Source organism: Heterodontus francisci, unplaced genomic scaffold (assembly GCF_036365525.1).
Source record: "Heterodontus francisci isolate sHetFra1 unplaced genomic scaffold, sHetFra1.hap1 HAP1_SCAFFOLD_1631, whole genome shotgun sequence".
Lineage (NCBI taxonomy): Eukaryota > Metazoa > Chordata > Chondrichthyes > Heterodontiformes > Heterodontidae > Heterodontus > Heterodontus francisci.
In genome coordinates, this window is record NW_027141754.1 from 1 (window position 1) to 60,683 (window position 60,683).

At 56.0% G+C, this 60,683-nt stretch overlaps 4 protein-coding genes across 5 annotated transcripts; 2 read left to right on the forward strand and 2 right to left on the reverse strand.

Annotated features, from left to right (window-relative positions):
• Nucleotides 1-1,557: 1,557 nt before the first annotated feature.
• LOC137364665 (methionine--tRNA ligase, cytoplasmic-like) lies at nt 1,558-6,285 on the forward strand (the record flags this gene model as incomplete). Its single annotated transcript, XM_068027725.1, has 6 exons — nt 1,558-1,703; nt 2,125-2,229; nt 2,508-2,691; nt 4,360-4,431; nt 4,941-5,021; nt 5,838-6,285. Coding segments are annotated over 6 exons (717 nt in total), but the record flags the coding sequence as incomplete, so codon positions are not given.
• Nucleotides 6,286-7,093: 808 nt separating this feature from the next.
• ddit3 (DNA-damage-inducible transcript 3) lies at nt 7,094-14,274 on the reverse strand. Its single transcript, XM_068027729.1, has 5 exons — nt 13,668-14,274; nt 13,112-13,405; nt 12,661-12,705; nt 9,899-10,251; nt 7,094-9,374 (listed from the first exon to the last, which is right to left on the reverse strand). The coding sequence occupies exons 1-5, from the start codon at nt 14,272-14,274 to the stop codon at nt 8,952-8,954; spliced, it is 1,722 nt and encodes a 573-aa protein (XP_067883830.1). The 3' UTR covers nt 7,094-8,951.
• A 3,270-nt stretch (nt 14,275-17,544) lies between these two features.
• On the forward strand, nt 17,545-38,496 carry mbd6 (methyl-CpG binding domain protein 6). Of its 2 annotated transcripts, none has more exons than XM_068027727.1 (12): nt 17,545-17,846; nt 22,252-22,608; nt 24,084-24,186; nt 25,051-25,225; nt 25,637-27,376; nt 30,626-31,398; nt 31,880-32,060; nt 32,202-32,419; nt 33,916-34,560; nt 35,024-35,097; nt 35,754-35,829; nt 37,604-38,496. In XM_068027727.1, exons 2-12 carry the CDS (start codon nt 22,505-22,507, stop codon nt 37,673-37,675), a joined length of 4,161 nt encoding a protein of 1,386 aa, XP_067883828.1. In that variant the 5' UTR covers nt 17,545-17,846; nt 22,252-22,504; the 3' UTR covers nt 37,676-38,496. The 2 variants fall into 2 exon arrangements, with proteins under 2 accessions (XP_067883828.1, XP_067883829.1); XM_068027728.1 differs by having other exon boundaries at nt 22,490-22,608.
• Nucleotides 38,497-49,064: 10,568 nt separating this feature from the next.
• On the reverse strand, nt 49,065-58,174 carry dctn2 (dynactin 2 (p50)). The gene is made up of 12 exons (XM_068027730.1): nt 58,072-58,174; nt 57,315-57,376; nt 56,663-56,761; nt 56,222-56,382; nt 55,323-55,470; nt 54,909-54,974; nt 53,706-53,744; nt 52,867-52,944; nt 50,896-50,967; nt 50,116-50,218; nt 49,815-49,906; nt 49,065-49,646 (listed from the first exon to the last, which is right to left on the reverse strand). The coding sequence occupies exons 1-12, from the start codon at nt 58,172-58,174 to the stop codon at nt 49,560-49,562; spliced, it is 1,110 nt and encodes a 369-aa protein (XP_067883831.1). The 3' UTR covers nt 49,065-49,559.
• Between the last annotated feature and the right edge of the window lie 2,509 nt (nt 58,175-60,683).

Below are 60,683 nucleotides of genomic sequence, written 5' to 3' on the forward strand. Positions count from 1 at the left end.
TGAACCTTCTCTGAACTGCTTCCGATGCAGGTATATCCCTCCTTAAGTAAGGAGACCGAAAGTGCACGCGGGGGTACTCGAGGTGCGGTCTCGCCAAAGCCCTGTACAGTTGTAACGGCACTTCCCTACTTTTATACTCCATCCCCCTTGCAATAAAGGCCAACATTCCCTTTGCCTTCCTAATTACTTGCTGTACCTGCATGGTAACCTTTTGTGATTCATGTACGAGGACACCCAAGTACTGTGATCCAAATCTGGGCACTGCACCTCAGAGAGGATGACGAGGCCTTGGAGAGGGTGCGGAGAAGATGTATCAGGGAGGGACGAGGGACTTCAGCCAATGCGGAGAGACTGGGAGAAGCTGGGATTGTTCTGCCTCGGAGCGGAGAAGGTTAAGGGGGAAATGTTTTGGAGGCGTTCGGAATCAGGAGGGGGGTTTGGATAGAGTAGAGAGAGAGAGGGGGGGAGATCTTTCGATGAGCTGGCACAGACACGGTGGGCCGAATGGGACTCCTGCCGCGTTGTCAGATTCTGTGAAATGGACAAAAACGTGGAGATCTTGTTTTGGCAGAAGATGGTAAAAAGCGCTATATAAATGCAGGATGTTAACGGAATAAAACATCCCAAGGCACTGCGTGGGAGAGTCAAGCTGACCCCGTGCCAGTTGAGGAGACATTAGGGACAGTTGACCAAAAACTCCGTCAGAGAGGGAGGTTTTACGGAAGTGTCTTAAAGAAGGAGAGAGAGGGAGAGGGGAGGCGGAGAGGTTTAGGGAGGGGAATTCCAGAGTTCGGGGCCCCAGGCAGCTGAAGGCACGGGCCGCCGATGGTGGGGAGGGCCGGGAATCGGGGGCCATAATTGGTGTAGCGACCGGAGGAGGTTACAGAGATAGGGGGGGGGGTTGTAGGGGGCTGGAGGAGGTTACAGAGATAGGGAGGGTTGTAGGGGCTGGAGGAGGTTACAGAGATAGGGAGGGTTGCGGGGGGCTGGAGGAGGTTACAGAGATAGGGAGGGTTGCAGGGGCTGGAGGAGGTTACAGAGATAGGGAGCGTTGTGGGGCTGGAGGAGGTTACAGAGATAGGGGAGGGTTGCTGGGGCTGGAGGAGGTTACAGAGATAGGGAGGGTTGTAGGGGCTGGAGGAGGTTACAGAGATAGGGAGGGTTGCTGGGGCTGGAGGGAGGTTACAGAGATAGGGAGGGGTTGTAGGGGCTGGAGGAGGTTACAGAGACAGGGAGGGTTGTAGGGGGCTGGAGGAGGTTACAGAGATAGGGAGGGTTGCTGGGGCTGGAGGAGGTTACAGAGATGGGGGGTGTTTGTAGGGGCTGGAGGAGGTTACAGAGATAGGGGGGGTTGTAGGGGCTGGAGGAGGTTACAGAGACGAGGGGTTTGCTGGGGGCTGGAGGAGGTTACAGAGATAAGGGGGTGGGGGTGGGGAGGTGAGCGAGGAAGCCAGGGAGGGATTCGAGCATGCTCCCCGGCTACGAGCCACTGCCTGCGACACCATAGATCCTCCGCCGGCACCGTACTGATCGACCTGCCCATGTGTATTTTTTTTTTTAACCCATCAGGGCCGGGATGTTTGTGGGGTAAATTCTTCGAGGGCGCGGTGCCCGAGATGGACCTGTCCCAGGACGACAAGAGACTGCTGGCCGTGGTGGGGCTGGGAGCTGCAGCAGTACAACCGGAACCTGGAGAGAGTACGGTGAGCGACGGGGACCGCCTCGCCCTCACCCACCCGACACCCCCAGCCCCCGCGATCCAAGCCGAGACTCACGGGCGCTGTCGAGTCGAGTCCCGCCGTTTTCCCGGAGGATCAGGTGTCCCGGCGAACGACGCTGACGGTAAACTAACGCTCTTGATGCGGGGGGGGGGGGGGGGGGGGGGGGGGGTGGAGACGGTGCGTGCTCTGTTCCCGCTCTTTGTGGGCGGTCAAGCACCGGTCGGGGTCACTCAGCAGAGGGGGGGGGCGGTGGGGGGGTGGGGAAGGACGATCTCCGTGTAATATTCGGCCTCGGAAACCGGTCCGTGTTGTGCAGCTGGAGGGCGGTGTCCGGGGGGTTTTTTTTTTGGCGGGGTGGTTTAACGTCTTTGTTTTTTCTTCCTCCTCCCCCCCCCCCCCCCAGGATCAGGGATGCTCTGAGATGCATCCTGAACGTGTCTCGCTATGGCAACCAGTACATCCAAATTAACGAGCCGTGGAAACTAATCAAAGGAGCTGAGGCTGACCGGTGAGTCTCTCCGCACGCGATTTATCCTCCCGCCCGCCCGCTCTCACCTCTCCCGCTTTGTGATTCGCGCGGAACGCACGGGCGCAGACACCAGGCCATTCGGCCCATCCGCACCGTGTCGGTGTTCCTTCTCCACACAAGCCTCCTCCCCCACCCAATCATCTGCTGTGCTGTAAGGTTCTGACCGCGGTTCACCAGACGCGGGATCTGCCTCTGCTCGGTTTTAACCGCTCTGTCTGTCTGTCTCCCTACCCCTCCCCGCCCGCCGGCTGGAGCAGGAAGCGAGCCGGCACGGTGACCGGAGTGGCGGTGAACGTGGCTTGCCTCCTCTCCGTGATGCTGCTGCCCTACATGCCGGCCGTCGGCGCCACCATCCAGCGCCAGCTACGGGCCCCCGAGGACTGCAACTCGCTGACTGACAGCTTCGTCTGCGCCCTGCCTGCCGGACACAAGATCGGAACGGTGAGCTGCCGGGGGGGAAGGGGGCGTGGGGGAATGAAAGCGTCCGGGCGGGCTTTTTTTTTTTAATACTTATTTTTGAGGAGGAAAACGCACGGCAGTCTTCCAAGAATTGTTTCAGCACAGAAGGAGGCCGTTCAGCCTGTCGTGTCCCTGCTAGCTCCCCGCAAGAGCAGTTCGCCTAGCCCCCACTTCCTCCATAACCCAATAATTGTCCCCTCTCCAAATCATTATCCAGTGCCCCTTTCAAAGCCTTGATTTGAACCTGTCTTCCCCACTCTCTCGCCAGTCGCCCTTAAATCCGTGCCCCCTCTGGTTCTCGACCCTCCCGCCAATGGGAACTGTTTCTCCCTATCTGCTCTGTCCAGACCCCTCCACCTCTTTATCAAACCCGCCCTCTCCTCTCCAAGGGAAACAGTCCCAACTCCTCCAGTCTACCTTCGCAACTGAAGTTCCTCACCCCTGGAACCGTTCTCCTGAATCTTTCCTGCATTCTCTCCAGTGCCCTCAGATCCTTCCTGAAGTGCTGTGCCCAGAACAGGACGCAACACTCCAACTGAGGCCTTTGTGTAAAGGGTTCACCGTCGCTTGCTGGCTTTTCCACCCTGTGCCGCTCTGCATAAAGCTCAACCCGCCCTGCCGCCTTCAACGATTTGTGCACGGATGCGCCCAGGTTCCCCCTGCTCCTGCGCCCGCTTTCGGATTGTGCCCTTTATTCCATATTGCCTCTCCTCCTCCTCCCTCCCTCCCTAAATGTATCACTGCACGCTTCTCCCCGTTGAACCTCATCTGTCAGCCCCGTTCCACCAACTTGTCTATGTCCTTTTTAATTCATTCGTCGGATGCGAGTGTAGGCCGGCAAGGCTACGATTTGACGCCCATTGGGTTAGATTAGAGTCATACAGCACTGAAACAGGCCCTTCGGCCCACCGAGTCCGTGCCGACCATCGACCACCCGTTTATACTATCCCACATTCCCTACCGCATCCCCAATTCTCCTACCACCTACCTACACTAGGGGCAATTTACAAAGGCCAATTTACCTACCAAACCTGCAAGTCTTTGGCATGTGGGAGGAAACCGGAGCACCCGGTGGAAACCCACGCGGTCACAGGGAGAACTTCGCAAACTCCGCGCAGGCGGCACCCAGAACCGAACCCGGGTCGCTGGAGCTGCGAGGCTGCGGTGCTAACCACTGCACCGCCCATTCCCAAATGCCTTCGTTCTGCCCTGTCGAAGTTGGGGTGGGGGGTGGGGGGGGGGTGGCAAGATAAAAGCTCAAAGGACACACTGAGAAATTTTAAGCAATCGCTATCCTGGGGAAAATATCCCTGTGCGACATACCATTGCTGGAGTAGCATTAGCACGTGAGACTTCAGCAATTCCAGAAGAAGACCGCACTCCCTCCTCTCCCCCCAACCCCCGCCACAAACACCTTCCTTCCTTCTCGAGGGGTGATAAGTGCCAACCTCCTCAGCGCCACCACATCCCGAGAACAAACGTGTCTTGGTTTAAAAAAAATATATAATTTGCGGCGGAAGATCGCTGTTGACCGTTTGCTCCTCCCAATGTGCAGAGACCCAAGTGTGTCAGCCCCCCTCCCCGTGTCTTTGTGCGTGAAGTGCGCGCCGGGTGATTGCGAAAGCACGGTGAATATTCTTTCTGTTCCAGATTAGCCCATTGTTCCAGAAGTTGGAAAGTGATCGAATTGACGAGTTACGGAAGAAATATGGAGGCCAAAAGGTGAATAATCCCCCCCCCCCTCTCCTCCCCGCAACCTTTCTTGTTTCTTTGCCACGTTTCCCCCTCCCTGGACACTTGAGTTTCTGCCAAGCGCTCTCCAACTCTGCCATGTGCTCCATCTGGTGATCGGGTAAAACCATCTGGAAAGACCGAACAGGCTGGGGAGCTCTTTTCCAGAAAAGAGAAGGCTGAGGAGGTCTTAACATTACGAAGGGGGTTTTGATCGGGTCGACGTAGAGAAGATGTTTCCGCTTGTGTGGTGGGGGTAAGAGACCAGAACTAGGGGGCCATTAATATAAGATAGTCACTACAACACCTGTTGAGGCCATTGGGTGTTCTTCCCCCCCCCAACCCCCCCCCCCGGGGAGTGTGTCGATATTAGTGGGGCGGGGGCTACCCCAGAGCGAGTGAGCGAGCAGAGGCGTTGGGGAGGAGGGCAGGGGGGTGGTGCTGAGCAACGGGGAGCCAGTGCCCCGATGGGCTCATTAATCAACATGCTTTGTGCGCAGGCACCCGCGGAGAGCAAGCCTGCACCCGGGCCCAAACCCGACGCCGACCCTCGGGAGATCCAAGAGCTGGTGGCCAAGCAGGTGAGCGCCGATGGGCACGGCGGGGTACCGTTGGGGTGGGGGCCGGGGCGCCTCCCGTTGACTGCGACGTGCCACTGCGCCGTGACCGGGACCTGTTTACATGGCGGTTTTGCTATAGATTTTTTTTTTTGCAGAGATGGCTTCCTAAGGGGTTGGGTTTTGCCGTCAATGGTGCCTCGGCAATTGAGGTCTTCCCCCACCCACACCCTCCCCCCCCTCCCTCCCTCCCTCCCCTGCATCCTTCAGTTTGGACAATGGTTTTCCCCCTCGCCACCTAGGATTTGAATGAACAGGCCATCTCTTTTTTTTTCCCACCAGTGAGATTGGGGGGGGAATTTACCAGCCGAAGGACCGAGGAGGAGCGGTATATTCAGTGCGAAAATGCAGCAGCAACCTACCTTCGTACGGCTCCTTCGAGCTCGGCGAAACATCCCGGGCGGGGGGGGCGCGCCTCACAGGAACGTAGATAGTCCTCCGTAGCCCCAGATCCCTCGGGGGGGGGGGGGGGAATTCCTGCGCGTCCGTTTCAGACTCCCTCTCATTTTCCAATGAGTGTGACCTTTTTTGTGCCAGTTTCCACGCCCGTTCTGCAAGCTGGTTGACGACTTCCCCTTCCTGCGCGGCACCTTTCCAGCCCCGCTTCCCGTTCCAAACACAGACCCAGATTCATACAGGTGGTGGGGGAAGGGGGTGGCCCGGAGGGACGTTGACGAGGAAGAGGCGAGGTTTTGCGGACCGGAAGAAAAAAAAAAAGGTGCACGCGGTGGATTAAATTTCCTTTTTTTTTTTTCTTCCTTAAACTCCCTCCCCCTGCAGGGTAATCGTGTCCGTGAGCTGAAGGCCCAGCGCGCGGACAAGTCGTTGGTCGAGGCGGAAGTCTCCGTCCTGCTTGATCTGAAGAGGCGCCTGGCACTAGCAGAAGGGAGGCCCGCGGGGAAAAAATGAGCAGCCGCCCCGGGAAGCCGACGCTGGGCTCTGCCCGTTTCTCCGCCCCCCCCCCATCATGTCAGCCGATGCCATGGAGTCCAACTCTCTCTCCTGTCACCCCCTCCACCTCACCTTCCCTTAACGCGCCACCTCTGCTGGATGGTTTGCTCGCCCAGGTTTTGGACGCACCCCCCGCCCCCCCCCCCCAACAACAGTCTGCGGAGGGACAGTGCTGGGTGTCAGACGGGTGAGAGGGTAGAACACTGCTGTTTTGAACTGTACGGCGACGAGACTCGTGTGAGAGTCTCTGAAGTAGGAAATAAAACCTTTTTAAAAAAAAAAAAATTTAAAATTCATTCTCTTTCTCTGCGGCCAGCGGAAACCGCTGGAGGAATGAGGACAGCGGAGGCCGTTCAGCCCATCGTGCTGGGTCCTCGAAAGACGCCCAAAGGCACTTCATGGGTGGGAATTATCAACTGAAGTTTGACCCCTGCCCACGTAAGATTCGGCGGATGTGGGCGTTGCTGGCCAGGCCAGCATTTATTGCCCTTGAGAAGGTGGTGGTGGGGAGCTGCCTTCTTGAACCGCTGCAGTCCGTGTGGGGTAGGTGACACCCACGGTGCTGTTCGGAAGGGGGTTCCAGGATTTCGACCCAGCGACAGTGAAGGAACGGGCGATATAGTTCCAAGTCAGGATGGTGTGTGACTTGGAGGGGGGCACTTGCAGGTGGTGGCGTTCCCATTGCGTTCGCTGCCCTTGTCCTTCTCGGTGGTAGAGGTCGCGGGTTTGGAAGGTGCTGTCTAAGGAGCCTTGGTGCGTCGCTGCAGTGCGTCTTGTAGACGGTGCACACTGCTGCCACTGTGCGTCGGCGGTCGAGGGAGTGAATGTTTGTAGATGGGGTGCCAATCGAGCGGGCTGCTTTGTCCTGGATGGTGTCGAGCTTCCTGAGTGTTGTTGGAGCTGCACCCATCCAGGCAAGTGGAGAGCGTTCCATCACACTCCTGACTTGTGCCCTTGTAGATGGTGGGACAGGCATTGGGGAGACGGGAGGTGAGTTACTCGCCGCAGGATTAACGCGCGATATAAATGCAACCTGGAGTCCAAGTGTCACCAAAGCAAGAAAATCCCGCACGAGAGACCGAGGGTGGAGGGACAACGGTCCTTTTTAATATACAAAGTGCAAAAAGAAGAAGAAAATTCAGTCAGTTCATGCATGTCACGTTCGAGAAGCAGTAAGCGTTGACAACCTCGCTGCAACAGCCAGTTAAGGGCAGGTGCAAACGTCGCAGCTAAGGTGACCGATGCACGAAAGCTTTTAGGTGGATCAAAGTTACAACAGATCCCGTACAGTACAGGATGATGTGAAAACCCATTTGGAACACAGTTTATATCCTGCTGTGCATCTCTCCTTTCGCACACATGCGTCAATGTGTCTCAATGATTTTTTTATATATATAGATCCGCAGAAACGTGGACAAGAGGGTGACTGATTGAGATGGGGGGGGGGGGGGGGGGGGGGTTTGGTGGAGAGAAGGAATAGAACCTACAGAAACTCCCTCCACGCCGCCATCTACTGGCCAGCGTTTGCAATGACACCGTGACGCGTTGACATGGCAAAACCCACTTGGGAATGGACGCGAAAGAGTGATCGGAATTCACCGCGACTGGAATTCGACGGTTAAAAACTGGCATTTGTCCAGGGCCCGCTCACGGCCTCAGGCGCGTTACAAGCCAGCGTTCCACCGTCACCGTGCTACTGTAGGAAACACGGGAGCCAATTTGCACCCAGCGAACTGACAATGATCACAAGGTCTGCCTCTCATTTTTTTTTGACTCGGGGTGGGGGGGGGGGGGGCCCCCTCGTTCCTGGACTCCCCAACCAGCAGAAATAGAGAGAGAAACTATCCAATGCTATCTGTTTCCCTTAATAGCGTGGAAAAATCGCCCCTTAAAACTGCCCCTTTCCTGGAGACTATCCAGCCAGGGAACAATTCCCGGTTTAAAAATCTGGGGAAAACCTGAGCCCTAATTTATCATGCAGAGTTTCTGTAAGATTCGGAAGAGACAATACACTGAGGCGTTGCCTGCAACCATCTCCCCGCCCCGTGTCCCGGGGCCAATATTAATCCCACGACCGACGTCACTTGAGGAGGAAAAAAAAATGCCAGATGATCTGGGTCATTCATCGCACTGCTGTTTGTGGGATCTTGCTGTGCGCAGATTGGCTGCCGCGTTTCCCGCATTACAGCGGCCACCGCACGTCGGACGAGGTTGTTCATCGGCCGCGAGGCGCTGTGGGACGCCCTCAGGTGGCGGAAGGCGCCGGACGATTGGAGGTCTTGCCCCGTGGGTGCCTCAGTCGTTGGCGAGTGGGGGTGGGGGGGGGGGGCTGAGGTGCGGCACGTTGGCGGCGTCGCCCCACGCCGCAGGAGACCGCCAGGGGTTAACAGGCAGGGGGGTCACGGAGAAACACGAGAGAACGGCGTGACTGGACCTCAGTCGAGCCGTCGCTGTGGGTCGGGATTCACATGTAGGCCAGACCGGGTAAGGCTGGCGGATTTCCATCCCCCCCCCCCCCACCCCGAGTGGCATTAGTGAAGCAGATGGGGTCTTTTGTTTTTTTTTACAAAACAATAATCTCGTGATTATTACAGAGACTAGCATTTTATTACACTTTTAAATTATTAATTGGATTTAAATAGCTGTAGCTACCACAGTGGGGATTTGAACTCATGTCTTTGCAAACATTGGTCCAGCCCTCTGGATTATTAATCTAGGAACATTACCACTACACTACGGCGGGGAGGTAACAAGAGGAAGCCACTTGTACAAATCCCCTGACAATCTGGAGCAAGAGTTTAGACACAAGTAAACCAGGGCTTTATGTTCTGTCCACAATGGGGCATCTTCCGAGAACCAGTGTGGTATTCTTAACCGGGCCTGCCTCCTAAACCTCCCAAAAGAGTCAATCCTCGTTCGATCGGGGACGTCAGGCGGGCCCACTCAGCTGACGTTGACCATCCTCTCGACCAGCCTCCTCCGGACCTCCTGCACCTCGGCGGTCAACTGCTCGATCCTCCCCCGCAGGCGCTCGTTCTCCTCCGTCAGCTCCGCCACCCGCCTCTCCCGCCCCTGCTCCCTGGCCTCGCGGCCCGCCCTGGCGGGGCCGCCCGACCTCCGCCTCCTGGCTCCGCGCCTTGGCCGTCCGCCGGGCGGGGACGGCGTCCGGGAGGGCGGGCCTACCGCGCCGGGCCCGCGCCCCGTCGAGCCGTCGGCCGGGTCACTTTCGGCTGCCGGGAAGAAGCCGAAGAGTTCCTCCTGTTGGACGGGGTCAGTGGTACTCGGAATATCGCTGGGGTGGAGCTGGGCTTCCAGAGAGCAGGAGACCAGGGATTGTTCACAATGTTCAGACAACCCCGGCGCCGGCTGCAAGAGAACAGAGCTGAGTTTAGGATTGGCGTATGTAATGGCCCTCCGAGATCTCCGCACTCCTCCAGTTCCCGCCTCTCGCGCATCCCTGCCCCGAGCTCTGGAAAAATCAGGGACGGGGCAAGGGGCCAGAATTTGAGTAGCTGCAGAAATCGGAGGATCGTCGGGACGGGAGACGGTTATGCAGAGACGGGGGAGGGGGGGGGGGGGGGGGTGGGGAGTGAACGGGACGCGAGGATTTCGAAGATAGAGAGGTTGCCGCTTCCCAGCACTCCAGCGTAGGTCAGGGAGCAAGAGGTGGGGAGGGCGAAGGGGACTCGGTGCGAGTTAGCGCACGGTGGGGGGGCAGCGGAGTTTTGGATGAGCTGAAGTTTACGCGGAGGAGGGCGGGAGAACGTTGGAATGGTCAGGACTGGAGGCGATTGGGACACGGATGCCGGTTTTCACAGCAGATGGGACCGAGGCAGGGGCGAAGACGGGCGGTGCCACAGAAATGGAAATAGGCAGTCTTGATTCCTCACCTGTGTGAAGTCTGGGGGTCGGCCGAGCTTTCCACCATCTTCCGATGGGTTTCCTACGGATGTAGGGTACAGAACGCTGTCTACATCTTCCAGCCAGAGTTGGTTCAGCTTGCGGATCTCCCCCGGCGGATTCCCCGTGGATGTAGGGTACAGAACGCTGTCTACATCTTCCAGCCAGAGTTGGTTCAGCTTCCGCCTTTCTTCCGAGGGGTTCCCTGCTGGAGAGGGATACAGAATGCTCTCCAGATCTTGCAGCCAAGTCTCCAGCTCTTGCCCCGATAGCAGGGCAGGAGCGGAAGAGAAGGCGGCAGACGGCATCGAATCCGCCATCGTACTGGGTACGTCCCGATCAACTGCACAAGACAGAGGGGGAAAAAAAAACAAGCAAACGCGCAGGCAGTCAGACACAGGATCACGGCACGGTGTCAAACCCGCGTGTAATAAACAAACCGGCAAGCACGGGAACACAGAACACGCTGCTAATTGCACCAAGTGAGTAAAGCTCTTCAACACCAGTAACTCTCCGATACAAGTCACTTTATCCAGAATGATTAAACAGGGGCTTTCAAATCAGGAAACCATCACCGTAAACCCCGGGCGTGAGGTTCGAGGCACACGAGCCAGTGTCTGAGAGTTAAGACTAGACTCCAGACTTGAGATAATTCTCTGATGCAACATGTTTATAACACAGTTGGAGTGGGTCGAGGCACCAGCTGTTGTTTGCCATCTCTGTACATTGTATTTAATCCTAATCTGTAACGGCAATGATTACTGCAGATTTAATGAGGAATAATCTTATTGGGGTTTAAATGGTGCTTGGTTCCCAGATTCCAGACACTTAGGATGGGACAATCGAGACCAGTATCACTTACAATGGCATCTCCTCCTGCACTGTTACCTCTGGTGTCCCCCAAGGATCTCTCCTTCGCCCCCACCCCCCCCCCCCCCATTTCTCATCTACATGCTGCCCGTCAACAGATAACACGTAGGCTGATGACACCCAGCTCTACCTCACCGCCACCTCTCTCCACTCCTCCACTGTTGCCAAACTATCAGACTGCATGTCCGAAATCCAGTACCATCCAGACGAGCAGAAATTTCCTCCGGTTAGATATTGGGAAGACCGAAGCCATTGTTTTCGGACCCCGCTCCCAACTCCGTTCCCTCGCGCCCCCCGACTCCATCCCTCGACCTGGCAACGGTCTGAGATTAAGCCAGTCCGTTTGCAGCCTTGGTGTCACCTCTGACCCCGAGGTGAGCACCCGACCACATGTTTGAGTCATCGCTAAGGCCGCCTGTTTCCACCTCCGTAACGCCGCTCGACTTCGCCCCCCACCCCACCCCACCCCAGCTCATCCGCTGCTGAAACCCTCATTCTTGTCTGGAGGCGACGTAGGCTTGACCATTCCAACGCACTCCTGGCCGGTCTCGCACATTCCACCCTCCGTAAACTCGAGGTCACCCAAAGCTATGCCGCACCCCCCTCCCCATGTCTCAACTCGCACCGCGTCCCGTTCCCCTATCACACCCCCCCCCCCCCCCCCACCGCGCTGGCTGACCGACACCCGCCTCCCGGTCAAGCAACGCCTCGATTTTAAAATTCTCACCCTCCAGTTCCAATCCCTCCATGATCTCCTCGCCCCCCTCCGTATCTCCGTAGCCTCCTCCAGCCCCCTACGTCCCTCCGAGATCCTCCAATTCTGACCTCTTGCACACACCACCCCCCCCCTCCACCCCCCGATTCTCCTCGCTCCCCCGTTGGGCGGCCGTGCCTTCAGCCGCCCGGGGGGGGGGGGGGGGGGGGCCCCCGCGCTCCGGAATTCCCTCCCTGAACCTCTCCGCCTCCACCTCGCTTTCCTCAAAACACACCTCGCCCACCCAGCCTTTGATCATCTGTCCAGCTATATCTCCCTTTGTGTCTCAGCGTCATATTTTGTTTTATAATGTTCTTGTAGAAGTGCCCTTGGGGCCTTTTGTTACGTTAAAGGTGCTATATAGATATAAGTTGTTGTTATACAACAGAACAGGAGGAAGTGGAGGCCATTCGGCCCCTCAAGCCTGCTCCCCCCTTCCCCATCCCAAGAATCAGTCTAGTGAACTTTCATTGCACCCCCCCCCCCCCCCCCCAAGGAAAAAACATCCTTCCTTGGGTAAGGGGAGTGAAACTGTACACCATATTCCAGGTGTGGTGTCACCAAAGCCCTGAATCTTCCGTACTGTCTATAAACGTTGGGTTGGGAGTCTCGGGCTTGAGAGAATAGATCCAAAAGTTAGAACCAGACCTTTCAGGAGTGAAATGAGGAAACACTCCTACACACAGAGAGGGTGGCGGAAGTTTGGAACTCTCTCCCGCAAACGGCAAATCGATACTGGATCGATTGTTAATTCTAAATCTGAGATTGATCAAATTTGAGGTATCAAGGGATATGGGCACAAAGCCAGGAATATGGAGTTAGGTCACTGATCAGCCAAGATCTCATTGAATGGCAGAACAGGCTCGGGGAGGGGGCTGAATGGCTTCCTCCTGGCCCTGCGGAACAAGCTCGAAGGGGGCTGAATGGCCTCCTCCTGGCCCTGCGGAACAGGCGCGAGGAAGGGGGCTGAATGGCCTCCCCCCTGTCCCTGTGCTTCCCCATTCTTTTGCTGAGGATCAGAGAACCCAAACGAGTTGAGCAACAACGTAGGAAATGGAGAGCGGAGGACGGCAACGGTGAAGAGCGCGGAGGTAACACTGAAGGGAGGAGAGGGAAAGGCGGTCCTACCTTTTATCACGTGGTCCACGTACAGGCGCGTCGTCTCCTCGGGACCTACGAAACAACCGATACTTAATTAGAGGGGTGGGGGGAAAATAAATGCCTCCGTTGCGTAACGCCCGCGGGGGGTCGCGGGCTACGACCTCCGGAAGCGGAGAGGCAGGAGATCACCTCGTTCTTCCCAGTTGGACGACCCTCTGCGACGTGGGATGTCACAACCGCATTTTCCCTGGGAATTAACACATTCCTCATCCCAGGAATTCTCAGCGCGGGTTAAAACCCTGGATTTAACCCCTCCACCACCAACCACCAACACCCACCTTGGGCACCCCACACACACACACAACATTTCAAACCTGGAACGTTTAAGAAGGAACAAGGGACAAAATTGGAATGCAAAAAGTAAAGGGCGTGCAATTTTTCGGCTGGACAACGATTGCAAGGGGATGCAAAGGCTTACTCTGGCGCTGCAACGGTGCTGGCGGGGCGGCCGGTGGCGGATTGGCGGCGGCGGGTTCCTGGCGGAGAGGCGAAATTTCACGTCTGACATGGTCGAGGGTGGCGAGTCGGAATGAGCATGAGAGTTGATGGGTCCCCGCAGCGGAAGCGGCGGGATTGACAGGCGCCAATGGGGGGGGGGGGGCCGACCGGCGCCCCTTCCCGACCAATGGCGGGCGGCGAGGGAGGCGGGATTCTGGGCTGGGCGGGATTCTTCCAGCGACGGCCCCGACGGGTGACTCAGCGAAGTCACGAGCTGGGCATGAGTCAGAGAGGGATGAGCTGATGCAAAGGGCTGCCTGATGCAATTCCCATGCAATGCACGGGAAGGGGGACAGAGCAAAAGGGAAGGTGGGGGAGGCCACTCGGCCCTTCGCGTCCGTGCCCGCCCTCTGCGAGAGCCCAGTCCCGCTCCCCACCCCTCGCCCATAGCAATTTGCTTGCCCACCTCCCCCCCCCCCCCCACCACCACCATCATGATTTTGAACACCGCTGGCAAATGTCCTCTCAACCTTTGCCTTTTCCAGGGAGAACAGCCCCGGATTCCCCCAGTCCGCCCACGTGGCTGAAGCCCACCTCCGCCCCACCACCACCGTCCCCGGAACCATTCTCATGAATCTCTTCCCGCGCCCTCTCCGACGCCTCCGCCTCCTTCCGGACGCCATACTCCGGCTGGTGCCGAGCCACTGCCTTACAACGGCTCACAGTGACCACCGCCGCCCCCCCCCCACCCCACCACTGCGCCGCCCGGCCCGGCCTCCTTCTGTTCCCTGTGCATGCGACGGGCCCGAGGGGCTGAATGGCCTCCTCCCCACCCACCGTCGTGTTTCCCGACGCGACTCCCCGAATCGGGTTTAGGCGCCCCGGTCGGACCACCTGCGTTTTTAAACCTTGCGCGCCTCGAGGGGCAAAGCCCTCTCCGCCGACCCCCCCTCCCCCGCTGCCCCGTCCTTCTCGACCCGAAGCGGCTGTGCAAACGCCAAGTTGTCGCCGCGACTGCTGCGGCAAGTCGTCGTCGTCGCGGCGGGGATGGTCCTTATAAGTTGTTGTTGTTGTAACACCCCCGCCCACCACCAACCTGGAGAAAGTTGTTGTTGTTGTTGTAAAACACCCCTCCCCCACCATCACCCTGGAGAATGTTGTTGTTGTAACACAGCTCCTCCCCCACCATCACCCTGGAGAAAGTTGTTGTTGTAACACACACCCTCCCACTGGAGAACGTTGTTGTTGTAACACCCCCCATCCCTCGGAGAAAGTTGTTCTTGTAACACACACCCTCCCCCCCCAGGAGAAAGTTGCTGTTGTTGCAACACACCCCCTTCCCCTGGAGAAAGTTGTTGTTGTAACACCTCTCCCCCCCACTGGGGAAAGTTGTTGTAACACCCCCCAGAGAAAGTTGTTGTTGTAATGCTCCCCCTTCCGCTGGAGAATGCTGTTGTTGTAACACCCGCTCGCCCTGGAGAAAGTTGTTGTTGTAACACACACCCTCCCACTGGAGAACGTTGTTGTTGTAACACACCCCATCCCTCGGAGAAAGTTGTTCTTGTGACACACCTCCCCCCTCCCTCGGAGAAAGTTGTTGTTGTAACACCCCCCCTCCCTCGGAGAAAGTTGTTGTTGTAACACACCACCTTCCCCCATTATCACCCTGGAGAACGTTGTTGTTGTTGTAACACTCCCCCCTTCCCCTGGAGAATGTTGTTGTTGTAACACACCACCTTCCCCCATTATCACCCTGGAGAAAGTTGTTGTTGTTGTAACACTCCCCCCTTCCCCTGGAGAATGTTGTTGTTGTAACACCCGCTCCCCCTGGAGAAAGTTGTTGTCGTAACACACCCCATCCCTCGGAGAAAGTTGTTGTTGTAACACCCCCCATCCCTCGGAGAAAGTTGTTGTTGTAACACACACCCTCCCCCCCCCCCCGGAGAAAGTTGCTGTTGTTGCAACACACCCCCTTCCCCTGGAGAAAGTTGTTGTTGTAACACCTCTCTCCCACTGGGGAAAGTTGTTGTAACACCCCCCCCAGAGAAAGTTGTTGTTGTAACACCCCACCCTCTCCCTGGAGAAAGTTGATGTTGTAACACCCCACCCTCTCCCTGGAGAAAGTTGATGTTGTAACACACACCCTCCCACTGGAGAACGTTGTTGTTGTAACACACCCCATCCCTCGGAGAAAGTTGTTCTTGTGACACCCCCCCTCCCTCGGAGAAAGTTGTTGTTGTAACACCCCCCTCCCTCGGAGAAAGTTGTTGTTGTAACACACCACCTTCCCCCATTATCACCCTGGAGAACGTTGTTGTTGTTGTAACACTCCCCCCTTCCCCTGGAGAATGTTGTTGTTGTAACACACCACCTTCCCCCATTATCACCCTGGAGAAAGTTGTTGTTGTTGTAACACTCCCCCCCTTCCCCTGGAGAATGTTGTTGTTGTAACACCCGCTCCCCCTGGAGAAAGTTGTTGTCGTAACACACCCCATCCATCGGAGAAAGTTGTTCTTGTAACACCCCCCCATCCCTCGGAGAAAGTTGTTGTTGTAACACACACCCTCCGCCCCCCCCCCCCGGAGAAAGTTGCTGTTGTTGCAGCACACCCCCTTCCCCTGGAGAAAGTTGTTGTTGTAACACCTCTCCCCCACTGGGGGAAAGTTGTTGTAACAACCCCCCAGAGAAAGTTGTTGTTGTAACACCCCACCCTCTCCCTGGAGAAAGTTGTTGTTGTAACACCCCCTCCCTCGGAGAAAGTTGTTGTTGTAACACCCCACCCTCTCCCTGGAGAAAGTTGTTGTTGTAACACCCCCTCCCTCGGAGAAAGTTGTTGTTGTAACACCCCACCATCCCCCATTATCACCCTGGAGAAAGTTGTTGTTGTAACACCCCCCCTCCCTCGGAGCAAGTTGTTGTTGTAACACCCCACCATCCCCCATTATCACCCTGGAGAAAGTTGTTGTTGTAACACCCCCCCTCGGAGAAAGTTGTTGTTGTTGTAACACTCCCCCCTTCCCCTGGAGAATGTTGTTGTTGTAACACCCGCTCCCCCTGGAGAAAGTTGTTGTCGTAACACACCCCATCCCTCGGAGAAAGTTGTTGTTGTAACACCCCCCATCCCTCGGAGAAAGTTGTTGTTGTAACACACACCCTCCCCCCCTTGGAGAAAGTTGCTGGTGTTGCAACACACCCCCTTCCCCTGGAGAAAGTTGTTGTTGTAACACCTCTCCCCCACTGGGGAAAGTTGTTGTAACACCCCCCAGAGAAAGTTGTTGTTGTAACACCCCACCCTCTCCCTGGGGAAAGTTGTTGTTGTAACACACCACCTTCCCCCATTATCACCCTGGAGAACGTTGTTGTTGTTGTAACACTCCCCCCTTCCCCTGGAGAATGTTGTTGTTGTAACACATCACCTTCCCCCATTATCACCCTGGAGAAAGTTGTTGTTGTTGTAACACTCCCCCCTTCCCCTGGAGAATGTTGTTGTTGTAACACCCGCTCCCCCTGGAGAAAGTTGTTGTCGTAACACACCCCATCCCTCGGACAAAGTTGTTGTTGTAACACACACCCTCCCCCCCCCCCCCGAGAAAGGTGCTGTTGTTGCAACACACCCCCTTCCCCTGGAGAAAGTTGTTGTTGTAACACCTCTCCCCCACTGGGGAAAGTTGTTGTAACACCCCCCAGAGAAAGTTGTTGTTGTAACACCCCACCCTCTCCCTGGAGAAAGTTGATGTTGTAACACACCACCTTCCCCCATTATCACCCTGGAGAAAGTTGTTGTTGTAACACCCCCCCTCCCTGGAGAAAGTTGATGTTGTAACACACCACCTTCCCCCATTATCACCCTGGAGAAAGTTGTTGTTGTAACACCCCCCCTCCCTGGAGAAAGTTGTTGTTGTAACACCCCCCCTCCCTGGAGAAAGTTGATGTTGTAACACACCATCTTCCCCCATTATCACCCCGGAGAAAGTTGTTGTTGTAACACCCCCCCCCCCCCCCGGAGAAAGTTGTTGTTGTCAAGCCAATAGCATTTTCTGGGCAGTCGAGCCGAGAATGACGTGACGCTCGGGGCGCCCTAAGCCCCGCCCACACAGGGGAGTGACTGTGTGTGTGTGTGGGGGGGGGAGGGAGGAACGAGGAGGGGGCGGGGCCGACGTCCCCCCCCCCTCCCCCCCCCCCGGGGAGAGCGAATCACGTGCGGCGCCCGGGTCCCGCCCCAGCCCTCTCCTCCCGTGATTGACGTATGGGGGGGGGGGGGGAAGAGCGGTGAGAGAATCACGTGACGTTGAGGCTCGAAGCCCCGCCCACCACGGTGCGCGCGCGTGTTGGTGGGGGGGGGTGTTTGAAGGGGAAGAATCACGTGACGCCAACCGCCGCCCACGGCCCCGCCTTCCTTCCCCTCCCCGCCCCAACAGTTCCGGTTCAGAGTTCACGGACGGCGCAAGCGCGTCCGGTCGCCCGTCGGCCGTCAAAAAAAAACTGGTGTTTTTTTTTTGAGGACATAAAAAATTTACAATCAATTAAAGATCAAGAGGGAGGGAAGCGGGCCGAGAAAAGAAATCCTGAGGTGGCGGCGGGGGGTGTGTGATTAAAATAACGCCGAGTGTAGATAGAGAGAGAGAGAGAGGGGGGGGTTTGAATATGGGGCGGCGGCAGCAGGAGGAGGAGAAGCGGCAGAAACAGCAGCAACAACGGCCGGGATGTCGCATCAGGTAAATTTAAACCCCCCCCCCCCCCTCCTCCCCTTCCAAACACACAGGTTCGGGAAAGTTCCAGCAGCTTCCAGGGAGCGTTTGACCCTTCTCTCTCTTCTCCCCCCCCCCGGCCGTCTTTGGTACATTCCAGCCCCCCCCCCACCAGCCAGGAGGATTTGGTACATTCCAGCCCCCCCCCCCCCCCCCACTACCAGCCAGGAGGATTTGGTACATTCCAGTGCTCCCCCCCCCCCCCCCCCCCCCCAAAATTACTGAGCTTTGGAATATTCCAGTGCGCCCCCGGGGCTGGGAGGATTTGGTATATTCCACCCCCCCCCCCTTTACCCTCCCCCCCTCTCTGGAGGGTTACAGAATGGACCCTCCCCCCTTTACCCTCCCCCCTCTCCGGAGGGTTACAGAATGGACCGTCCTCTCTTTACCCTCCCCCCTCTCCGGAGGGTTACAGAATGGACCGTCCCACCCCTTCACCCTCCCCCCCTCTCCGGAGGGTTACAGAATGGACCGTCCCCTCTTTACCCTCCCCCCTCTCTGGAGGGTTACAGAATGGACCGTCCCCTCTTTACCCTCCCATCTCTCCGGAGGGTTACAGAATGGATCCTCCCCCCTTCACCCTCCCCCCTCTCCGGAGGGTTACAGAATGGACCGTCCCCCCTTCACCCTCCCCCCTCTCTGGAGGGTTACAGAATGGACCGTCCCACCCCTTCACCCTCCCCCCTCTCCGGAGGGTAACAGAATGGACCGTCCCCTCTTTACCCTCCCATCTCTCCGGAGGGTTACAGAATGGATCCTCCCCCCTTCACCCTCCCCCCTCTCCGGAGGGTTACAGAATGGACCGTCCCCCCTTCACCCTCCCCCCTCTCTGGAGGGTTACAGAATGGACCGTCCCACCCCTTTACCCTCCCCCCTCTCCGGAGGGTTACAGAATGGACCGTCCCCCCTTTACCCTCCCCCCTCTCCGGAGGGTTACAGAATGGACCCTCCCCCCTCTCCGGAGGGTTACAGAATGGACCGTCCCCCCTTTACCCTCCCCCCTCTCCGGAGGGTTACAGAATGGACCGTCCCCCCTTTACCCTCCCCCCTCTCCGGAGGGTAACAGAATGGACCCTCCCCCCTCTCCGGAGGGTTACAGAATGGACCGTCCCACCCCTTTACCCTCCCCCCACTCTCCGGAGGGTTACAGAATGGACCGTCCCACCCCTTTACCCTCCCCCCACTCTCCGGAGGGTTACAGAATGGACCGTCCCACCCCTTTACCCTCCCCCCTCTCCGGAGGGTTACAGAATGGACCCTCCCCCCTTCACCCTCCCCCCTCTCCGGAGGGTTACAGAATGGACCATCCCACCCCTTTACCCTCCCCCCTCTCCGGAGGGTTACAGAATGGACCGTCCCCCCTTTACCCTCCCCCCTCTCCGGAGGGTTACAGAATGGACCGTCCCCCCTCTCTGGAGGGTTACAGAATGGACCGTCCCCCCTTTACCCTCCCCCCTCTCCGGAGGGTTACAGAATGGACCGTCCCCCCTCTCTGGAGGGTTACAGAATGGACCGTCCCCCCTTTACCCTCCCCCCTCTCCGGAGGGTTACAGAATGGTCCCTCCCCCCTCTCCGGAGGGTTACAGAATGGTCCCTCCCCCCTCTCCGGAGGGTTACAGAATGGTCCCTCCCCCCTCTCCGGAGGGTTACAGAATGGACCATCCCACCCCTTTACCCTCCCCCCTCTCCGGAGAGTTACAGAATGGTCCCTCCCCCCTCTCTGGAGGGTTACAGAATGGTCCCTCCCCCCTCTCCGGAGGGTTACAGAATGGACCGCCCCCCCTTTACCCTCCCCCCTCTCCGGAGGGTTACAGAATGGACCCTCCCCCCTTTACCCTCCCCCCTCTCCGGAGGTTTACAGAATGGACCCTCCCCCCTTTACCCTCCCCCCTCTCCGGAGGGTTACAGAATGGACCGTCCCCCCTTTACCCTCCCCCTTTAAAAGCAAATGGTATGTTGGCCTTCATAGCGAGAGGATTCGAGTACAGGAGCAGGGATGTCTTGCTGCAATTATACAGGGCCTTGGTGAGGCCACACCTGGAATATTGTGTGCAGTTTTGATCTCCTTATCTGAGGAAGCATGTTCTTGCTATAGAGGGAGTGCAGCGAAGGCTCACCAGACTGATTCCTGGGATGGCGGGACTGACGTATGAGGAGAGATTGGATCAATTAGGCTTGTATTCACGATAGAGTTTAGAAGAGTGAGAGGGGATCTGATAGAAACCTACAGAATTCTAACAGACTAGATGCAGGAAGGATGTTCCCGATGGCGGGGGGGAGTCCAGGACCAGGGGTGACGGTCTAAGGATAAGGGGTAAAGCCATTTAGGACTGAGATGAGGGGAGATTTCCTCACCCCAGAGAGTGGTGAGCCTGTGGAATTCTCTACCACGGAAAGCAGTTGAGGCCAAATCATTAAATATATTCAAGAAAGAGTTAGATCTAGTTCTTGGGGCTAAAGGGATCGAGGGACACGGGGAGAAAGCCGGGAACAGGGCACTGAGTTTGGACGATCAGCCACGATCGTACTGAGTGGCGGAGCAGGCTCGAATTGGCCGAATGGCCTACGCCTGCTCCTATTTTTCTATGTTCCTGTTGCATATTGATACTGACGTGCCTCATAAGCCTAGCGGCGGTGCTGTGTTTGCATTTCCTGAACCTTTCAATCGCTTCAGATGTTTCCAGCAGCAGCCTTTTAATACCAGGCCACAAGGCGTTAAACAGGAGCGTTATAAGCCAAATTTTGGCACCGAGCCCCCCACCCCAGACATTCAGGCAGGTGACGGAGAGGGTTAGGGAGGGAATTCCAGAGCCCGGAGCCCAGGCAGCTCAAAGCACGGTCGCCAATGGCGGAGCGTTGGAAATATTGGGCGCCGGAATTGGAGGAGCGGAGAGATCTCGGAGGGTTTTAGGGGCTGGAAGAGGTTGCAGAGACAGGGAGGGGTGAGGGCCCGGTGGGATTTGAAAAGGAGGGTGAGCATTAAGGCGTTGCTTAACCAGGAGCCAAGTGTAGGTCAGCGAGCACAGCGGGCGATGGGTGAACGGGGTTCGGACACTGGGGCAGCGGAGGTTTGGATGAGCTGGAGTCTACGGAGGGCGGGAGATGGGAGACCGGCCGGGAGAGTGTCGGAATGGAGTCTGGAGGTAACAAAGGTGTGGACGAGGGTTTCAGCAGCAGGTGAGCTGAGGCAGGGGCGATGTTACAGAGGTGGGTAATTGATCATTGGTGGGAGGGGAGAGGAGGGAAGGTAAGTAGGGACTTTGGTGTTCAGTCGATACCAATCTGGCCCTGTCTGATCTGTGCTGATTCAGTCCAGCTTGGATTGTCCTGGTCAGTATCGTTTTGGTCCACATAAGCACCGGAACATGAGGCCGTTCAACGAGATCACAGCTGACCTGTCACCTAACTCCATAACGCCTTTGCCCCCAGATCTCTCAATACCCTGGGTTAACAATCTACCAATCTCAAGATTTAACAATTGATTCCAGTATCGATTTGCCATTTGCGGGAGAGAGTCCCAAACTTCTATCACCCTCTCCGTGTAGCAGTGCTTCCTCATTTCACTCCTGAAAGGTCTCGCTGTAATTATTAGGCTCTGCGTTCCCCCCCCGCCCCCCGCCACCCCCAGTCCGACACTCCCCCAACCGGCGGAAATAACTTCTCTCCATCTACCCCGTCTGCTCCCCTTAATATCTTGAAACCTTTGACGAAATCGCCCCTCAAGCTTTTAAGTTCCAGGGTGCGCAACCCCAGTGCATGCAATCTCTCCTCGTAATTTAACCCTTGGAGTCCGGGTATCACTCCGCTAAATCGTGGGGCTGTTCTGATTTGTGGTGAGAGTTCTGCACAGCCTCCATACAGTCGGAGACACAAAATGCAGAAGCATTTGATACCACTCGAGTTTAGAAGAATGAGAGGTGATGTCATTGCAACGTATAAAATGCTGAGAGGCAGTTCCCCTCCTCCTTCCCTCCCTCCCTCTTCTCCACCCCCCCCCCCCCCCCCCCCTGCTGGAGAGTGTAGAAATGGGAGGAGGGGGGGGGGGGGGGTCACAGCCTCAGGATAAGGGGCCGGCCATTTGGGACTGAGACGGGGGGAGAAATATCTTCAGTGGGAGGGTTTGTGAATCTTTGGAATTCTCTACCCCAGGGGGCTGTGGATTGCTCAGTCGTTGAGTATATTCAAGACGGAGATCGGTTAGATTTTTGAACGCTCTGGATCGGGGAAGAGGGCGGGAAAGTGGATTCGAGACAGCAGACGGGCCGTGATCTTATTGAATGGGGCAGCAGGCCCGAGGGGCTGAATGGCCTCCTCCATGCTCCTGTGTCTTACGCTCTCGCTCTCTCTCTCTCTCTCTCTGTGTCTCTTTCAGCTCCCAGCTGTAGCCGCTCTACCCGAGACTGAGCGGGGGGGGGGAGTGACTCTGCGCAGCAGTGGACGGCTGGACGGGATGGATCCACAGTGGCTGGGCTGCCTCCCTTGCGGTGCACCGGGCGCGCGAGCAGATCTCGGAGGCAGGACGCTGCGTAGCACGGGCGCTCTCCCTGGGGGACAATGATGACGTGAAACCCAAGTTAACAGCAGCTGACCTTTTCTCTCTTGGGTCTCAGAGAAGAAACTGAAAAATGAACGGCGGCAAGGAACACGACAGAGGAGCAGGGACGGCGGCTGTGCAGATTCCCGTCGGCTGGGAACGAAGGCACGATCGGGAAAGGGTGGCTTATATCAGGTTTGTAGAGGCTTGATCTTCAACAGCGGAGAGGTTTGCATATGAACGGAGTCCGCTGGTCAGAGATTCAAAGAGTCCATTCTGCCTGTCGAATCTGTGCTGACTCTTTCAGTGAGTAATCCAGTCATTCGCATTCCAGGCCCCCCCTGCTCTTTCCCCATATCCCTGCTAATTTATTTTATCCAATTCCCCCCTTTTGAAAGTTACTATTGAATCTGCTTCCGCCGCCCTTTCAGGCAGCGCGTTCCAGATCACAACAACTCCCTGCGTTAGAATAAAAATTCTCCTCCTCTCTCCCCCCACCCTCTGGTTCCTTTACCGATTATCTTAAATCTGTGTCCCTTCAGCTGAACAGGCTGGGGCTCTTTTTCTCTCGAAAAGAGAAGGCTGAGGGGATGACCTGATTGAGGTCTTTCAAATTACAAAGAGGCTTCGGTAGGGTAGACGTAGAGATGTTTCCACTTGTGTGGGGTGGAGACCAGAACTAGGGGGGGTCATCCATATAAGACGGTCGCTAATAAATCCAACAGGGGAATTCAGGAGAAACGTCTTCACCCGGAGAGCGGTGAGAATGTGGGGACTCGTTACCCACAGGGAGTGGGTTGAGGGCGAACGGCGTTGATGCATTTAAAGGAGGGGGGAAGCTGGATAAACACACGAGGGAGAAAGGAATAGAAGGATATGGTGATGGGGGTGGGGGGGGGTGCGGGGTGGGGAGATGAAGTAGGGGGTGGGAGGAGGCTCGTGTGGAACAGATGGGCCGAGTGACCTGTCTCTGTGCGGTGAAATGCTGACTAATTCTATCGTTAGAAAGATTACACGTCTGCACAAAGGCTTGCAACCGCCTCCTACAAGGCCAGCTTGCACATGCTGATATTTAGATTCACGTTATCTCTCCAAGCTGTAGACTCAATGTCACCGTTATTATGTCTTGTTAACCTTGAACACTGATGTTTATCCGTGCACCTCAAAGCCGTGAGAGGTCAGAATAGTGACAGGTATTTTGCAGGCCTGGATATCTCTCCAGCGAAGGCTGAGGGGTGTTGTTGGTTGCACGGGTCGTGTGAGGTAATGCAGTTAGAAAGGTATAAGGGAGGAGAAATTCTGAAGTGAGGTTAGCAGCAGGAAGGCAGGCGGAGAGCATGCGCGGGTGGGAGGGTGGAGCGAAGGTTGAGGATGGCTGCGGGTAACACACGCACCTCTGTGTCAGAACGTTGTGGGTTCAAATCCCACTCGAGAGACGCGAGCGCAAAAGTTTGGGCCTGGCGATCCCCCGGGGTCAGCGCTGCCCCCTTGGCGACCGGTCGGAGGGAACGCTGCGCTTTACTTCATTACGCTTCCCATTAAAAAAAAAAAATTTTGAATACGCAGTTTTAAAACTCTGATATTTTAATGAGACTTTTTAACCTTTACAAGAAAATCCTGCGACGTTCCCTTTAACGGGGTAAACTGATATCCCTCTCTTTCCTCCACAGTCCGAGCGGTACTGTCCTTTCCTCTGTGGAGCAGGTGAGGATGTACCTCTTGACCGAGGGAGCTTGTAAGTGTGGCCTGGAATGTCCTCTGATATTGCACAAGGTAGGTTGGAACTGTGTTCTGGCCCTCATAATCGGAGTGCATTCAGTATTCCGTAGGAATCCCTCAGGATCATAGGACTGTACAGCGCAGGAGTGCATTCGGCCCATCATGCCTGTGCCAAGCTCTTTGAACAATCTATCCAATTAGTCCCCGCTCCCCCCTTTCCCCTGCTTCTTTTCCCCGCCCCCCCCCCCCCCCCCACATCCCTGCCAATTTCCCCCCTTCCAGTATTTATCCAATTCCCCCTTCTGGAAGTTACTATTGAATCTGCTTCCACCGCCCTTTCAGGCAGCGCGTTCCAGATCACAACAACTCCCCGCGTTAAAAAAGAAATGAAATTCTCCGCCCCCCCCCCCCCGCCCCTCTGGTTCCTTTACCGATTTTCTTAAATCTGTGTCCCCTCTGGTTACCGACCCTCCCGAGACTGCAGACAGTTTCTCCCTCTCTCTCTCTCTCTACTCTATCCAAACCCCGTTCCCGGTTCCGAACGCCTCCATTAAATCTCCCCCTTAACCTTCTCTGCTCCGAGGAAGAACAATCCCAGCTTCTCCCAGTCTCTCCGCATTGACTCAAGTCCCTCGTTCCCCCGGGGACCGTTCTGCTCAATCTCCTTCCCCCCCCCCCCCCACCCCGCCCTCTCCCAAGGCCCCGACATCCTTCCCTAAAGTGCGGGGACCGGAATAGGGACAATTCTGTGGCATCACAGAAAGGTACACGGTGAGCTCGGTGGGCTTGGGTCACTCCTCCCGCCTGTCTGACGGTTTGAGGAGGTCAAAGCTGGTTGCGTTGCCGCGTGCACAGATTAATCAACCCTCCTCCTCCTCCTCCTCCTCCCGCCTCCCCCCTCCCCCCTGTCGCACGCAGGTGTTCAGCTTTGATCCAGCAGCGACCGTTAAACAGAGAACAACCGAGGACGTCAAAGCAGACGAGGATGTGACGAAACTCTGCAATCACAAGAGGAAAGTTGTCGCCATGGCAACCCTCCACAAAAGCATGGAGACACCTCGCCCGTCGCTGACGCCCGGCATCCCTACGACTGGTGCGTGGCAATTAAAAATCAGAGAGAGGGAAAAAAAAAAACTGTCCGCGACCGCCTCCACAAAAAGGAAGGAAGGGTTTGCGGTTTTCTCCAGTACCTTTAACCGCCTCGGACTGTCCCGAAACGCCGAACAGGCGAGTGGGGTGGGAGGGGGGGTGCTTTTCAAACGCAAGACGCAGTCGTGTACGCCAGCCAGTTTACACACGCCTCGCCCCCCCAAACCCCGGCGGTTGCAGAAGGCACCACCGCCTTCTGGGGGGGGGGGGGGGGGGGCAACGAGCTCTGGCCTCGCCAGCGACTCTCACAACCCGTGAAGGAATTTTTGAAAAAAAATAATTGGCGACTGTTAATAAATTCCGAGAATGTGGCATTGAGGATTTATTTTGTTGTTGTTTCTGTTCTGAATTTCAGGGGGAAACTGCAGCCAGTTTTCGCACGCTCCTCCTCTGGGATTGAAGAAGGTGATGAGTAAGGCACCCCCCGCCCTGGCACCCGAGCACAAGAACGCTTTTCTCTCCAAGTTATTGGCGGCTCCCGGCCCGACGGCGAGACCCTTCCAGCCGGGGCAGACCCTGGGTCAGAGGCCGGAGGCCCGTCCCCCGTGCGCCCGGCAGAGGCACGGCAGCTCGGACCACAGGCAGATGTCTCCCCGGGGCTGGGGGCAAGGGGACGGGGTCAGCTCGATGGAGGCTGGCCCCCAGTCGCCCAGGCTTGAAGCTAGGACTCACTCCACCTGCAGCCAGGAGCTGCGACCGGGCTCCACTCACGCCCCACGCCGGAACCCGTCGGCCCCCGCCGTCTTGCCCCAGAAACCTCAGGCGCCTTGCGTCCCGGTTGCCCGCCCTCATCCTCCCCTCCGCTCTCCAAAGAGTCCCGCGCTGAAGACCCCCTGCGGTTTTGCCCCGGGACCCGAGGCCGCGGTGGCCCCCGCTTTGTTCTTGAGGCCCTGCGATGCGTGGGACCAGGCGCTCTGCCCCGGGAGCGATCCCCTTGGCCTCCTCCGCCCCGTCCCCGCCAGCCCGGAGAGTCCGGGCGGCACCGTGCCCGCGAGCGGGCCCCCCGGGCAGCCTCAGGTCTCCGCCGTGAATGTAAACCTGCCTTCTGCCGCCTTGCCGCCGTCAGGCAGGGCGGGTCACGGGGACTGTGCGGCCAGGTCGCCGCAGGGGTCGCGCCCCTCGTCCGTCTCCTCCTCCTCCTCCTCTGACCAAGGGGGCCGTGCATTTCAGTCCCCCCGCAGCTCCTCCCGACCTCTCTGCAGATCCCCGCGGACCCTGAGCTCGCCCATGTCTCCTCTGCCGCCCAGCCCGACTGCCAAGTCTGACGGGATCCTCAGGTCCTACCATGACCTACCCAGCCTGCTCTCCTCCTCCTCCTCCTCGGTGGGCGTTGGCCACCAAAGCCAGCTGCCCGCACCACCAGAGACCCCAGCCCAGCCCAGCCTGCTCGGCATGCCTTTAAGCCAGATCTTTGGCCATCACAACGCTGCCTTCTTCCCGGCCAGCAGCCTGCTCTCTGCCGCGGCCAAAGCCCAGCTAGCCAGCCAGAGCAAGGCGGTTGCCGGCGAGCCCGGGGCCCCAAGCACTTTACCAAACGGTTACCCCCTGCCCGGGTTCCTGGGCCCCGCGGCTGGGGGCGGGCAGGCCCGACTGACGGCGCCGTCTCCCAGGGACCCCTCCCGCAGGCGGAAGCCCGCCACGCCGACTGTACTGAGCATGCTCAGACAGTCGCACGGCCTGCGGCTTGAATCCGACTCCCCGAGGAGCAAGGTGCCCGGGCAGGCTGTGCCGCAGACGCTCCACTCCTCCTGCTCTCCGGCAAACGGCGGTGCCAGCGGCGCTGTCACTGCCACTGCTCCTGCCTCCCCTCCGTCCTTCCTGCCTTGTCATGACAGCCAGCTGAGCCCCATGGCCCCCGGCCTATCCTGCCCCTCGGCCCACAGCCTGCTTCTAATGAATGTGCCTGTTGAAGAAGGAACCTCTTGCCAAAGTATAAGCACTAACTTAGTCCCAGGCTATCAGGATGCCGGCAGTCCCCTGCTGGGCCTGGTCGCTCAGCTCGAGCCAGCGTCTGGGAGCAACGCGCCGTTACTGAAAATCCCGGCCTCCGCCTTGCTGGCGGTTCCCGGCAGCGTCCGGAATGTCGCCAATCCCGGTAAGCACGGAGGGCTGTTTCGACCTGCGCGCTGGGCAGGAGAGAAGCACGGGCGTGAAGCAAAGCGACGGATGCGTTCGATCCTTTTGAACTAAGCACCGGCGCCAAGGGGGGAAGTGATCAGTTCCTTCACTCCGACTAACACAAACTCTGTTCCCCAGCCACTGAGCTCAGCCTCAGTATGAGTTCCCCCACACCCCGCATTGCATCATTTTCACACTCCATCCTCCACGCTGCTGTCCGTTTCAGCATTCTCTCTGTCAACCTGAAGCCTGTAACCATCTTCATCTCTGTCGACTACTTTGCCAAGCTTCCTATCATCATCTGCTGCTCCCTTCACCCGGGTCTCTTGTCGTTTTATAAAAAAAAAATTTAAGAGTAATCGACCCCAAAATTTAAGAGTAATCGACCCCAAAAACCGACCTTTGGGGAAACACCACTGCGAGCCATCTGGGGAGTCACTTACCACCCAGTCCGTGCCGGCTCTCCACGGAGCGGTCAGCCCGCGCTCGGTCCCCCGTCGCCCTGCGGGTTTATTTCCCCTCACGTGCCCGTCCACTCTCCTTCCGAAATCATCGATCGTCTCCCGCTTCCACCACCCTCGTCGGCAGTGAGCTCCGAGTCTGGGAAGACATCCGCTGCCACCAGCCTGTCAGTGAGACAATTCCTTGTGGGTACTGCCGCTTTACCCTTCCCTCCACGGGCTTCCATCTTCTTAATGAGCCTCCCGTTTGGCACTTTGTCAGGCGCCTTCCGAAAGTCCATCTACACAACATCCACTGCACTACCTCAAATCAACCTCCTCCGTTACCTCATCAAAGAATTTAATCCGGTTATTCGGGCGCAGTTTGATCATCATAAATCCATGCTGCCTCTCCTTAACTGACCCATGCCTTTCAAATGCTGGCGTTTAAGCTCGACGGCAGTCTGCTCCTGCTCATCGAACTCAATCAGCATAACTCTGTCCCTCCTTCCCTCGTGCTTATCCAGCTTTACTCTGTATCTAACCCCCGTGCTGTGCCTGTCCTGGGAGTGTTTGATGGGGGACAGTGCAGAGGGAGCTTTACTCTGTATCGAACCCCCCTGTACTGTACCTGTCCTGGGAGTGTTTGATGGGGGACAGTGTAGAGGGAGCTTTACTCTGTATCTAACCCCCGTACTGTACCTGTCCTGGGAGTGTTTGATGGGGGACAGTGTAGAGGGAGCTTTACTCTGTATCTAACCCCCCCCGTGCTGTACCTGTCCCTGGGAGTGTTTGATGGGGGACAGTGTAGAGGGAGCTTTACTCTGTATCTAGCCCCCGTGCTGTACCTGTCCTGGGAGTGTTTGATGGGGACAGTTAGAGAGAGCTTTACTCTGTATCTAACCCCCCGTACTGTACCTGTCCTGGGAGTGTTTGATGGGGGACAGTGTAGAGGGAGCTTTACTCTGTATCTAACCCCCCCCCCCCGTGCTGTACCTGTCCCTGGGAGTGTTTGATGGGGGACAGTGTAGAGGGAGCTTTACTCTGTATCTAGCCCCCGTGCTGTACCTGTCCTGGGAGTGTTTGATGGGGACAGTGTAGAGGGAGCTTTACTCTGTATCTAACCCCGTTTTTTTTTTTTTGGTGACCTTTATACCCCAGACCCCTTTTATATATTTTTTATGTCGAGGGGGCCTTTATTCCTCAGGCCCCCTTTATATATTTTTTATGTCGAGGGGGCCTTTATTCCTCAGGCCCCCTTTATATACACACTTATATTTTTAAAATAACTTTATTAAAACCAGATAAATAAACAAAAAACTCAAATTAAAATGCCGTTTTTTTTTGGTTTTTTTTATGTCGAGGGGGCCTTTATTCCTCAGGCCCCCATTATATATATTTTATATGTCGAGGGGGCCTTTATTCCTCAGGCCCCCTTTATATACACACTTATATTTTTAAAATAACTTTATTAAAACCAGATAAATAAACAAAAAACTCAAATTAAAATGCCGTGCTGTACCTGCCCTGGGAGTGTTTGATGGGGACAGTGTAGAGGGAGCTTTACTCTGTATCTAACCCCCCCGTTTTTTTTTTTAACATTATGACAGCCACCAGCGGCTCGCTGAATTCATCCGCTGAGGGGAGGGGTGTGACTGGGCCTCACCAGACAGGAAAGGCCCTGCCCTCACTCCCCGGCCTGTGCTGAGTCAAATGTGATGGACACAGTGTAGAGGGAGCTTTACTCTGTATCTAACCCCCGTTTTCTTTTATAAGGTGACCTTTATACCCCAGGCCCCTTTTATATTTTCCACATCGAGGGGGCCTTTATTCCTCAGGCCCCCTTTATATACATATTTACAGTTTTAAAATAACTTTATTAAAACTAGATAAATAAACAAAAAACTCAAATTAAAATGCCATTCTCGGCATCAACGATGCACTCCAGTCCCTGCGGTGCCCACCGGTCACGGAAGGCCTCAAGCATACCGGCGGACACCGCAGGCTCCTTGTCCAGGGACACCCGGGCGCGAACGTAACCGTGGAAGAGGGGCAGGCAATCGGGGAGGACGGACCCCCCGACGGCCCGCAACCTGGACCTGTGAATTGCCACCTTGGCCAGGCCCAGGAGCAGACCGACGAGGAGATAGTGTTTGATGGGGACAGTATAGAGGGAGCTTTACTCTGTATCTAACCCCCGTGCTGTACTTGCCCTGGGAGTGTTTGATGGGGACAGTATAGAGGGAGCTTTACTCTGTATCTAACCCCGTGCTGTACCTGTCCTGGGGAGTGTTTGATGGGGGACACTGTAGAGGGAGCTTTACTCTGTATCTAACCCCCCGTACTGTACCTGTCCTGGGGAGTGTTTGATGGGGACAGTGTAGAGGGAGCTTTACTCTGTATCTAACCCCCGTGCTGTACCTGTCCTGGGGAGTGTTTGATGGGGGACAGTGTAGAGGAAGCTTTACTCTGTGTCTAACCCCCGTACTGTACCTGTCCTGGGGAGTGTTTGATGGGGGACAGTGTAGAGGGAGCTTTACTCTGTATCTAACCCCCGTACTGTACCTGTCCTGGGGAGTGTTTGATGGGGGACAGTGTAGAGGGAGCTTTACTCTGTATCTAACCCCCGTACTGTACCTGTCCTGGGGAGTGTTTGATGGGGGACAGTGTAGAGGGAGCTTTACTCTGTGTCTAACCCCCGTACTGTACCTGTCCTGGGGAGTGTTTGATGGGGGACAGTGTATTTCTGTTAATTGCTTTTAAGACCCTCTGTTTCCTGTTTGCAGAAGCTGTTTCTCCGCCTGCCTCTATCTCCATGGCGGGCAGAGGTCACCCCGCCATCACCAAGACAACGTCAGTTCTCAACCCTGGTGTCGTGGTTACCAGTACAGTAAATGAGTCACTGCCTGGGCAGCTGCCTCTCGGAGAGGGCTTCCCGTTCATCAGCCAGGATCAAGTGCTTCCATTCGGGCAGACAGTGCCCAGTAGCCCTGGGTTTCCCGGAACTCTGAACCCCAGCCTGCTTGGCCCGTTGCCCATCCCCTTCCCTGTCAGCCAGCCACAGACCCTGAACCAGAATCCCTTAAACCTGGTTCCCACTACAATGGAAGGGCAGGGAGACGCCATACCGAACCTCTTCGGGTTACTTAACCCTACTCTCCAGACAGCTTTATCTCCAACTTCCAACGACGCCGATGGACAGACACTACAAGCCTTGCAGATTCTTGTCACTGCTCTGCTTCAGAGCCACTCCCCGGCAGCCATTCTCCCCCTGGCATCCATCAACCTCCCTCTTCCGGACTTGACACAGCAGCCGCCGCCTGTTCTCCAGCTCCCCACCCTTCAGGAGCAGCTGCCCGGCCAGCCAACCGGGGACAGGCCGGAGGGGCTGCTGGCCAATCCCCTCGGCAACGCTTTCGGCGGACTCTCCGGCAACGACGGGACCTCGCAGCCCCTCCTCTTCCCGGCGGCACCCGGCGCCCCGGCCTGGCTGGGCCTGAATCCCCAGTTGCTGGCTGCGGTGCTGAGTTCAACAGATGGTGTTACCAGTCAGGCTCAGGTATGGGACGGGCGCGTGGCAGAATGGTGTTCCATTGATGAATTTATTTTTGTGTCGGGTGTAACAACATAATCGATCGTTCAGCACCGAGCCTGTTACACAGGAAGAGTAGGAGGCCCATTCAGCCCCCTCGAGTTCCAGATTTCCGCTCCCCCTTTGTGCTTCCCGACACATCACCCCTGAACGGCCCGGGCTCTAACTTTAACGTAATTCAAATAGGAAACGCTGGAAATAGTCCCAGACAGTGTCAATGGAGAGAGAAGCAGAGTTAATGTTTCAGGTTGGTGCCCTTTCCTGTTGAAGTGCGCGATTGAGTTTTGTGTGGTGACTGATTCTCACCCCCTCTCTCTCTCTCTCTCTCTCTCTCTCTCTCTCTCTCTCTCTCTCTATCTCTCTCTCTCTCTCTCTCTCTCTCTCTCTCTCTCCCTCCCTCCCTCTCTCTCTTCCCCCACCCCCCCTTGCTCTCTCTCCACCTCCGCAGGTCTGCAATTCGTCCGTTCCCTTGGGATCCACTGCCTCGACCTCCTCCCCTGCCTCCCCTAACCTGGAGGGTAACACGGCGATGTCGGCGAGCGAGTCAATGCTGCCGTTAACTGGACATGGGAAAATCCACGCCTTAATGCCTCATCTCCTGAACCCTCTGCTGGGAGCCAGTTTGCTGGGTGAGAGTTATTGATGTACGGTGTAGAATCATTTAAGGGGGAAGCTGGATAAACACACATTGGGGGGGGTGGTGGGGGGGGGGTGGGAAAGGAATAGAATGGCCTGCTTCTGTGATGTAATCTCTCGTCTTCTCCCTTCAGGTGACCTGTCCGCGTTGAACAGCAGCCTGAACGAGCCGCAGCTGCCGGGGATGCAGGCAATGCTGAACGGCAACCCCTGGCAGCTGCAGCAACAGCAGCCCCTGATACAAACTCTCCAGGGACCTTTGGGCATCCAGCTGCTTCCGAGCCAGACCCCCCTGACAGGACAAGCAAATCATCACACTAACCCCCTCGCCTGCCTCTTCCAGAATGTCCAGGTGAGTCTGCGTGTCTCCGGTCTCTCGCTCTACCTCTGCCCCTCCTCTTCTGACCCATACTGGGTCCATCAACACACAGTACAATCCCCCACCCCTCCATATGTCTAAAACAGGCAGTCGCTAACAGTTAACCTTTTGCATTAATGTCTGTCTTTAAAAGGTCACTGCTCAGACAGCGAAGAATGAGGAGAGGCAATATAAACTAAATGACACAGTTTTAAAGGGGGTACAAGAATGGAGAGATCTCGGGGTGGGGGCAGGGTTTGTTGGTGGGGGAGTTTTGGACATATTATTTGAAGGTGGGAGGACAAGTTGAGAAGGCTCTTTTCTTCATAAAAAAAAAAATAGCATAAGGGATCCTGGCTTTAGTAATCGAGGCACAGAGTACAAAAGCAAAGACGTTACACTAAAGCTTTACGAACACTGTTATCCCCCGGCTGGTGTACTGTGTCCCAATCCTGTGCCCCGCTGTTCAGGGAGGATGTCGGGGCCTCGAAGAGGGGGTGCGGAGGAGATTGAGCAGAATGGAACCAGGGGACGAGGGACTTCAGTCAATGCGGAGAGGCTGGGAGAATCTGGGATTGTTCTTCCTCGGAGCAGAGAAGGTTAAGGGGGAGATTTAATGGAGGCGTTCGGAATCAGGAGGGGGGTTTGGATAGAGTAGAGAGAGAGAGAGAGAGAAACTGTCTCCAGTGGCGGGAGGGAGGGACACAGATTTAAGATAATCGGTAAAAGAACCAGAGGTGGGGGGAGAGGAGGAGAATTTTTATTTTAATTCGGGGAGTTGTTGTGATCTGGAACGCGCTGCCTGAAAGGGCGGTGGAAGCAGATTCAATAGTAACTTTCAAAAGGGGGAATTGGATAAATACTGGAAGGGGGGAAAAGTTTGCAGGGATGTGGGGGGGAAAGAGCAGGAGGGGGGAGAGTGGGGACTAATTGGATAGATCTTTCAAAGAGCCGGCACAGGCCGAATGGGCTCCTGCTGTGCTGTATCAGTCTCTGATAGTGTCTTCAAGTGCCCCCGTATTCCAGGCAGAATTGGCCGTCTTCGCCTAGCAGTACTGAGGGAGTGCCTCACTGTCAGAGGGGCCGTCTTTCGGATATGACACCAAACCGAGGCCCCCGTCTGCCCCCTCAGGTGAAAGTAAAAGATCCCACGGCCACTGTTTTGAAGAAGAGCGGGGGGGGGGGGGGGGGGGGGGGGGAGGGAGGAGTTCTCCCCGGTGACGGGGGGGTCAATATTTATCCCTCAACCAACATCACTAAAGAAAACCCACGTGATCTGGTCATATTCACGTAGCTGTTTGTTGTTAGCTTGCTGTGCGCACATTGGCTGCTGCATCTCTTACAATGCCGCACTGCTGCACACTTCATTGGCTGTGAAAAGCTTTGGGATGTGGCGGAAGAAGGCGCTGGGTAAATGCAAGACCTTTTGTCCTGTCACCTTGCTTCGAGCTTCTGTTTGACTGATTTCTCACGGTCTTCCTCTCTCGCAGCTGAACATGGGCCAGTCTTTGGCTCCCGGTAAAGCAGGGAGCCTCCCCGACAGCTCCTACACCAGCCCCGCTCCTTCCCACCACCCTGCCCCAGAGCCCCAGCAGAACCTCGAGGGGATGGAGCCCTGCATCGACGCCCGGGTCAGCGATGGGGCGATGAGCACAGAACCCGGCAGCGACTGCCGCCAGCCAAGCCCTGCGCCAGCCTTCAGTACCACGAGTGCCTTTACAGCCTCTCTCTCCGAGCCTGGGTCACGGAAGGGAGTTGAGGAGGGGGCGGGCAGCCAACGTGCCCCGCAGCGGAGCAGCAAGCGGAAGGAGGAGGGCCCACGAGGGACCGGGGTCAGCCACGGTCGGGGCGCGACGAAGGAACATCGCTGTGGGTGCAGCGTGCGGGCGAACGGAGAAATCTCAGGGCACAACGGTTGCACGGAAGAGCCTCGGGGCACGAGGCGGGAGTGCGTGAATGGACGGTGCGGGCTGGACACTGGTATCGGGGGGTCGGCGGAGCATTACCGACACCGGACGTCAGGTTGCAACTGCACGGAGGAAGGGCAGGCCAATGGTTTCCCTTTGAGATCAGGCAAGCATGGGGGAAAGAGTAATGCACAACACCCCCGTCAGGGGAAGAGAGGGCAAGACAAGGTAAGAAAAGTGAAAGACAGATTTCTCTCTTTTCCCCCCCCCCGAAAATTCCACTCTTTACCTCCAATCCCTCGGCTCTGGAGTTCCCTCCCTAAACCTCTCCGCCCCTCTCTCTCTCTCTCTCTCTCTCTCTCCTCCTTTAAGATGCTCCTTAAAACCTCCCTCTTTGACCACCAGTCCCACTATCTCCTTCCCATAGCCCGTTGTCGGATTTTGTCTGGTTTACGCTCTTAATGACGTCAAGGGCACTGTGTAAACACCATTGTTTGTCGTTGAGCTCGGCTGAGACTCCTAAACTCATTTCAGGCGAGATCCCAACAAAGGACTTTCAATGGGTGCACGTTTTCACAGAATCGTGACACGTTCAGGCCTTTGTTTTTTGGCAGCCGTACAATTGACTCACTGTCTCTGTCTTTCCCCCACCCTCCCCCACTCCTACCACTGTTGACTGAACCCATCCCAGGTGAACCCGGAGACTGTGAAAACGCTATCTGGAACACTCGACAGCCCACACAGAACGAGAAAAAGAAGCAAAAAGTAAGGAGGATTCGGGGCTGTGGCCTTTCTGACGGTCTCCTGCGTTCTGAGACGATTGTGGATTTCCCAAGGGATTCTGCAGTGAGGTGTGGGGGCGATGTTCGTACAGAGCGAAGAGTCGTTCTCCTCTCCGACTCAGAGGCCTATGCCCTCATGCTTAACCCCACTGAGGGCGAGAGGGCGCGGGAAGAGGAGGAGGCCATTCGGCCCCTCTGTCGTTCAATCAGATCACAGCTGATCTGCAGCCCCACCTATTGGATTTATGACCCCCTGGTTCTGGTCTCCTCCCGCAAGTGGAAACATCTTTACTTCCTGCACCTTTTCTAACGAACCCCTTTCGTGCCCTTAAAGACCTCTGCCGTCAGAAGGTCGGGCGGTAAGAGAAACCCGAGGCAAAGTACAGCAACACCCAGTTTCCTTCCTGTCCCGTCCCGTCCACCCCGTGTAATCTCCTGCGAGAAGCGAGAAAGCTGGTTATCAATTTTTTAGGTAAAATGGGGAAACGGGGGTAAGGGTGTTAGCGAGGGGAGTGAGCGTTCTCCTTGGAGGGGGCAACTGCAGCGTGACGCGTTCCCATTATAAACAGGGGTAAGGGTGTTAGCGAGGGGTGTGAGTGTTCCCCTGCACCCATTGACGAAAGCTCCTTGTCTCTCCAGCACTCCAAAAATGAGCAGCAATCTGGAGGTTGCTCTACAGGAAGCCATGATGGAATTGGACCAAATTACAGCCCATGTAAGTAATATTCCAGGGAACGCCAGGCCCTGTTTCACCCCTCCCGCCCTCCCTGCCGTAGGGTCAGTGCCAAGGGAGCGCCGCACTTTCGGAGGGTCAGTACTGAGGGAGTGCTGCATTGTGAGAGGGTCAGTACTGAGGGAGTGCTGTACTGTGAGAGGGTCAGTACTGAGGGAGCACTGCACTGTCGGAGGGTCAGTACTGAGGGAGCACTGCACTGTCGGAGGGTCAGTGCCGAGGGAGCGCCACACTGTCGGAGGGTCAGTGCCGAGGGAGCGCCGCACTGTCGGAGGGTCAGTACTGAGGGAGTGCTCCACTGTCGGAGGGTCAGTGCCGGGGCATTCACCGCACTGTCGGAGGGTCAGTACTGAGGGAGTGCCGCGCTGTTGGAGGGTCAGTGCTGAGGGAGTGCTGCACTGTTGGAGGGTCAGTGCCGGGGCATGCACCGCACTGTCGGAGGGTCAGTGCTGAGGGAGTGCTGCACTGTCGGAGGGTCAGTGCCGGGGCATGCACCGCACTGTCGGAGGGTCAGTGCTGAGGGAGTGTTGCACTGTCGGAGGGTCAGTACCAAGGGAGTGCCGCACTGTCGGAGGGTCAGTACTGAGGGAGTGCTGCGCTGTCGGAGGGTCAGTACTGAGGGAGTGCTGCGCTGTCGGAGGGTCAGTACCAAGGGAGTGCTGCGCTGTTGGAGGGTCAGTGCCGAGGGAGTGTTGCACTGTCGGAGGGTCAGTGCTGAGGGAGTGCTGCACTGTCGGAGGGTCAGTGCCGGGGCATGCCCCGCACTGTCGGATGGTCAGTGCTGAGGGAGTGTTGCACTGTCGGAGGGTCAGTACCAAGGGAGTGCCGCACTGTCGGAGGGTCAGTACCGAGGGAGTGCTGCGCTGTCAGAGGGTCAGTACCAAGGGAGTGCTGCGCTGTCGGAGGGTCAGTGCCGAGGGAGTGTTGCACTGTCGGAGGGTCAGTGCCGAGGGAGTGTTGCACTGTCGGAGGGTCAGTGCCGAGGGAGTGTTGCACTGTCGGAGGGTCAGTGCCGAGGGAGTGCCGCGCTGTCGGAAGGGCCGTCTTTCAGATGAGTCCTGGTGCCCAGTGGCCAATATTTATTCCTTCCCCAACATCATTAATAACAGATTACCAGACCTCCTGCTTCTTTTGTCTGTAACCCTGCGGGTCCCTGGCCCTCCTGTCCGACTCCCTTTTTAAATTCTTAAATCAGCCGGCAGCACCTTTTCCGGGTCGAGCGTTCCAGATCCCGAGAACTCCCCGTGTGAAAACATTTCTCCCCGTCTCCCCTCCCCATCTGTACCCAGTGATTTTGAATCTGTGGCCTCTGGTTATTGACCCAGTCGCCTGAGGGAGGGGTGTTTCTCCAGCAAAACCCCCTCGTCATCTCAGAACCTCCGCCCGGTCACCTCTTAACCGTCTCTGTGCCAAGGGGAAAGGCCCGAACTTTTCCAACCCCTCCTCGTAACCGAACCTCCCTCGTTCCCGGTGATCCTCCTCTGCACCCTGCCGAGCTACAGCCTTCACATCCCTCCCGCTGAGGCCGAGCCGTTGACACATAAAAGTTTCAGCCTGACCCGTGCGCTTGTGTGTTTTATAAAACTGTGTAACCACTGTCAACGTGCACAGTCGCCTCTTTTCATTTAAGGATTTGTATGGCTGCTGAGCCAGCGCTTTCCAAAATCCCGTTTCCTTCCGCGAGTTGCTTCGACTGGGATTCTTAAATAAATAAATAAATAAAACCCAGCCCCTGAACAATGGCTTATCGTTTCAGGCTGACCAGCGAACTCCAAAAGAGAAATTACGGAAGCCAATGAGAAACAAGCAACGGAAAATCATCCGGTGACGCTGGGCCCCCCCCACACAGCTGCCCCCTCCCCATCGCGAGCAGATGGTGGATCCGAGGAGTTCGTCTGGGAAACGTATTTTATATATATAAATATATATATATATGTGTGTGTGTATATATATATATATATATATATATATATATATAAAAATATATATATTTTAGTTTTGCGTTCTTTTGGGTTTTTAAAACGCAAAAGTCTCTTTTTTTTTTAAAAAAGAAAAACTGGGCATCAGTAGATGGGGGTCGGTTGCCATAGGGACGGGGGGGAGGGAGGGAGGGGTTAGAGGCTCCTGCAGGTCAGGAGTTATCAGCTGAACTGAGAATGCACGGGGCGCACCGTCCTGGGTCCGATTGTCACCCTCCGATGGCCTGAGCTGGGGGAGGGACAACTGTCACCATCTACTGATAGCACAGCCTTACTGCAGGCAAGTACCCGACGAAGCAATAATGAAGAAGGTACTGTCGAATCAGCCTCCTGTCGTTGCCCTCTATTTAAACCTTATTCCCCCACTCCCCGCACCTTCTCTCCTCAAACACTCGAGGGGTATAATATATATATATATTTTTGAAGACTTGCGCCGCAAGGCAACCAATTAATGACTTGCAGTCTGCACTTGTATTCCACCCCCCCCCCTCCCCCTTCCAGATTCCTGACTTCAGCTACACTTGGGTTGGTTAATTTTTTTTTTTAAATCCTCCCCTACCCACCCCCTCCCACCCCCTCCCTCCTGTTTGTATAGTCTGCCCAAAGCGATTTTGAATACTTTTAATATAATCAGGTAGAATTAAATAAATAACCCACACCTGTCGAATTACCTGCTCTGCTTTATTGTTTTATTCCATATTTCGGTTTCTCTCTCTCTCTCTCTCTCTCTCTCTCTCTCTCTCGCTCGCGCGCGCACGCGCTCACGTTTATTCAGACTCCGAAAGCCGTCGGGCGTAAGCCGCGCCGATTTGTTTGCGAAACCTGAACGGGCCGTTCGGCCCATCCGCTCCGTGCCGGCGTTTCTGCTCCACACGAGCCTCCTCCCGCCTCACCCGCACCATCACCAGGTCAGAGGCTGGGAATCCTGCAGCGAGTAACTCACCTCCTGACTCCCCAAACCCTGTCCACCATCTACAAGGGACGAGTCAGGAGTGTGATGGAATACTCTCCACTTGCCTGGATGGGTGCAGCTCCAACAACACTCAAGAAGCTCGACGCCATCCAGGAGAAAGCAGCCCGCTTGATTGGCACCCCATCTACAAACATTCACTCCCTCCACCACCGACGCACAGTAGCAGCCGTGTGTACCATCTACAAGATGCACTGCAGCAACGCACTTAAGGCTCCATCGACAGCACCTTCCAAACCCGTGACCTCTACCAACTAGAAGGACGAGGGACAGCAGACGCATGGGAACGCCACCACCTGCAAGCTCCCCTCCAAGTCACACACCATCCTGACTTGGAACTATATCGGCCGTTCCTTCACTGTCGCTGGGTCAAAATCCTGGAACTCCCTTCCTAACAGCACTGTGGGTGTCACCTACCCCACACGGACTGCAGTGGTTCAAGAAGGCAGCTCACCACCACCTTCTCATGGGCAATAAATGCTGGCCTGGCCAGTGACGCCCACATCCCATGAATGAATTAAAGTTATCTAAATGTTTCACAAATTCCTACGCTGTGTTTTGTGTGTGTGTGTGTATGTCGGGAGATTGAGGGGATGGTGGGGGCATCTTTTCTTGCCTCCCCCTCTGAGAATTGATGTTTTTTTTTCCCAGTCCGAATATTGCCCAGCAGAGGGGTTTTAGGAAGTACAGGAGTGTCCCTGATGAACAGTTTAAACGGTGACTGTGGGAAAATAAACTTCAGGCAAGTTTGTGGTTCGCGGGGGAACCCGTGAGGAGAGGGGGAGCTGTTCAGCACAGCTGTGGGTGGGGCCGTCTCGATGACGCGGGAGGTCGACAGGCCAGTGCCCTCGCACAGTCGAATGCGGAGGCCATTCAGCCTTCCCCCCCTCCTCCCCTCCCCCCCCCACCCCCACCCCCAGAGCCTGTCCCGGCATTCAGTTAGTACGTGGGTGATCTTAAGATTCGACTCCACTTTCCCGCCCGCTCCCCCATATCCCTTGATTCCCTGAGAGAGCAAAAATCTGTCTCTCGCAGCCTTAAATATATTAAACGATGGAGCATCCACAATCCTCTGGGGTAGAGAATTCCAAAGATTCACAACCCTCTGAGCAAAGTAATTTCTCCTCACCTCAGCCCTAAATGATCGGCCCCCTTATCCTCAGACTGTGCCCACCGTGTTTCAGATTCTCCGACCGGCGGAAACAATCTCAGTGTCTGCCCTATCCAGCCCCTTCCCAATCTTTTATGTTTCGGTGAGATCGTCTTTCATTCTTCCAAAGTCCAGAGAATACAGGTCCAATTTACTCAGCCTCTCATCCTCGGGACCAGTCGAGTGAACCTTCGCTGCACCACTGCCAGTACAAGCTTTCTTAAATGTGGAGACTAAAACTGCACACACTACTCTAAATGTGGTCTCACCAAAACCCTGTACAGTTGTAGCCTAACTTCCTTCTTCCTGTGTTCCAATCCCCTTGCAAGAAAGGCCAGCATGCCATTTGCCTTTCCTAATTGCTTGCTGTATTTGCATGCTAACTTTTTACGTTGTTTGTACAAACACACCCAAGTCTCAACACTTGCAAGTTTCACACCTTCCTAAAAAAAAAAATTCTGCTTTTCTATTCTTACAAGCAAAGTGAATGACTTCGCACTTCCCTACATTATATTCCATCTGCCATCTTTTTGCCCATTCACTTAACCTGTCTACATCTCTTTGCAGCCTCTCTGCGTCTTCCGCTTTCCACCGAGCTCTGTATCATCACTGAACTTGGATACATTCCTCTCTGTCTCTTTGTCTAAGTCATTAATATAGATTGTAAATAGCTGAATCCCCAGCACTGACCCTTGCGGCACTCCACTATTCACTGCCTGCCAACTTGAAAATGCCCTGCTTATGCCCACTCTCTGCTTCCTGTCTGTTAACCAATCCTCTATCCGTGCTAACATCACCTCCATGAGCCCTTATCTTGTCTATTAACTTTTGTGTGGCACCTTATCGAACGCCTTTTGGAAGTCCAGGTATACTACATCTACTGGTGCCCCTTTATCTACCCCACCAGTTATATCCTCAAAAAAAAACTCCAATAAATCTGTCAAACAGGATTTCCTTTAGTAAAACCATGTTGGCTTGTTCTAATCATACTGTGCTTTTCTAAGTGCATTGTTAAGACTTCCTTAATAATAGATTCCAGCATTTTCCCCACGACTGATAGGCTAATTGGCCTGTAATTCACTGCTTTCTCACTCACCGCCTTTCGAGAAAGGAGGGAAACATTTGCCAACTTCCAAACTGATGGACTAAGGAATTTTAGAAAATCGTAGTTGGAAATATGTACTTCTGTATGTACACAATACACCCCGACATGCATATTCCTGTAACAATTTCACCGTTGCAGTGCAGTTCTGTACTGCACCAGTTTCGCCGTTTTACGTTTTCCAATAATTGAGGTTCTGTTGCTGTCAGCTGTATCTCAGAAGATGTTCTCTCTCCCTTGCCTCCTACCTCTGAGTCGGCGGTCGAGGATTCGGGCCCCCGTCCAGAGACGTGTACTCTATCTTAGTGCTGGCATTGAGGGAGCACCACGCTATCAGAGGGTCAGTACCAGGGGAAGCATGGCACTGTCGGAGGGTCAGTGCTGAGGGAGCGCCACGCTGTCGGAGGGTCAGTGCTGAGGGAGCGCCATGCTGTCGGAGGGTCAGTGCTGAGGGAGCGCCGCGCTGTCGGAGGGTCAGTGCTGAGGGAGCGCCGCGCTGTCGGAGCGCCGCACTGTCGGAGGGTCAGTGCTGAGGGAGCGCCGCACTGTTGGAGGGTCAGTACTGAGGGAGCGCCGCGCTGTCTGAGGGTCAGTGCTGAGGGAGTGCCGCACTGTCGGAGGTTCCACGGTTTGGATGAGGCATTAAACTGATGCCCCGTCTGCCCTGGGGGAGAGACCTCGCTCATTATGGTCCTTTGTTTAAAAAACAAACCAGTGAAACTGCAGTGAACGCAACTGTTTCCGGATCCAGCGAGGTCGATGACGAGGTCAGTGGAGCCTCTCCCACCTTCCCGACGTCCGTCTCACCTCCACCCCCTGTCAATTGAAGCAGAATAGAAATGGGCTGCGGCGCGATTGCGGGTTCAGTTTCCTGCCCACGCACAGACCCTTGCTGAGATACAGTACTGCAAGTGAGACAGGTGGCAAAGGTGATGTTTACAGTGTGTGTGGGGGCGGAAAGAAGTGTCATCCAGGTGGGAAGGGGACAGAGGTGAAGGATGGCAGAAGAAGCAATGGATCCAACGGGAAATAGCAGCGTAAATATCTGGAGCAGGTGGCAGTCCAATCTGCAACAGGAATAAGTTTCCAGGTGAAACCAGTTCTCATCCCCACACACCACCCCGCATGTACAAACATGCTGTGGTGAACTTGAGAGTGAGAGAGCCCAATTATTTATCATCCTGCCCTACCCACCAGCTAGCTTTGCATGACCTGAGACCACTTTAGCGGGCGAAGTGTACAAGGCGTGAAAGGGGCAAAAGAATTAAACTGCAAATCAATGGGATTTGGAGAATGAAGCTCCCTCTCCACTGTCCCCATCAAACACTCCCAGGACAGGTACAGCACTGGGGTTGGCTGCTGCCTAATTGGACTGTTGACTGCTGATTGCAGCAACGAGCCTCAGCTGAAATTGCTGGTGGCAGTTGGAGGTTGCAGAGGTGGAGAGAGGAGCTAGACCGAGCACGGGAGAGCAGTTACAACCCAGCAGAGGGAAAATGTCAACAACCGTCGCCATTAAAGAGAAGAAAGAGACATTTTTTGTTGGAAACAAGGCTTTGTCTGGAGGTGGGTGCTGAACACCAGTAATTTGCTTTGCTTTGGACTGTTGGGGGAGGAATGAGTGGCCGGAACAACAAGGGGTGGGGCTGCCAAATCAGCAGGAATCTGTGCTGCTGCAACAAGCACACAGGGAAGCTCCCTCCCCACCCCACCCTAATTGCCCAGCCTGGGTCAGCTGAAGCTGCCTGGCTAAACAGACGGAAGGGGATAGATAGATCCTGGGCAGCTTCAGCTGACCTAGGTAAAGGCGCCTCCCCCAACCAGAAGACCAAGTTCAAAGACTGTTTTAAGTGTGCTGTGAGCACCACCTCCAGAAAGCAAGTCATCCCTTACAGCCTGCCTTTGCCTCTCCTCTATTACCTCAGCCTCTCCACTAACCTGTTGTTTGTTTTTTTTAAAATACATATTCAATATCTTCTGTGAATCTTTTGATATTCAGTGTTCAAGCCCACAATTTGGGGTGGATTTAGCTCTTAGACCCATGACAAGCCCTTCATCACCGGTGGCGGGGCCCTCTACTACCTATGCAGCTGCAGCCTCTGTGGCTGCCCACGTGGCCCCGTCACTCTTTAAATTGTTGACATGCAGCCATGGGGTGAAGAGCTATCCCCACCCCACCATGTCTATTGAGGCCTGCGTAAAGGCAATGGCCGAGGTTGTCGGCCCCTCGGCCATTGTTGCGGCCTCAAAGATGTATGGGAAGGCTGTGTTCTTTTTGAAGACCGAGCGGGCAGTGTCCCTGGCCCTGAGTAAAGGGCTCACTGTCACTATCACGTCTTCTGGACCTCGGACGGGGCACGGTGCCACGCCTGCAAGGGGGTGGGGCATGTTCGCAAGAACTGCCCCAACCTCCCGGCCGCCAACTCCACCTCGGCGGCCCAGGGTGACGCCAGTGCACCTCCTCCCGCTCGCCTCACGCATCGTACAGACACCGCTAGAGAGGGAGGTGCTCGACTTGGAGTCCCGCCTCGGTCATGCCGTCGTGGACCCGGCCCTGTGGCAGGCGTATAAAGAGAAGAAGGGCGCTCTGAGGGACCTGCAGCTTATAGGGTCCCGAGGCGCGTACACGAGGTCGCGGATTCAGATCCTGGAAGATTTGGACCACGCCTCACCCTTCTACTCACTGGAAAAATGGCAGGGGGGTCCGTAAGCAGCTCATCGTGCTGCTGGCCGACGACGGATCCTCCATCACGGATCCGGAGGGAATGGGTCTCCTGGTCCGTTCTTATTACAGTGCGTTGTTCTCTCCGGATCCGTCCAGCGAGGATGCGCGCAGAGTTTTGTGGGAAGACCTGCCGCAGGTCAGCCCAGACAGCGGCGAAGGATTGGAGGCTCTGCTCACGTTGGCGGAGCTGACTGGCGCCCTCCACCAGCTCTCGAGGGGCAAATCCCCAGGGCTGGATGTGTTGACCGTGGAGTTCCTCAGGGCGTTCTGGGACGTCCTGGGGGACGATTACGCGCGGGTCCTGGGGGAAAGCCTGGCGACCGGGGAGATGCCCCTCTCGTGGCGCAGGGCGGTCATCATCCTGCTGCCGAAGAGGGGCGATCTCCGCCTGCTTAAAAGCTGGTGTCTGGTCTCCCTCCTCAGCACGGATTATAAGATCTTTGCCCGGGCTATGTCTATCCGCCTGGGCTCCGTGCTGGCCCACATGATCCACCCCGACCAGTCCTACACGGTCCCGGGCCGGTCCATCCAGGATAACATCCACCTGGTCCGGGACCTGATCCATCTTTCCCAGAGGACTGGTCAGTCGGTCGCCTTTCTCTCCCTCGATCAAGAGAAGGCGTTCGACAGGGTGGATCACGATTACCTTTTCGGGACTCTGCGCGCTTTCGGACTTGGGCCGCATATCGTGGCCCGGGTCCGACTTTTGTATGCCACTGCAGAGTGTCTAGATAAGGTTAAAGGGTCCTTGACGGCGCCCCTTCGCTTTGGGAGAGGAGTGCGTCAGGGATGCCCCATGTCCGGCCAATTGTACACCATCTGCGTGGAGACCTTCCTGTGCCTGCTTCGCAGGAGGTCGTCCTCTCGGCTTACGCCGACGACGTGCTTCTCATGGTCACAGATCCCGTTGACTTGCGGAGGATGCACGACTGCCAGCAGACCTTTTCTGTCGTGCCCTCCGTGAGGATCAATTGGGAGAAATGTTCCAGGCTCCTGGTGGGTCAGTGGCGGGTGGACTCCCTGCCAGAGGAGTTGACTCCTTTTGCGTGGAGCACCACGCACCTCCTCTATCTGGGAGTCCACCTTAGCCCCGCTGAGGAAGCCTGGCCGGCAAACTGGCAGGAGTTGGAGGCGAAAGTCACCGCTCGGCTGGGGCGCTGGACAGGACTGCTCCGAGTGCTTTCCTACAGGGGCCGTGCGTTGGTCATAAACTAACTAGTGGCCTCCATGTTGTGGTACCGGTTGGTCACTTTGGCCCCGCCCCCTGCATTCGCCTCCAGTCAGGGAGTTGCCCGCCGACGGAGGAGAGCGCCTCGGCTGTCCGGACGGCCGACTCCAGGGACGGACCGGCGAGCGGAGGAGTAGCTGAAGCCCCCGGGTCGCCCCCTCACTGCTGGTGGCGGGGCGGGCTCGAGTGCAGAGCACTCCCTGCCGAGCTGATCCCCGCTCGGCCGGAACTGCTCATCGGACCCAAGCCCCGAAACCCTCCTCGGGAGCCAGTCCCGCACAACCCGAGCTGCCTCTCGGAAATGCTCGCCATGTCATTCCAATCGGCGCTGAGAGGTTTCCTGTATGGGCTGCTCCTGCACACTCTCCACTTCCTCACCCTCGTCAGCCGGACGGACACACCCTGGCGGTCTGCGTTGCCATCTGGCGGCGAGGGAAAACCCCGATGGAGGTCTCTCTACGTGGGAGTCTTCCCCCCTTTACATCGGGGACCTGGGGTGGAGGGTGTTGCACAGGGCGGTCCCGTGCAATGGACTTTTAAGTAGGTTCACGGACTCCCAGGCCGCCTGTACTTTCTGCGGCCTGGACGAGTCCGTGTTCCATGTATATACAGAGTGTGCGAGGTTGCAGTCCCTCTTCGAGTATTTGAAGGGGCTGCTCCTCCAGTTCTGGCTGCACTTCAGTCCCACGCTCCTGATCTTTGGACACCCAGTGCAGTGGGGGCGTGGGCCGGGAGGAGGATCTCCTCGTCGGTCTGCTCCTGGTCCTGGCCAAGGTGGCAATTCACAGGTCCAGGCTGCGGGCCGTCGGGGGGTCCGTCCTCCCCGATTGCCTGCCCCTCTTCCGCGGTTACGTTCGCGCCCGGGTGTCCCTGGAGAAGGAGCATGCGGTGTCCGCCGGTACGCTTGAGGCCTTCCGCGACCGGTGGGTACCGCAGGGACTGGAGTGCATTGTCGACGCCGAGAATGGCATTTTAATTTGAGTTTTTGGTTTATTTATGTTTTTAATAGTTATTTTAGAAATGTAAATATGTATATAAAGGGGGCCTGAGGAATGTTTGTGGATGGGGTGCTAATCAAGCGGGCTGCCTTGTCCTGGATGGTGTCGAGCTTCTTGAGTGTTGTTGGAGCTGCACCCATCCAGACAAGCGGAGAGTATTCCATCACACTCCTGACTTGTGCCCTGTCGGAGGCTTTGGGGAGACAGGAGGAAAGTTACCAGCCTCTGTCCTACTCTTGTAGCCACAGTTTTTGCATTGCTGGTCCAGTTAATTTCTGGTCATGCCCAGAAAATGGGGGTTTCAGCGATGGTAATGCCATTGAATATTAAGGGGCGTTAGTTAGATTCTCTTGTTGGAGATGGTCATTGCCTGTTACTTTCGTGATGCGAATGTTACTTGCCACTCATCAGCCCAAGCCTGGATATTGTCCAGGTCTTGCTGCATATCGACACGGGCTGCATCAGTATCTGAAGAGTGGCAAATGGTGCTGAACACTGTGCAATCATCAGCGAACATCCCCACTTCTGACCTTCAGATGGAAGGATGGTCTTTGATGAAGCAGCTGAAGATGGTTGGGCCGAGGACACTACCCTGAGGAACCCCAGCAGTGATGTCCTGTCTCTAATTCTTGTCTCTTCCACAAGGGGAAATATCCTCTCAGCATCCACCCTGTCAAGTGTCCTCCGGATCTTATATGTTTCAATACGATCACCTCTCATTCCTCTAAACTCCAATGGGTGCAGACCCAACCTTTCTTTGTGACACCCCGTCCCAGGTATCAGTCGGGTGAGAGTTTTCCCCATGATTCCCATTGAATTAAGTTTCTCCAGGGCTCCTTGCTGCCACACTCAAGTCGAATGCTGCCTTGATGTCAAGGGCAGTACCTCTCATCTTGTGAGTTCAGCTCTTTTTTTTTTTCCAGATTTGGACCAAGGCTGTAATGAGGTCAGGAGCCGAGTGGCCCTGGCCAAACCCAAACTGAGCGTCAGTGAGCAGGTTACTACTGAGCAAGTGCCGCTCGATAGTACTGTCGACGACCCCATCCATCACTTTCCTGATGATTGAGAGTAGGCTGATGGGACAGTAATTCGCCGTTTGGATTTGTCCTGCTTTTTGTGTTCAGGACATACCTGGGCAATTTTCCACATTGCCGCGTAGATGCCAGTGTTGTAGCTGTACTGGAACAGCTTGGGTAGGGGCGCGGCAAGTTCTGGAGCACAGGTCTTCAGTACTATTGCCGGAATATTGTCAGGGCCCATAGCTTTTGCAGTATCCAGTGCCTTCAGTTGTTTCTTGATATCACGCGCAGTGAATCGAATTGGCTGAAGTCTGGCATCTGTGATGCTGGGGACTTCAGGAGGGGGCCGAGATGGATCATCAACTCGGCACTTCTGGCTGAAGATTGTTGCAAATGCTTCAGCCTTATCTTTCGCACTGATGTGCTGGACTCCCCTATCATTGAGGATGGGGATATTTGTAGAGCCTCCTCCTCCTGTTGTTCAATTGTCCACCACCATTCATAATTGGATATGGCAGGACTGCAGAGCGTAGATCTGATCCGTTGGTTATGGGATCGCTTAGCACTGTCTATCACATGCTGCTTACACTGTTTGGTATGCATGTCATCCTGTGCTGTAGCTTCACCAGGTTGACACCTCATTTTGAGGTATGCCTGGTGCTGCTCCTGGCATGCCCTCCTGCACTCTTCATTGAACCAGGGTTGGTCTCCTGACTTGATGGTAATGGTAGAGTGGGGGATATGCCGGGCCATGAGGTTACAGATTGTGGTTGAGTACAATTCTGCTGCTGATGGTCCACAGCGCCTCATGGATGCCCAGTTTTGCATCGCTAGATCTGTTCTGAATCTATCCCATTTAGCACGGTGGTAGTGCCACACAACACGATGGACGGTATCCTCAATGTGAAGGCGGGACTTCGTCTCCACAAGGCCTGTGCGGTGGTCACTCCTACCAACACTGTCATGGACAGAAGCATCTACGGCAGGCAGATTGGTGAGGACGAGGTCAAGTAGGTTTTTCTGTCTTGTTGGTTCCCTCACCACCTGCCACAGGCCCAATCTTGTAGCTATGTCCTTTAGGACTCGGCCAGTCGTGGTGCTACCGAGCCACTCTTGGTGATGGACATTGAAGTCCCCCACCCAGAGTACATTTTGTGCCCTTGCCACCCTCAGCGCTTCCAAGTGCTGTTCAACAGTACTGACTCATCAGCTGAGGGAGGGCGGTAGGCGATAATCAGCAGGAGGTTTCCTTGCCCATGTTTGACCTGATGCCATGAGACTTCATGGGATCTGGAGTCAATGTTGAGGACGCCCAGGGCAACTCCCTCCCGACTGTATACCACTGTGCCCCCACCTTTGGTGGGTCTGTCCTGCAGGTGGGACAGGACATACCCAGGGATGGTGATGGCAGTGTCTGGGACATTGTCTGTAAGGTATGACGATGACTAGTCTGTGGGACAGCTCTCCCAACTTTGGCACAAGCCCCCAGACGTCAGTGAGGAGGAGGCTGCAGGGCTGGGTACGGCTCATTTCGATGCCGGGTGCTCAGTCCAGTTTTATTCCTTTTTGAATTTTCTGCAGTGCTTTGATACTGGTCCACTTGAGAGAGCAGTTAAGAGTCAACCACATTGCTGTGGGTCTGGAGTCATATGCAGGCCAGACCGGGTAAGGACGGCAGATTTCCTTCCCTGAGGGACATTGACGAACCAGCTGGGTTTTCACGACAATCGATGATAGTTTCATGGCACCATTACTGAGACTAGCTTCCAATTCCAGATTTTTAAAAAAATATTAATTGTAGTGAATGTGTTAATTCATTGAATTTAAATTCCGCCAGCTGCCGCAGGGAGCTTTGGAGCCGTGTCCCCGGGACATCGGCACTGGGCCTCTGGATTACAGATCAGGACGTGAAAGCACGAACCCTCAGGACACTTGCTGGGCAGCGCAGTCTGGCTGGGAGCCGAGGACGTGAAGCACGGGACCGAGCGGCGGCTTCGCGTAGCCCGCGGGCAGGGTGCAACTAAACCAGACAAAGAGAGTCAACGGTGAGAGGCGAATTGGATACAGGGCCATTTTTTATTGGGGTCTCCAGTGTCAACATCGAGTGGGTGAGAGGTGTGCTACTTCATAGATGGATCCTCTCCGCACAGCTCATTTCACACTGATGACGGGGAGGGCACACTCCCACCAGTTCACGCTCGCTCTGCACGCCTCGCGCGCCAAGGGCCGAGATTGTGGGCTCCTTCGCCTGTGCATCCAAACTTTGGCCGATTAAATATTGACGGGTGAAGCAACGGGACTTACCGGGTGAGGAATATATAATAATTATAAACAGAACCAGAAAGGAGCAGAGCCGAGTCAGCCGTGTCTCTCGGGTTGACTGGACTTGCCGAGGGGGTGATTGAAAGAGCTCTCTCCTCCGCCACGACGGAGATGGAACCCTTTCAAAGGGGGTGGGGGTTTGGGGCTGGGGTGTCTGCTCCCGCCGAACGCATCACCGGGCCGGGGCTGGTACATCAGCATGCAGTTTGGCGTCGGGTTTTACGCTGTGAGCTTCTTCACACGGCCTTCCAGACTGATAAAATTCTCCTGCACCATCGTCAAGTTTTGCTTCATGGTTTTCTGCACCTGCAAGCACACAGAGAGAGAGAGAGAGAGAGAGAGAGAGAGAGAGAGAGGGGCAGAGAGTTACCACAGAGAGAACCACAGGGCACAGGAGGACCGGCACCCCGCCGACCCACCAAACAAAACTCGGCAGGGTTTGTTCTTAGCCCGCCTTCTCCGCGCGAGGAGTACCTGCGTCAACAGCGTGGTGTTCTCCTTCATCGTGCCTGCGATCATCTGTTGCGTGGAGTCCAGGTGGGTCAGCAGTTGACCAAACTGCATGGCTGAAATCAGAACAAAAGCAACCGTCACAGCAGGTCTCCTCCCCACCACCAGCCCCCCTCGCAAAACGCCCCCTTCCCCGGAGGGATGATGCATTTTGGTAACGCCACTTAGTAAACACCGCACACATTTCTTAAGCCGCTCGTCACGTCAATCTACGGGGTGGGAGCGGAAAAGAGGGGCAGGGAAACAGAAGAGGGTTTTGCCCCACCTTGCTCGTGCAGATCCTTCACAGCCACCAGCCTCTCCACGACCTGCGGCAGAGTTGTGGCCATGGTGTCCCACTTCTGGACCAGATCGTACAGCTGGGCTATCTGCGGGCAACAAAGCGTGGCAAGGGGGTCACAAAACCACAAATGTAATTCAGGAGAGACAGCGGAGAGGCGCGCGCTTCAGTCCCTGCTCGGAAAACACACGTCGTACCGACAGTGGGAGGAAGGGGAAGGTGGGGGTGGGAGGAAGGGGAAGGTGGGGGAGGGAGGAAGGGGAAGGTGGGGGAGGGAGGAAGGGGGAGGGAGGAAGGGGGAGGTGGGGGAGGGAGGAAGGGGGAGGTGGGGGAGGGAGGAAGGGGGAGGTGGGGGAGGGAGGAAGGGGGAGGTGGGGGAGGGAGGAAGGGGGAGGTGGGGGAGGGAGGAAGGGGGAGGTGGGGGAGGGAGGAAGGGGGAGGTGGGGGAGGGAGGAAGGGGGAGGTGGGGGAGGGAGGAAGGGGGAGGTGGGGGAGGGAGGAAGGGGAAGGTGGGGGAGGGAGGAAGGGGAAGGTGGGGGAGGGAGGAAGGGGAAGGTGGGGGAGGGAGGAAGGGGAAGGTGGGGGAGGGAGGAAGGGGAAGGTGGGGGAGGGAGGAAGGGGAAGGTGGGGGAGGGAGGAAGGGGAAGGTGGGGGAGGGAGGAAGGGGAAGGTGGGGGCGGAAACAGGATTCAAGACAAGTCAGCCAGCTTAAAGTTTCCGGGTGAGAGGGAAAACGGCAACGCCGGCGCCCGCCGAGCCTCTGACCTTGCTCTGGGTCTCTGCTTCTTCGTTTGCTGCCTTGTGCTTGGCAATTTCATTCAGCTTCCCCAGGACGCTCTGAAGGGACAAAGGTGCAAGAGTGAAGGCACGCTGAGGACAAGCAGATGAGGTTACGAGGGAGTGGGAGGAGTGTTGGGGGGGGGGGGGGGGGGGCAGCGAAGGAAAAACGGGGAAAAGAGGACCGAGAATTCCCTCGAAGACGTGGAGCTCGACGGGATTAGGCAGACCGGGAGGAGGCCGTTCAGCCCCCTCCTCGAGCCTGTTGCCCCATTCACCAAGATCATGGCTGATCTGTGACCCAACACCGTGGACCTTTCCTTTACCTCCTATCCATTAATACTCTCAAGTTAACAAAAATCTAAATCAATCGCAGAACAATTGATCTGGAGTTCCAAACCTCTTACCAGCCTTTTGCACGCAGAGGTGTTTGCCAACGTCACTCCACCCAAGGCCTGGCTCTAACTTTTCGGCAGTGCGCCCCCCCCAACCGACGGAAACACACTGCGACTGTCACCCAAGAGCCGGCGGCAGGGATGGCGGATCTCGGAACGCTGTCCCGAGCTTCCCCCGCGGTTTGGTGCGTTAGCGGGCCGAGTGTGGTACTTGCTCCTGGCCTGCGTGCACTCCCCGCCCATCACAGAGGTCCCAAGGTTCAGGTCGCCCGTCTGCCCCCAGCCCTGTTGATCTGAAGTCGGGGTACAGAACACCTCCAGGCATCGATTTGCTCATGACCTTTTTCAGCAGCTGACAGCTTTTCGGGTAAGAAAAAGAATTAATGTATTCGGGAGCTCTGCTCCTGCGTCACCTACACTCGGGACAGAGAGCATAGATGAGGTCGTGTCCAAGGACCCTCCTCACTTTTTTTTTATGTCCAAAATATACTTTATTCATAAAAATCTGTAAAAAAAATACATTACCAGTTTCTGACAGCACCAAGTCAAAAATTACAAACAGTGCAAGGGTGATCAGTTTCCTTCAATACAATCATGAGTTGCCTCACAACCCTTCCATTTCATTTGTCATGCCATATACATTTTTACATTTTACAGCAAATGAAAATTTTCCCGATACAGTTGGAGGGGTTTCCCATGGATCCAGGCCCTCAGTTCAGCTTGGTGGGGGGACCTTACACTGTGGTCATTCCCCATTGAGCCTTTGCTGCGGCTGCCCCAAGCTTCAGTGCGTCCCTCAGCACGTAGTCCCGGACCTTGGAATGTGCCAGTCTGCCACATTCGGTCGTGGACAACTCTTTGCGCTGGAAGACCAGCAAGTTTCGGGCAGACCAAAGGGCGTCTTTCACTGAATTGATAGTCCTCCAGCAGCATTTGATGTTTGTCTCGGTGTACGTCCCTGGAAACAGCCCGTAGAGCACAGACTCCTGTGTTACAGAGCTGCTTGGGATGAACCTCGACCAAAACCACTGCGTCTCTTTCCACACCTGCTTTGCAAAGACACATTCCAGCAGGAGGGTGGGCAACCGTCTCTTCCCCACCACAGCCACCGCGGAATGCGCGGAGGGGGCGGGACTTCGGGCGTGCAGGAAGGATCTGACGGGGAGGGCTCTTCTCACCATCAGCCAAGCTACATCTTGGTGCTTGTTTGAAAGTTCTGGCGATGAGGCATTCTGCCAAATGACTTTGGCGGTCTGCTCGGGGAACCATCCGACAGGATCCACCGTCTCCTTTTCCCGTAGGGCCTTGAGGACCTTCACGCCAGTCCCAAGGGTGCTGAGCCATCACTACAGACAGCCAATCCCGGACCTGTAGGACTGCATCACACATATCTCCTCCTCACCCTCTAGTCATTACGGCAGATGGAGTCCATGCTGGCTCCCCAGTCAGTCCCATTCCCCACCCTGCTCTATTCCCGTAGCCCTGCAAGTTCATTAGATGTCCCGCTACCCCCTCCTCTTCCTCTCAGATACTGCCCCTCCCCGGCCCCCGATCAGGGATTTACCTGTAGTCTTGCCTCAACCTGATCCAACGTCACTGGGTCTAGGCTGCTCACTTTGCTCTGAAGGATCTCCAGGGTCCCCTGGGGACAAAAGCGGAACAGACGAGATGTTAGCGGTGGCGCAGGGAGTATCTTTGGGCGCTCAATCGCATTGAGGGACTGGACTCCAGGCACCACTTCAAATAAAAACGCTCTGGAGGAAACGCCGAGCCAGTGCGACGTGGCCTCCGCGTATCCCGCACCAGGTGGATAAAACCTGCGGAGTCACAATCAGCCGAAAGGAGTGAGAAGGTTGAAGTTAGAGAAGGATGGGGAAAGTAAGCAAGTATTGGAACAAGAGGAGGCCCATTCAGCCCTTCACTTAGATCAGGACTGATTTGTATCTTAACTCCATCTCCCCTCTTGGTTCCGTAACCCTTAATATCCCTCACCCAACAAAAATCTATTCATCCCAGTGTTGAAATTTCCAACTGATCCCCCGCCCCCCCACCCCCCCGGCATCGACAGCTTTTCGGGGGGACAGAGTTCCAGATTTCCACTCCCCCTCTGTGTGAAGATGTGCTTCCTGACATCACCCCCCTGAACGGCCCTGGCTCTAACTTTCAGGTTCTGGACTCCACCCTCACACCAGAGGAAATAGTTTCTCTCTATCGACCCGACCGAATCCTTTAATCATCTTAGACACCTCGGATCAGATCACCCCCTGAATCCTCCACACTGTGCGACCCAGCCTCGTAACTTAACCCTTTCAGCCCCGGGGTCGCTCTGGTGAACCTGCGCCGCCCCCACCCCCTCCGAGGCCCCCCTGATATGGTAGCGGAGGGAAGAGGTGCCGTGCTTACCATCAGACAGGAGCCCTGCAGTCCGACAGTTAGTGGGTTCTGTATGGAAGAAAAGCAAGAGGTCAGCCACATAAGAAGAAACTGGGAGGTGCCAGGCACCAAGCCCCCAGCTGAATCACAACAGGAAGGGTCCATCTCCCCCAGGCCCCTTTAGGGGAGGCGGCGGCGGAGCAGTGGTACTGTCACTGAACCAGTAATCCAGATGCCCAGACCAATGCTCTGGGGACATGGGTTCGATTCTGGGCACTGCCTGTGTGGAGTTTGCAAGTTCTCCCTGTGTCTGCGTGGGTTTTCTCCGGGTGCTCCGGTTTCCTCCCACAAGCCAAAAGACTTGCAGGTTGGTAGGTAAATTGGCCATTATAAATTGTCACTAGTATAGGTAGGTGGTAGGGAAATATAGGGACAGATGGGGATGTTTGGAAGGAATATGGGATTAGTGTAGGATTAGTATAAATGGGTGGTTGATGGTCGGCACAGACTCGGTGGGCCGAAGGGCCTGTTTCAGTGCTGTATCTCTAATCTAATCTAATCTAATCACAGCAGATGGTGAAATTTGAATTCAATTCATAAATATGGAATTGAAAAGCCCATCTTAATGATGACCGCAAAAGCAGTGTCGATTGATGTAAAAACCCACCTGGTTCACTAATGTCCTTTGGCGAAGGGAATCTGCAGTCTTTACCTGGTCTGGCCTACATGCGAGTGCAGACCCACGGCGATGTGGTTGACTCTTAGCTGCCCCTCTGAGATGGCCTCGCAAGCCACTCAGTTCAAGGGCAATGAGGGAGGGGCAACAAAACCCCCACATCCCGCAAAACGAATAATAATAAAAAAAAAAGAACCACAACGCAATCACGCGGCAGGGGGCTGAGAATCTCACTCCAGGTCGGTTCACAAAGTTCTGCTGTTGAAAACTGTTTGAAAACTTCAATCACTCAAATCATTCGATCTGCTCCACAGCCCGAGGCTGCAGGCAGTGATTGTGCTCCGAGGCTGCAGAGGGACACGAGATCCTCAAAGAAAGTGGGGTGGGCTGTGTTGGACACAGCAGCATTTCTCTCGCCGTCTCGAGCGGGCTACATCGGACCTGGGTGTGACTGCTGATGGAAACGGGGGACGTGACAGGGAAAGCACCTCCCCACCACCACCGGAACGTCTCAGAAGTGATGAATTCACGGAATTCCACCAGGTCGAAGCCCGTACCTGTCTATCGGAGTCTGTACCCACAGCCGCCTCGAGTTCCGCCAGGCGCTTTTCCAGTTCTGCCACCTGGCACGGGAGAAACGAGAGAGAGAGAGAGAATCAGCCCCGGCCTCGGCGCAATCAGAGTTTCCGCCCGTTTTCAGAGAGGCTTGCAAAAAGGATTGCCCCATCCCCCCCCCCCCCCCCCAGTGCAGCGACTGGCTCTCCCCCCTCCATCTGAGGTCAGGACGCTCCACCGAGGGGACGCACGGACCGAGGCTGCCCCCCTGCCCGAGCTCGCTCAACTCCCGCACCGGCGGAACGGCCGCCCGGTTTTTCCTCCTCCTCCTCCTCCTCCCCCCCTCACCGAGACATGGGCGAACGGTTCAGCCTCTTCCCCCACCACCCCGCCCCCCCAACCCTTTCTGCCCTCACCTTCGCCGCCTGAGTGAACCGGGTCTGCTCGGGCCGGTAGTACAGCTCGTATGTGACTGCGTTGCCGTCTCCGGCCTTGCTGGGGCTTTTCCCCGCCGACGTGAGGCCTTTGCCGCTCTTGGTGACGTCGAGCTGGGTGAGCAGGCGCCTGCCGCATGGGGTGAGGAGGAGGAGGAGGATGATGATAGGGGTGGCGGGGAAGGCAGGGGGTAGGTTATGTGAGAAGGGAAGACGAAGAGGGGAAGGGGAGGGGGAAAGAAAATACATAATTGTTAGGTATTAGCATCCTGTTGTCAACTGTCCACTGGTGCGAGTATCCAAAACTATGAGGGGAGGAGGAGGGGGGGGGGGTGCCAATCAATATAAAACGGTCACTAATAAATCAAACGGGGAAATCTCTTTACCCAGAGAGTGGTGAGAATGTGGGACTCGCTGCCGCAGGGAGTGGGTTGAGGCGAATGGTGTAGATACTTTCAAACGGAAACTAGACGAGTACATGAGAGAAGAAGGTATAGAAAGGTCTGCTGAAAGGCTGAGATGAGGTGTACGGAATGAGAGGAGACCTGTGTGGTGTATAAACGCTAGTTGGGGGCCACAGGGCCCGTCCTCTCGTGCTCTACATCCTGCGACATCCCTGGGTACCATCCCCAGTAAATCTCTGCAAGCTCTCCAGGGCCTCAACTACACTGTGGGTGCCCGGATTTGGGGCGCACAGCTCCAGCTGAGGCCCAGCCAGCGGTTTAAAAAAAAACGGTTTAGACGCAGCCTCCCTCTTTCTGCCACGATTCCCAACCTCGCTGGAGAGTCCCGAGCCGCAGGTCTCGGGGAAAGCGCAGCGTGACGCCGGGGGGGGGGGGAAAGCTTAGCGGTAAAGGGTGGGCCCCACCCGACCCACATACTTGGCCAGCGCGCCCTCTGGGTCGGTCAGGTCGATGGTGGCGTTGGGGCCAAGCACTTTCTCCAGCTGCAGGGTCACCAAATGCTGCTTCAGGACGGCGACCTGGCTGGCCAGGGCGACCGGGGTCAGCTTCTCCTCCGCGGCGGAATCCTTCACCGAGTGCTACGAGACAAAAACGCGACGGAGGCAGGTCAGGAAGCGGAAAATAGAAGGACTGTGCGCCGCTGCCGGAGAATGAAATCCGATTACGCTCCCAGTTCCCCCCCCCCAAAAAAAAAACGAAACCCCCCCCCACCCCACCCCGAGACGGCACGCAAATGGAAACTGGGCTTTTGCCGATTTCACGCCGAACAGCGACGGCCGTGCAAGAGCAACACGGGGGCGATGGCCCACCCGCAAGATCGCGTTCTACGCTGCGGCACGGGGGCAGGAGGACTCTCACCTTGATCTGCTCCACCTCCTCGGACAGCTCCTTCATCTCGTGCAGCAGGCGCTGATATTTCTGCTGCGGGGTCTCCTTGGTGCTGCATCCTTCTCCCAGCTGCAGGGGAGGGGGGGAACAAAGCGAGCAGCGGAAATGTTACACAGGCACTTGGCGCCACCATCTTATGGCGCAGGCGAAGGCCCCCCTTTACCCCGGAACCCGAACGGACTCCTCCTGTGCCCCCCCCCCCCCCCCCCCCACCCCCGTGAAAACCCAGGGGCCACGGGAGAGCCGAGAACACGGGCGCAGATCAAAGTCAACGTGCGACCGGGTTGGGGCGTTAAAAAGTGAGACTGACGGGACTGGGACCAGGTGGCCGGCGTGGAGAGAGACGCCCACGAGGTGCCGGCCCACAGCCCCAACAGCGCCCCAGAAACAGCCGCAACATCTCGGGCTGCTCCGTCCCCCCGCACCACCCCCCACCCCCACCCCGTCCACGGGTTACAATAAAGTGACTGCTACTTCCACCTCGCCTGTGTCAATAATTCAGTTGATCGGAAGCAGCCTCTCCCGGAAATGACACAACAAGGCAGCGTTTCCCAGGAATAGCCGGAGAGCAGAGGAGTGGAACGTGAAGGCAGCCGGCGCGGTTAGTCCAGCGTGTACTTACAATCTCATAATCTCCAGACTCGTAACCAGTCCTTCTCGCCTTGCTTATTCGATCGGAGAAATCTGGAGAAATGTGAAGCATTAATGTTTAATGAACGTGCTTCTGCATTATTGATGTTTCAATTGCAAACTCAGGGTGAGAGACACAAACAGCGTGTGCAAACGGCACAACAACAACGGTTGACCCAGAAAGACAGAGAGGCGGTGAGAGACCGGCAGGGGGCAGAGAGGCCGGCAAGGGTCGGGGGGGGGGGGGGGGGTTCCTGGGGCCAATATTTATCCTTCAATCAACATCGCAAAACAAAAAAAAAAAAACAACAGACGATCTGGTCACACACTGCTGCTTGTGGGATCTTGCTGTGCGCAAATTGGCTGCCGCACCTCCTACGTTACAGCGACCGCACTTCGAGGTTTACTTCCCTGGCTGTGAAGCACTGTGGGACAGCCCGAGGTTGTGAAAGGTGCTATACAAATGCAAGTCTTTCTTTATCGGGGCGGATGGGCAAAAGCTTGGTCAAAGGTGCAGGTTTTAAGGAAGAGAGGGAGAGAGAGGGAGAGAGAGGGGCGGAGAGGTTCAGGGAGGGAATTCCAGAGCTCGGGGGCCCCAGGCAGCGGAAGGCGCGGCTGCCGACGGCGGAGTTATGGAATTGCCGGGGACGTGCGAGAGGCCGGAATCGGAGGGGCTCGGAGGGTCGTAGGGGCTGGAGGAGGTTGCAGAGATAGGGAGGAGGTATAACACGCACTGCACGGATGCTTACCAATGTCTTTGGTGCTAACGCGCTTGTCCTTAAACTTGTCGTAGGAAGCGTTTGGATTCACAACAATGCGTTCCACACTATCGCTGTTCAGCTCCTCCTGCATGGTCAGAACAATTGGTTAGCTCAGAATCATTTCACCACCCCCCCCCCCCCCCCCCTCCACTTTCCTCTCCCGAAAGCACCGACACCCACTTGCCTCTGGCAGCACCCCCCTGAGTGGCCACTATTCAGCTGCGAGTCTCGAGGGTGGAGAGCAGGCAGGCTATTTGACTACCGGAGGCCCCACAGCCAATCCACAATGGCTGGTTTTCACAGCCGGGCGGGCGGTAGGAGGGAGGGATTAGTGGGGGGGTGGGGGGTCGATGGTGAAACTAACAGTAGCCCCCTCACAGGTGCTCCCGGATGTGACGGGATAACTCGGGAGCTCAGAGTCTGTTACACCAGGAGCAGCAGGAGGAGGTCATTCAGCCCGTCCCGAGCTAGTCTACACAGGAACAGGAGGCGGCCATTCGGCCCCTCTCGAGCCTGTTCTTGCCCCCGTACAGCTCAGCCAATCGCCGAGCAAGGTCACTGAGCAGCCAGCGAGAGTATAAATTAAACCAAACACCAACATAAGCGTGACGGGTCTCACAGGGTCTCCTCTCGGCCTTCCCGAAGGCGGTCAGAGGTCCTGGCGGGTGCGGTCGGCGCACACAGGACAGGCGCTGCTCTCTGCTTAATTCCATCGGCCGCAGTGCTTTCCACCGGGAAGCAACGTCATCAAGATACTCCTTACACAGTGGCACACCCAGGGAAACGGCCCCAGTGATTCCTCTCGAGCTGTTATTACTCAGCAGCCAGGGGGTCACGCACTGGCCCCCTTTAACCTGTTATCACCCGGTTAAGAAATCGTTTGACCGTGTGGCGTTTAATTCCCCCTCCCCCCCTCCCAACACCTTAACAATTCTGGTACGGAGAGGGTCAGTAACCGGAGCAGAGCCTGAAATCAGTAGTTGGCAAAGCACTCAAAGCTGCAACTCAGCGTGCCCAGCACTTAGCATAAATCTTTTAACACAGCTCTTCCCCCAGGAGAACTGCCATTGTCGGGCAAGCGGCCTCCAATTACCCGACGTGCTCGCTCCATTTTAAACTGCTTCTCGTCTCTCACTAGCTGAAGCTGACCTCCCCCACCGGGAAAGGCTGCAGCGTCCTCACCTTCCTCCTCCTGTGCCGCTGATTGCGAGCTCATGTCACCCAGGATGCATGTGCTTCCTCGCGCCTATGTTAACCACAATTTGACCAGCACCATCTGTTCCGTGCCGGTGTTTCTGCTCCACACGAGCCTCCTCCCACCCTCCTACTTCATCTTCCCCGCCCACCCCCCCCCCCCCCCAATCACCATATCCTTCTATTCCTTTCTCCCTCGTGTGTTTATCCAGCTTCCCCCCCCCTCCCCGCCCCACTTAAATGCATCTACGCCGTTCGCCTCAGCCCACTCTCTGTGGCGGCGAGTCCCCATATTCTCACCGCTCTCCGGGTGAAGATGTTTCTCCTGAATTCCCCGATTGGATTTATTAGTGACTGTCTTATATTGACGAGCCCCCGTAGTTCTGGTCTCTCCCCCCACAACTGGAAACATCTTCTCTCCGTCTACCCCATTGAAAATCCCTTCATAATCTTTCAGTGCTCGGGAATGTTTGCGCACGCTCTGTTCTACGTGGAACAGCTGAGGTCTTTCACGGCACATCCACGGAAGTGGATTTTGAGAGCTCTCCTTTGCAACCCCTTGAAGTCACCAGAATCAACACAGCTTGCCTCTGCCCACCCTGTCGAACGCCTCAATCATTTCCATGCCTCCACTGGATCCCCTGGGTTTCCGCCAGAACATGGAGGGCCTCGGAGCTGCACCGCATTTAAACTTTACCCCCATGCTCCCTTCAGCGGTGGTCGGAGGGAACTTGGGCGGTCCAACGCTTTGTGAAAATAACACACACACGCACCCATTCGGATTTTCAGCTCAGATAGTCAGGTTCACCAGATAGTTAACTTCTCCACCACCAGTTAGCTTTTTACGCATGGCAAATCACTTGCAAACCAAAAGCAGTCTGGATTTTCACTTGATCGATAATGGCCAGTCGACTGGACTGAAGGTACACACGCACAAATCAGTTCTTTGCAAGCCTTCAACCCCTGAGTAGGCATAGGCGCCGTTTCTCTTTCCACCAAGGTTGGGCAATCGGCTTTAAATTTTTACCCACCATGCCCACAGCATCCCCCCCCCCCCCCCACCACCACCCCCCAGTGGAATCACGATGAACGGAAGAGGAACCTGGGTTAAGCCGGGCGTCTGGATCCCGGGCGATAGCAGGGCCCGCAACCCGGGGTGAAAGCGTCGGAACAGGACTTCCGCGGCTGCCCAGGAGTCCATGAACCGGAGAAAGAGCGTGCGGGACTCAGTCTGTCCCTCCCCCCCCCACCCCCCCCACCAGCCCCGCCGCTACACAACACCCTGGCAACAACACTCGGCACCAGGCCCTTGGTGAAAGGCTGACCGGACCGGTGATGCACACAGGGAGGCACCCACACAGCTGTCCCGGTGTCCTTCAGCATGTTTTGTTTGTCGGGAGAGGAGA

What these genes read in the sequence shown, in the direction of transcription:
- ddit3 (XM_068027729.1), bottom strand. Translation starts at nt 14,274, where the DNA reads ATGGTGGGGGAGGGGTGTTTTACAACAACAACAACAACTTTCTCCAGG. An exon ending in GGCTGTTCTCCCTGGAAAAG is followed by an intron (nt 13,406 to 13,667) that starts GCAAAGGTTGAG and finishes ACTCATGCCCAG; the next exon opens with CTCGTGACTTCGCTGAGTCA. An exon ending in GACCCCCAGACTTCACACAG is followed by an intron (nt 9,375 to 9,898) that starts GTGAGGAATCAA and finishes GTTCTCTTGCAG; the next exon opens with CCGGCGCCGGGGTTGTCTGA.
- mbd6 (XM_068027727.1), top strand. Translation starts at nt 22,505, where the DNA reads ATGAACGGCGGCAAGGAACACGACAGAGGAGCAGGGACGGCGGCTGTG. An exon ending in GCTGGGAGCCAGTTTGCTGG is followed by an intron (nt 32,061 to 32,201) that starts GTGAGAGTTATT and finishes TTCTCCCTTCAG; the next exon opens with GTGACCTGTCCGCGTTGAAC. An exon ending in TGGACCAAATTACAGCCCAT is followed by an intron (nt 35,830 to 37,603) that starts GTAAGTAATATT and finishes TTATCGTTTCAG; the next exon opens with GCTGACCAGCGAACTCCAAA.
- dctn2 (XM_068027730.1), bottom strand. Translation starts at nt 58,174, where the DNA reads ATGCAGGAGGAGCTGAACAGCGATAGTGTGGAACGCATTGTTGTGAAT. An exon ending in AGTCTGGAGATTATGAGATT is followed by an intron (nt 56,762 to 57,314) that starts GTAAGTACACGC and finishes CCTCCCCTGCAG; the next exon opens with CTGGGAGAAGGATGCAGCAC. An exon ending in AGGTTGAGGCAAGACTACAG is followed by an intron (nt 50,968 to 52,866) that starts GTAAATCCCTGA and finishes TTGTCCCTTCAG; the next exon opens with AGCGTCCTGGGGAAGCTGAA.